The sequence below is a fragment of the Thermobia domestica genome, chromosome 13 (assembly GCF_964235325.1).
Source record: "Thermobia domestica chromosome 13, izTheDome1.hap1.1, whole genome shotgun sequence".
Taxonomy (NCBI): domain Eukaryota; kingdom Metazoa; phylum Arthropoda; class Insecta; order Zygentoma; family Lepismatidae; genus Thermobia; species Thermobia domestica.
This window is the reverse complement of record NC_137466.1, coordinates 41,568,576-41,640,664: the sequence shown is the minus strand read 5'-3', so window position 1 is coordinate 41,640,664 and position 72,089 is coordinate 41,568,576. Positions and strand designations below refer to the sequence as shown.

The following is a 72,089-nucleotide window of genomic DNA, read 5'->3' as shown; positions in this document are numbered from 1 at the left end:
ACTATAATTCCAAATAGACTTATGAATCAACTCAACATTCTCTGTTTTTCCCTACACTCTCCTCATTTTTTTCTTGTTTTATTTTATGTATGTTCATTCTTATTACGTATGCATATTCCATAGCACAAAGAAGAACGCGTGAATTTTTGTTAGACTTTCATATTTTGGTGTAAATGAAAACTGCCTATATGCCTTCTTTTGGCCTGGTGTTTACACGTTTATATTTATTTCCTTTGATATAGCGGATACAGAAAAAGACCAGAAACAAACGAAGATCGCTATGTGTAATAAAGAGTGCTAAGTTTTCTTCATAGCGCTGAGGAATTTCTATACGTGAGGGAGTGGCTGTATGTAGATCACATTACGTGAATTAATCGTGTCCCTGAAAAAAAAATCAAATTTAAAGAAAAAGAATCCTGCAGGAACTAAATTAATGAAAAAAAAAGAAAGAAAGAAACGAGAAGAGGAAAAATTACGAAATTTCAATCTCATTCTCGAGGTGGCGCTAATGTCGCTTGAAGGTGAGTATTGTGTTCCTTTAAGTTTCGCATAATAGCTTGAGCGCTACCGTTCGGGAGGTTGAGGCGATATCGTGACGTCATTTCTCGGCGTGTTTCAATACATGAAACAAGGAAAAAGGGTGCCGACGGAGCAGACTACTTAGAGCCTCTAAAGCTCTTCTCCCTCCTCACACACAGTGGTGGCAACTGCCGAACTGCAGAAAGATCTTTCAGTAGTAATCATAAAAACGAAAAATAATCTATACTGGAATCTATTCATTTTTTTTTCTTCAATAAATCCATAATGCCACTCAACATGATTTCAGTAATGATATAATAATAATATTTGCCCCTTAAAGCACTATGACACAATTGGAACATATAAACGCAAAACCTCTCTTAACAAACTTACAAAAATCAGTAATTCTGGACATCGGTCACATGATAAGGAAGTTCTTTCGAGAAGAAATTCTGCAATTGCTACAGGTTCTACAATAGCAGCTTTGGCGGAAAAGAACGATAGTACGGCCCAGGCCCGTAGCCAGCCCAAAAATTTAGGAGGGGCCCGACCCAATCATATTATACTTCATCACATATTATAGTTCATTTGCAAGCCTACCGTGAAATTTTATGGGGGCCAGCCAAAATTTAGGGGGGGCGGCCCCCTCTTCCCCCCCTTGGATACGGGCCTGGTACGGCCATCCCCCTGTTGTTTCACGGACGTCGGGACGAAATGAAGGCAAAACATAAGCGGAAAGAGAAGGTTGATTTGATTTTGGGTTTAACGTCCCTTTCAGTAGTGAGGCTATATGAGACGTGGATCTACAGCTTATCGTGGGATTCGAACTCCGGTCGGGGACAGAACCAAGGTCTCCCACGCCAAAGACGCTTACGCTACCCGCTTACCCACAAGAGAGAGCTCAAGAGAAAAATAAGTAAGAGTAATATCATAACTAGAAACATACTTCGAACTGACCATCTGTTTTACATGTATTGTTTATTGTTTCATTGCCGATTCGAGTGTTCCCACGACATACCCTCCTTCTTCGTGATCTTTCTTGGAGCCAAAACCAAGGAGAACTGGATCGAAACCCACGAAAGTCAGCAGGGTGCAAGTAAGAACTTAGACATTCCGCTGTTTCTGGTATCCATGCGAGTTAAACAGAAGGAAACCGGTCTTTGTTTCCAAAAGACTTGAAGACTGCAAGAAACAGCAAAGTAAAACCACATTTATTTGCAATGTCATCATTACCATTTTCATGACATAGTAAAGTTATTTTACGTTCAAGGGCGGATCCAGGACGGATTTCTAGGAAGGGGGAGGAGAAAAATTCTGTTTTCTCTCTCACCGGGCTTTTACTTCATTTTTGCCTGTACCGCTCGGGAAGGTGAACGACCCTTCACCTCCTCCACCTGGATTCGTTTATTCTGCATATGTTAAAATATAATTGAACCAAACTAAAGCAAACTTTGAAGTATTTTCCTGCAGACACGTCGGGTTTCTTTTCTTAAAGCTGGAAAAATATCTCCTAGGAAAGCAATTATAGACTTAGGCCCTATTTTTGTAATTTAACCGCATGTTCTACTACGTTTCGTTTTTAAAGTAACCTTTTATGTCAATTAAATCTTGAGATCTATTGTAAGTCTTGAAAACAAACATGTAAATATTGAGGTGAAGATATTTTTATTCCGAATCTTGAAATGAAGATATAAGGATTCACTTGTTACTAAAAATATAGTGATTTTTAAATGAGAACTGAAGAAACTATTTCGAGATAATTTCTCTAGATACTGTTTTCCATTTTCAGAATCAGCTTGTGACGCATCCGGAACTAATACTTGTGCTTGTAGTCTAGTTTTGGAAGATTGGAAAGTATCATATTGTCAAAAGAGTAACAAAGTGATTTTTTTCGCCTACATTTCAGGCAATGTTTCCTCCATGAAGGACATTCTCCTTTTCTATGATGTCCTCTGCAGAATGTGCACCGAACTATCATCGATGGCGACTATTCGGGAGAGGTTGACGTTGAATGAACTTTGTCCTTGGCTCGACATGTTACTATAGAAAAACATTTTCATATGTTGTATCACATTTATATCACTGTCAGTAGACAAGTTATACAACTGTAATTATCTCTCGGTACTGCCATAGCTTGAGCAATATCTACTGCTTTATGAAATATGAGATCCTGCATGTTCAACAATTTACGAAGTGTAGCGTCATCTCTGATATCAAAAACAAACTGATCCCTAGAATTATCGTCCAGACAACACCTATGATCACAATACGAGACTGTTCCTTTGGCTCCAATACAAGTTGATGTCGTTTGATGTTTTGCTTTATGGGGTGAAACAGGTAACGTTCAGATATGATGCTAATCTTCGTGGTGTAATGTTCTTTCGTAGCCTTTTTTAATTTCATCATATTCTTATCTGCGGTAATAAAACTGACAAACCGGTATTACACAATTGATTGTAAGCGGGTGCTCTTATAATCATGAGGAATGTTGCAAGTTTCCTCTTCTCTGGAATTTACGCCGCAAAACACATAGGCCCTATGCTCAAACCTATCGAGGTATGATTCCGATCGATCACATTGTCAAATGGTGGAAAATTTGGAATAATCAATATCTTATAATTTTTTAACGTACTTTCTTAAGATGAATGCTCCAAACTATTGTCTGTGTAAAAATGGGGTTTGATCTATTAATTTTATCCCGTATTTGAAGTTTTTAACTTAGTGTAAAACCACACTACAGCAATCATATACACACTGATAAATATAAATTCCGTTATTCTAAGATGATCCGGATATCCTAGAGAGAGAAACTTAATTCCTCAACAACAAGTATATCCATCAACTACATTTGAGAGATTCATCCATATACGAGTGCATGCTTAAGAGTCAAGAATATAATCTAGTACCTAATATTTTTGTTTGCACAGATTCACACCTATCAATGAACCAAATAATTGTATATGCAAACATTCTGTGGCACTTTGTGCCGAGTTTCTTTTTTCAATAGTATATATATATATATATCCCTTCCGAGAATTTCATAACTCTAAGATTGTATGATTTCAAGTTCTTGAAATTGCTGTTTGTAATGTAGAAAGAAGGAAGTTTACAGAATATCGTGCTATTCATTATATTGCAATAACTTCTAGCTCGGATGTATATTTACGGGTTGAAATAGTAAGTGGCATCTATCTTTGCACCTTCCACCATTTAGTTTCATAAGTATAAAGTGCACATTTATATATAACATTTTACGCATATAAGATAGTGCTAAGTAAGCTTCCTCCTAGGTACACCACTGCTGTATAGTAACTTTTTGCTTAGATTCGAAATCTGAGTGAAAACTTAAGATCAGTTGCCTTTAAACATTCTTCTCTATCTTTAAACATCATGAAATACAATTTTTTTCACTTATCTCATAACAATGGCTCCATTCAGCGCATTAAAAAAAGAAAAGAAAAAGAAAGAAATAAAATAAACATCTAGCTTTTGATTTTAATACCCTTTCTTTTGAGTGGTAGGCCTATTTTACACCCACATCAACATAGTATTTATGTTTAACAGCTACTTGTCTCAGTATGATATATCGACAATGCAATTTCTTCATACTGCATTCTATAGCTGAAATACTCATTCTTCACATGATGAGAATAGCTTTACGGAAAATGTTTGAATGCCCTGCCCTCCTTAGGATCCATATGTCAATGAAAACGTACCGTAGTGATAAAATCTCATGATATACTACTTTTGGCATACATTTTGAATACCTTTACGCTCTTTATGATATGCCCTTTCGAAAAAGAGACATCATAAAATCTCAGTTTGAGATATGCATTAACTATGCTTCAAAATTCATTTCAAACCGTTTGGCCGTTTTCTCATGATTTATAACAAACGATTGGCCTCCTTCCCCCTTAAAACTGGAATTTCGGGAAACAAAGGGACTGTACCCGGCTGTTTTTAATTACTGCGTGGCTTTCGCCTTCGTATAGTTTCTCCGTCGTAGCCTTCGTTCTTATTGATTTCCTCCTCGTGGCTATTCGCCGAAAATCATAGTCTAAGTCAAAGTCTGAAGGTGAAGAAATCCTTGGATCTACCAGAATCGAGAGCAAAAAACAACAAAACGTCAAAAAACCTAATCTACTTTGTTACGTAATCAGTCAAAGTGTAAAGGTGAAGAAATCCTTGGATCTAGCAGAATCGAGAGAAAAAATAACAAATCCTTACCTACTCTGTTACGTAATTTTAAAGATGAACATAATTTGAGATTCTTTTCTCTAATATCTGAATATTATTAAACGATACTGCAGATTAGTATGTTAAAGGAAATACTATATACTTAGTTTGTGTTGAGCATGGACGGAAATGTCAGTGTTTGACTTGAGTTTCAATGATTTTTGGTGCGGTTTTATGCATGATACTGTATGAGGCAGAAACATGAACATTACACAAAAATTATAAAAGACGATTGGAAGCAACCGAAATGTGAGTCTGAAAAAGAATAGAGAGAATTAGTTGGGTCGAGCGGAAAACGAATGAGTGAGTGTTAGAAATGGTCAGAGAAAAAAGAACTATTTTATATATTATTAAGAAGAAGAAGAGAGACTGATTAGGACATTGGCTAAGAAAGAACAATATCATGAGGGACATGCTAGAGGGTATAGTGGCAGGAAAGAGAGAAAGAGGGCGAATGAGATTACAATTAATGGACGATATCAAAACAGAAAAATCGTACGTGAAGACGAAGAGGTTAGCAGAAGACCGTGGAGCATGGAAGCTTCTCAGTTACAGCAAGTGACCTGCTGATAATGGCAGAATACCTATGATGATGATGATGATGATGATGATGATGATGATTATGCATGATAAGTGCTACATTCTAATAGGTCTATAGCCTAAACATGAATCTTCTTCATACTTTCTCACTCTAGTTACACATATCCCTTACAGACACAAGTGAAAGACAGAAGGACTCACTAAAGAAATCAATTAAGGGTAGTATTTCAATATATAGATGTTGGGCGGATTTGTAGAAAACTTGAAGAATAATAGATGATGTCAAATGGATTTTTATCTTCTTATACTCATATCTGAATACGCTTCATTGCGGCTCTAAAAGACATTTTGAACTTTCCAACTTAGGTTTTGCTATTCAGACAAAAAGCAAAGCGCCTGCAATGTCCCTCAGCCCGCTGTACATAGCTCTCTTACTGGTTGCCTAACACAAGGATATCAACCATTACGGCCTAGCGACAATGAATGTTCGTCTTATGGGCTCAAAGCGATCTCTAAAACATTGAATAGAAAAATAACGGCACGCTTTTCTTCTTTTTCTTTTCCCATTTTGTTTTTAATTTCAACGAGAACTGAGAAATCTACACAAAATTTGGAACTGACATGTTTCTAGAGCTTATGGTTTCCAAGATCATATTGTCGAAAGGAATTGGTCACAAATAGTATTTCAATATAGCCTATAGATTATTATTATTATTATTATTATTATTATTATTATTATTATTATTATTATTATTATTATTATTATTATTATTATTATTATTATTATGCTTTCAAATCATACTATGGATAAGTGTCGGAAGTCTTAAAGAATGGTTATGTCCGTCCATCTGTCTGTCTGACAATAGATATCAGAGTAAAAACAGTTAAGAGATATAAAGAAGTGTTTTTTAAAAATCAATTCAGCGTTCCAAGGATAGATTCCATCTCCTCCGTTAACCTGTTATTCAAACCACTGAGTGATTAACCATTTCCGGTTTCAATGTTTCTCGCCTTAGAAAGAAAACCAGAAATAGATAATGACAAGCAGTTTCAGCAAGCTATGCAACGTCTTAAGGAAATACATAGTTAAGAGTCCGCAACGCTGTATAGAACCCGGAAATGGTTGCATGTGCTACTACTACTTCCGGTTGGAACACTGATTTCCATGAAGCAAAAACCATGGACTTAAGTGATATCGAGAAAAGGTTTTCACAATCTTTTCAGCGTCTCAAGTATGAGTTTTGTTTCAACTTTTGTGAATCTGCTGAAACCGAAAGTGATGAGCATTTACGCTTATTTGATTACAACACTGATGCATAGGGGATGAAACGAAAATAGTTGGGGACAAACATAATTTTGATCTCAATTTTATTATTTTTTATTGCAATCAGAAATGATAGACATTAATTACTACTTCCTATTTTAATGTTTATTCATATAGAACGAAAACAGAAAGATATACCGAGTGATGGCTTTTGATATAGATTCAGCGTTCGAGCAACAGGTTCTACCTTTGGTCTTATTCTCCTATTGCAGCCTTTCCTAACCTGGGGGCCGCGGACGCCTAAGGGTCCGCAAGCCAATCTGAGAAAGGCACACACAGTGCTGAGAAATACGCGATTTTAAGTTAAATGATAGAATTAATAATGTCAAGTCAATTTGGGTCAGAAGTGCTATTCGAGCTGCAAGAAGTTGTCTATACTCCAATGGGATTTTTTTTCTGACAGAGCCAGAAAGCGTGTCGTGTAGAAACTGATGTACGTGTTTCTAGAATATCTTCAAACAAAAATCCTTTTCTTGAGACGGAAAATGAGTTACCAAACAACGAAGAAGATCAGTTGTTGGAACCTTCGTGTGACTCCGCTATGAAAATGAAGTATTCATCCTGCATACTGACTGATTTCTGGTTGCATGTGCGTTCAGTGTATTTTCTGAAATCTTGAAAAGGGCGCTGCCGTTTGCCACGACATACGTTTGTGAATCAATGTTTTCTGCTCTTTTTTTATCTGAAGAATAAGTGCAGGAATAGACTTGATACTGAGACGGATCTTCGCTTAAAAGTTTCTTTGTTTGATCCTGACATTTCCCAGTTAGTAGCTGAAAGACACAAACCATCACATTGACTGCAGTTGTGTACCTTGGTAAGTCATACACTTATTAGTCTATCATGTGTTCCTGTTGAGGTTAATACATTTATTTTTTTTTTCAGAAAAATACTTTTTTCTATAACTGATGGGTAGGCTATTGTGATTTAGTTTTGTTTACGTACTGGATTTATTTATGTATTTGTAACATCTTAGTCAAGGTGTCCGGTCCCAGGTTTGAAACCCAGGACCACGCGATTACGGAGTAGGTATCTACCACTCTTAACATGGTTACATGACTGCAAAGAAAAACAAACTCTCTCTCTCTCTCTCTCTCTCTCTCTCACACACACACACACACACACACACACACATATATATATATATATATATATATATATATATATATATATATATATACACCCTAACATGGGAGGAAGAAATGTAAACACTAACAGTATATATTGCAAGGGGTCCTTCACATGTATTGTAGACTCTAAAGGGGGCTACAGTGTGGAAAAGGTAGGTAAAGGCTAGTTAAAGATGTACGAGGATGATTTAGAAACTAATGCCTCCAAGATGATACCTTTATTTGCGTTTGACAGATAGCACTGATGCAGATATTAGTGGAAAGCTTGCAATGTCAGCTACATGTGATGACATCATTTTTCAACATAGTCCCCATTACGGGCAACACACTTGCGCCAACGCCAAACAAGGTTTATAATGTTGTCGGCGAAGAATTGTGATGGCTGCTGGCGATACCATTGCCCAACTGCTGCTTCCACCTCGGCGTCACAACTGTAGTGTTGGCCCTTAAGTTGATCCTTAAGTTTGGGGAAGAGCCAAAAGTCACAAAGCGTAAGATCTGGTAGGATGATGCAGAACGTCAACAACACTTTGTCAGCTTTGGCAGAGGAGAGGACGAGTGGCGTACTCCATCGACTGACGCTTCGTTTCCGGGTCGTAATGATGTATCCATGACTCGTCGCCAGCGATGAATGTTCCTGGTCGCACAAGCTTCTGCAATCAGATATTCAATGACAGCCCGCTGTTTCAACCGGACGTCACCACTGGATGCCATGGATTGGCCCATTGCACCGGGATCCTATTTTAAATATCCAGAACCTGGCCGCTATTTTGCTCAAGTCCATCGATTGTGGAAACAGTATAGAAAAACCTCCTTCAAGTTACCACTTCTCTAAAAAAGGATGAACCCACATGTGTCTCTGACTTTTTTTTCTGTCTATCTTAACAAGGTGAGTAGAAAACACTTTTTGCATCTGTCAGTTGCAACCACCACAATACGACAAGAGTCACAAGATTTTGTTTCTTCAGTTGCACAGCAACCCTGCACGGATATTTTTCATCCACGGCAAAACGCCGGATAATATGAAAGGGTACACTTTTCATCCGGCAAACTGCCGGAAACGGATCTGGCAAATCGCCGGATAATGTGAAAGAAGCCTTACTCTGGAACGAGAAGAGATAGAAAGGTGAAAGAAGTGGCATTCTATAACTTAAACATCAGTACATTAATGATAAACAATTCGGAATGTTTGCAGTACTATTGACCAAGTATTGGCATTTTTTTCTGAATCACTCATGGACTACTTCAAATTTGAGTATTGAATTCACATAGTTTGGAAGTCTGCCACAGTTTCACATTGTGAATCTAAACTCAGTTGCTATTTTAATAAACAATTGAGGAAAAATAAAGAACAATTGCATTATATAATTTCTAAACTTTGTTTGAGATTTTGAACTACATTGAATGGTACACAATTTTCTCGAATTTAATTTAGCTGCCTTTTCTGGATGAATGTTCAGTCTAAGAGAGCTATAATAACAGATATCGAGGAACATATGTTGACCGCGGATTACAGTTTGAAAACACAAACGCTGCCACGTCTTCTTCTTAGTTTTCTTTCTATATTTAACAGGTGTAAACTTTAACATCATTCATAATAGAACCTAAAGCCTATTCAGTAACTGTAACTCTGTAATAAATAAAGAATGTTTTTATTTTTCGCCCAGTAAAATGGTTGAAAGAAAATAAAAATCAGAAGAATATGCTGGCCAAGGCCAGTTGCTTCAAATGGAAACGGGAGCTGGAGAAATAAAAACGATTCCACTCAGTCTTTTCTTATGTCGAAGGTGTGTGTTTCGAAAAAAATCTTGATATGCTAGATGAACAATGAACAGGTGAAATGTTGCATAATATAAATAAAACTGAAAATAAGTTCTTGCGAAAATCGACAATTGCGTGCAAAACATTGGAGACGATGAGCAAACTAAAAATCACTTCACAGCATTGGCCTAAAGTTAAAAGGTTGGCAATACAATCGCAATGTTATTCAGATTAGTGAGTCACAAGTTCTTGGCATCATTTTCTTTCCAAACCAAGAATGCAATTACCAATGGTCTGGAATTTAGTGCAGTTATTCATTCGTTGGGTCCTCCAAATGTTGTTCATTTTGTATTCATAAAAGAAAATGATGCCTAAATTTTTTTTAAGACTTTGCTGTTGAAATGACCCTCAGTTAAACAGACAGTTGTCAATAGAGTAATCCTATTGTATGGTGCGTTCAGTCCATAAGGGAACCAAGTCCACTTCAAAGGTTCATATCTAGATATTGTTAAAACAAAATACAAAAACAAAACAAACTTTGTCTCTTTCCTTTTCTCACAGCTTTCTTAATTGGAGTTGATTCTTTCATGCTCTGAACCCCCATTTATTTATATCTTGTATATTTGAAACTGTAAGTGCCCGGTGAAAATAGGTGTAGATATAGTGCATTCACTCAACAGAAGTGCAGTTTCGCAAATTTCTTTCAAGTTCCGATGCTCATTTTTACAACAGCGCCCCTTCCTCCCTCTTCCTCTTTTGACCGCATTTGCGGAATTACAACGTTCTAACACCCACTGTCTGCAAGGGCGCCCATCAGGGGGGGCATGGTGTGGCGCTCGCCCCCCCTAAGAGAAAATTGTACTTGGGAATATCGAAAACCTAATAGGATTTTTACATTAGTTACAGCAAAATCTGAAACTATATTTGAAACGTTGCTTATACTTGCCCCCCTTGGGAACCACAATGTGAGCGCCCTTGACTGTCTGTCCTTTCTTCCCATTATTATGGCTAATATAAAACAGACGTCGGGCAATGTGAGGGATGCACTGAAATTGCGCAAACTTTCACTCGCTTATCTGTCGACACAGATAAAGCCTTATTAAGCAGGCAACAAGATTGGAAATTGCGCAAAAAAATATTGTACAACGTTGCCATCACTATCATAAGCATTTCGACTAATAAAAACAGTCATCAAAACGCAAGTCGTTTTAGGGGGGAAAATATAAAGTAATGGATGAAAACAGCATTTTCAGTTATCATTATTATATGTGTGCACGGGCGTCGTTAGAAAGGGGGACGGGGGAACATGTCCCAGTCAATAATTCTTTGTATCATATCTAACTGTAAGAAAATAGTTATAGAAAAAACGTAAGGTAAACAAAGTTACATAAAATAAAATGAAATATAAATATTTCTAGAAGCTCCCTTTAAATAGGCATTCAACCAATCATAGATAAGGATTTGTTTACATTTTCCAGTTTTGGCCAGTTTTACATTTTCCAGGGTTTCATAGACACTACAATAGTTAATTTTACTTTCCTGCTTCTGATGTTCATACGGTGATTTCTGTTTTATTAGAGATCCAAACGGAAACTGCCATAAAAATGACATTCATAATGAAAGGAATTTCAAAGCTCCAAGGACAAGCAGAAGTCAAAAGGAGGGAGTTCGTCATGAGGAAATACGTTGACATGAGTTTAGGAGTCACAGATAAACCATGAGAAGGCACCTATGACAATTTTATAAGCTGTAGGATTTAAATTTGAGGGCTTCAAAATGTAAACATGAAATGTTCTGTAAATATATATATATTGGTTTGTAAATATTAGACTGCAATACAACTATACCTTACAAAGGAATGACACTTATACATTTTGCTTCTGTGCAACATTTAACACAATTTCCTGAATCCTGTTGTTAGCAACGTCGCGGTGGAAATTTGCACAATTTCAGTAATTTCTGCTCCTCGTTAATAAGTCGTAAATTACAGAGATTATCAACGATCCAATTCTTAGAAAAATTTGTGCAATGTCGTTGCACCGAATGTAAGAACAAAGAAGCTGGTGTTAGGAACAGGAAATCAAGCATTAACTTAAAAGACAGCATTTGGAACTATGGCAACTAAGATTCCATGTAGAGTTGATAAGCGACTGTCATTTGATTGAAACGAGGGTCCTGGTTGGCCATTTAGTTATCGGGAATAGGGTCTACTTTCCGCAACATCTCTCGGACTTACTTATGGTACAAGCTACCGTATATATTTCTATAGAAGAAGGCACTCTTCATATACGAATTGCATTTCAACTGAAGAAACAAACTATAGTCTATACAAGTATGTGGGTCGAGTCCCATAAACTGAAGAGCCACGTCTCATTAGATTGAACAACTAAATGGAATGTTAAACCCAAAACAAGTAGACCTAAAATTTCAAACCAAGAATGTACTTGGAGAAAAAATTTAGCTGCTTTGTTGTCGTAAATCCTTGATAAATACTAACCAGGGGATAAAAGTGAGGGAGAACGCGCGAGGATGCCATTCATTCACTTCCAGATAATATCTATGGCATCCTTCCGCTTCCTAAAAATTACAATGGATAAAAATAAGCACTAGAAATGGCGTGGCGTCATGCGTCCTCCTACCTTTTCAAGTCCACTTTTACCCCTGATATTGACATGTTTAGATTCTAGAAAACTTGTACTACTATCTACTACTGTATCTACTGTAGTAGACTTGTACTAGTACTTGTAATAGTAAAACTTGTACTACTGTATCTACTATCGATTTGTAACTATTGATTTGGAACTATCGATTTGCAACTATGCTGTAAGTTTCAGGGGTCGTGTCCTGTCCAGACCACTAATCCTGAAAAATTGCTTTTTTTGAAAAAGAAATCGAAACTAACAAGTCGGAAGTTTTCTTTCTTTTTGTTAAAAAAAGCAAAAACTTGTTGAGGATTCATCTCTTGTGAAGAAGGTCTCTGGTTCAATCCTCGATCATACAAGTTCGTACTGAACTGCATTATGTTCGTGTTTTTTTTTTTTTTGAGTTCTCTCGTTTCCTCAACTTTCTCATTCCACCACGAGGTATTTTAGCTATAATCATTCACTTTCGTTAAGGGTCTTCACTACAGCGAAATTAAACTACCGTTAATTTTAGAGTTTTTCTGTAATATCTTCAAAACAAATAAAAATATTCGAAAAGAAGAAACATAGTGAACTAGACAATACGATTTTGTATGTGATACCGTTATCACAACTCATTTATTTGCTTTCGCTTTGCAACTGTAGATAGATTTAGTATTTTTTGCGGGTTCTGTAAATAGCGGCATGCCAAAAGCAGATAGGAGAATTGAGTTGAGTTGATTTTGAGTTTAACGTCCCGTTCAGCAGCGAGGCTATATGAGACGTGGACCTACTGATTAACGTGGAATCCGAACCACATGAGCTCCCGCCGGGAATCGACAGATAGGAGAATTGTGGTAAAAATATCACATCCAAAATCATATTGACTAGTTCACTACGTTTCTGCTTTTCGAATATTTTTATTTGTTTTGAAGATATTACAGAAAAAATCTAAAATTAGCGGTACTTTAATTTTGAAAGAGTGAAAACATGCAGCGCAAAACTACGTAAAAATTTAATTTTATTATCATTTATTGTTTCTGTAATAGGGAAAGTCCAATTTGACAAGAAATTTATTTTTATTTAATTATTTATTTGATGAAACCCAAAGTTCATTTCCTTTAAGAAAGGATAAACATTATTTCAATTTCTTATTAGTATATACAGTATAGTACTGTAGTTGTAAACTTGCTTAAAAAGTAGTGCTGAACTAAAGAACAATTTGCTACACTTGATGTTAGTAGACCTATCAGAAACCCCGAACACGAAATCATGCAACTCATATTATAGAATGCCAAGATGGTCGTAATAGCGTTGACCGTTCATTGCAGCATTTCTCCCTATCCAGTTCAGATTTGTACCTATTCATCAGCACATAATGGCAACATAAGGAAGAAGTTGACAGATCCTGGTGTCGGGCGTTTTGCTTCGAATCGCAAGGGTAAATTTATGCGATTTAAAGTTTGAGTCCCACTAAAAAACATACTCATTTTAAACTGTAATCCAATGTTCTGTGTTCCTGTCCTTGATGACCTGAACTTCGTTTACTATAGAACAGGATAATAAGAAGCAATATAAGAGGACAAAGTCCTCGTTAAGGTGTACTTTCAAAAACGAAAATAAATAAATAAATAAATAAAATAAAGAAAAAAACTGGTTAGCGTTCTTGCTTCGCCTTTGTGAGTTTCTTTGAGTTCAGTGTCGCATTTCAGCATCAAGGCTATGTGAGACGTGAACCTACAATTTAAGGTGAAATCTGAATCACCATTCAATACGTTGAATGTTTTCCCTCAGGGAATCGAACCCGGGATCTCCTGCGCCAAAGCCACATGTTATTCACGAGGTGAAATGAAATGAAATGAAATCTTTCAGTTGAACGTCTCATGATTACCTATGCCCTTTAGGCTAAGGGAAAAAGATAATTAAGACAAGTGAATGATGATGGAAGAATTGGTGGAATAAAAAGTGGGAGGAAACGGAAGTAGCGCGAGGAAACTCACGGACACGATGTTGTCCATCACAATCTTACTTAGCAGGGGATCGAACCAGGGTCCTCACGCACCATAGGTAAGCGCTTTAAAACATTAAAAAAAAACAAAAACAAAAGATAACTGACTTACCGAACGTTCGTTAGTAACTTAATTCCCCTACTTTTCACTATTTTTACTTATTCCATTAACCTTTAAGAACAGGAACACGAATAAAGAAACATCGAGGACAGTTAAAATTGCAAAGACTCTCCCACGGGGAATCGCATCCGGGGAAATGTACACCAAAAATGTACATACAAGCCACTAGACCAGCAGAGAGAACTCACTGAGCCACTGTGCCGTCCTACCGATGAGATAAGACGAGACGAGGAATAAGGTTCTCTTATCTCGTCTCGTTCGGTAAATTTATGTTCAAAATTTATGCCTTTTCTCTTAATTTGATCTAGAAGTTACAAGAATCCGTCCACATTGCGAGAAGTTCACGAAGGGTGTGGTAGAATATATAGCAACATGTAAACCGGGTCTATTTATTATTGAAATATATTGTATAATTACTTGCGTGTCTTTAAACATTTTGTTCGTATAATCACTTACTAACGTCAGTTTATAGCTTTTATATTATGAAACATGTAACATTAAAAGTGTTTGAGGTCTAAGACTTGGGTGAACTAGAGCCTGTATAACTCAGGTGTGCCCTCGGAAAATATGCGAAACATACTTCGGCCCCATCCTCCCTTTTCTTGTGGAAAAAAGTGAAAGACCTCAGCTGTGTTGCCAATTTGTCATTCAGTTGTTTGATCTTGACGAGTGAAGATCGCAGGCTACAGAGCATGGCTAACAAGAGAGAGCACGGCGAAGTCCGTGAAATAATTCAGTGTGTCAACGCTGTCTCTCCTCTTTCGAGGGAGGTACAGGAACACACACATCGACAGCAGACCAAAAAGGGGGCACAGTTGAAATAGAATGGCTCTAGTGTTGCCTACAAGAGTCGAGAAATTTCTCGTCTCGTCTTGAAAAGAAGAGAAGAATCATGTTCGTTGTCTCGTCTCGAATTGGAAAATAGTCTAGCAAAAGTATCCATCCATTACACCAGGAAGATGGCTGCAGTCGTGAAGTTGTGGGTTCAAGCCCAATGGCTGGTCATCATAAGGTAGGTCTATTTTTAAGGGTTTCCTTAGTTCCACTAGTCGAATGCCAGACCTTTGGCCGACTTCGTTGTACTTTCTTTTCCATTGTTGTTAGTTATTATTTATTGCAGAGTAAATCAGCTGTACAAGTTTCGTCAAAAAGGCATAAATAGAATACAAATGGAGAGCAGGCGCGCACACAGAATTTTTTGTTGGGAGGAGTCCAATGCTATATACAAGCCATTCCGTCTATGAAGTATAGAATGGGTATTATTCGTCACTCGAAAGGATGATAAATAATCCTAAAATACTTCCACCAATATTTTCAGAAAAAAAAATAGAACTAGATTGTTTTTATGAGAAAAACTACAAATGAGGTGTAAGAGCATATTTTCATGCTACGTCAATCATTTCCCTGTTAAACAAGTATAGTTTTATTATGAAAGTGTATAGATGTATGTTGAGGTAGGTTACCGCACAGAAGGCGCAACCTTCTAACGGTTGCTGGCTGATCGGCAGCATTGGGACCAAAAAAAAAAGTTGAGGTAGGAAGGTTTTTTTTTGGAGGGATGGGGGTGGATCCGGACCCGGTGGACACCCCTCCTGTGGGTACGCCCTGATAGAGGGTATAGAAGAAGGGTATAAATCAGAAGTAAAGGTTGTTATGTTGATTAACAAACTTGTTATTAAATTTGTAAATTTAGCTTAATTGAATTTGAAGATAAAATATTTTTTTTTAAAAAAAAAAGAAACGTAATTTTAAATATACCCTACTTTATTTTCGATTAAATAAATAAAAGTTTTAATATTTCGTCTGTAGTTTATTTTATTCGCACTGATGTTTCAAAGACAATTGACTTCATTCACCATGAAACTTTTAAGATAAAAGCAGTCTGTTACTTTTGAAACGTCAGTTCGAATAAAATAAAGTACGGATGGAGTATCAATAGTTTTATTTACGTATTTCTCCGTAAACATTAGACATTTGAAATATATTTCGTTTTTCGCTATTTACTTCCCGTCTCAATTTGATTGAATATCTCGTTGAATTACCTTTCTTTTTTTCGATGAATATTTCTAACGGAAAGGAAGGTGACACAAACTTTAAAATTGCTCTAAAACTTTAAGAAATATTAAATCTCGGTGTCACAGACTACATAAGTCCAAACTCGCGAGCTTGACTCTAGACCTTAATTGAGCACGAGTCTTGAATAGCGTGTCAGAGCCCGAGTCCAAGTGTGCGTGAGAAGGGGCGAATGTGATGTGATCTTCACGGAGAAAAGCAATCTCGAGCCATAGTGCGGCTTGACTCCACTAAGGTTAATGAGTGCCATTCTTGTTGACAATAGCGAACCCAAGCACGATTTAGTGCGAATCTGAGCTATTGTGAGCTTGATTAAGGTTAGTCAACACGATTCCTGACTGTAAAATGTGACACAGACTTGTGGCAGTGAAAAGTGTGGAAGTATTGGAGACGTCGTTTATCCTTTCTTCCATGGAAGGGTTTCAAATACATGCATACTTGTAAGATTTTCGAGTAACTGATGAGAAATTGATAAATTAAGCGAATTAGTATTGAGGAAGCACAGGGAATTTCCCACCTGAGTTTGAGAATTAAATATATTTTAATCGATTGTCTACTAATATAGAAAAAAAAAATACTAAGAAAAAACGTGAAACTCGGTGAAGAATCATAGGCAAATCTGAAATGACGCTCCTGTAAACACATGTTGAATAGTTGTAATCTCATTTCAACTTAACTGATTTCATCTTAGGAAAACAAATGGAAATATTATTTTGTGTGCTCACGGTTTTACCTAAAAAAAAAAAAAAAAAAAAAAAAAAAAAAAGTTGAGACAAGTTGAAGTTGAAATATACTGATTGCAGTTTTAATTCCAAGAATTGCAGACTGGTAAATCTTATGTGATATGATACACACAAAAATTTTAGCAGTGAATCTAACCTTCTATTCTATACATAGAAGAAAAAGGAAGCATCCTCTTGATCTACCTAACATCCCGGGCTACTTATTCCACCTCTTGATTTTCTGTAATTCAAACATTACCTTTCTTTATAACTAAACAATGTAAAATGAATATTCATGAAATTAAATTTGAGAAATACAGTATTATTTCTGAATAAAGAGCATAAGAAAATGGAAAGTCAATCAAATTCTTAGAAATGGTAAGAAGGATTATTGTTGTACGTGAAATCCGAAAAACTAACAAATTTATTTCGGTGGAAGGAGGCTTGATCCCGATAGCTCCCTAAATGCGCTATTATATAGCCTATATATATTACATAAATGAATGTGACTTTCCCATCAATACCGGTATCCTTTTTAAAAACAAGCGAAGAAACTGGACTAAGTAAAGTTTTCCCTGAGCTGGCAACGACGCATCTGTTTCTCTTCAACTTCTGTAATCACACAATAGGATGAGCAAACACCGATCGACACTTTTTTTTAACTATTCTCTTTTTGCCGCTGGTCTTTTGCAGTCACGTGACACCCAACCGCGTGGAAGATGGCGACTCAGCAGTGGATTTTGTATCTAGGTAGGCGTGGAAAGAGATTTAGAAACTCCGCCTCTCTTAGCCAATGACAATTGGACTCCTGGCGGTTGGGCGTCAATTGTGTCGAGGGAACGGGTCTTACAATTCTAAGCATCCTCGTGAATCACTTGTGGAGTTGCCTTCGTGGTGAGCAGAGTGATGCAGTCGTTTCGAGTGTCCCCCGCGCAGGGTCCTATTCCCGCCCCTGATGATAAGGGAGGACCCTCACCGCCTGTGCACAAGGACAATTATCAGTCATCCCCAAGGATAGCTTCACCTCCCGGGAAGGACTTGTACCAGACTCCTCCAGGAACACCACCTTCGATTAGGGAAGACGTGAAGATGAAGGATAAACCAGAGATGAAAGGTAGGTGTTTGACGTAAACATCCCTTGCCACAAGTTTTGACATTATGGAAATAGTGAGTAATTCATGTGCTGTTTATTTTATTTTATTTTATTTATTTTTATGTGTGTGTCAATATTTTTCTTTTGTGAATGTGAGATCATATTGGATGTTCCTCCAAAATGAAAACAAATGACATGTGACAACAACAGGAGAGAAAAGGAACACGTGCTATCGTAATCCACAGAAAACAGGATGTAGTACTTTAACATATCGCTCGCGTAACTTTCAATTAAATAGAGTAAATGTAATTTTCTTCTTAATGTTTTTTTTTTAAATCCTAATCAAAACTTTATTTAGTTACTACCGTGTTATATATTTCACATTTCTAACACACAACTCAGATTATGCATTTAAAAAAAAATTGAAACACTGATGTGTGTTATGTGTGCGTTTTTCATGTGTGTGTGTAATAAAAAAAAACAGCGTTAGTTTTCTTCTTTTAATTTCGGCTTCAAAGATCGAAGTAATTTAACAAAATCTAGAAATAATAATAATAATGATCTGAAGTAATGAGTCGTAAGTGAAATAGTAAATGTAATTATCTAATCAAGAACTCAAGATTGCATAAAATAATATGCACTATAGTTAATTCCTCTTAGGTTCGTCAACTGTAGTCAGTCGTTGTTTCCCAACAGAAAAGCAATAACATTTCAGTGGGTTAAAAACAAAAAAGTTTTCAGTGCGTGTTTTGATTTCACGCGTCACCAGAATAGGGCTAATTGATTTTATTTATTTATTTATTTATTTATTTATTTATTTATTTATTTATTTATTTATTTTTTTGGTTCTTACGTCAAGTTTGATATTTTGTGTAGAACGAATGAGAGTTATCAGAGTGAATGATTCAGGCCTATTTTTTTTCATCAGCCCCGAATATTTAATTCTGTGCAGTTTTACGATTCAATCATGAAATGAAATCAAATGTTTAGTTTAACGTCCTACGTTTATGCCCTTTAGGCTTAAAGAGACGAAAGATTAGTGAAAATGAATTGTGAAAGTATAGCTATGTTTTATGTTGTCCCATCGGGAATCGAACCCAGGACCAAGCGCACCCAAACGCATACGCGCTAGCCACTAGACAAGCGGGATGAGGAAGGTGTATCAGATTGTAACTATGTTCTAACACACAGAAATATCATTTTTTTAAAATCTATTTTAAGTCATATAAATCAAAAGATTTTTCCATGTGTTATACTAGTTTTTAATTTTCTTTTTGAAAAAAAAAACAAACAAACAAACTAATAACTTACTTTCTTAAAAGGTTAGATAAATTAAATCTAGATAATGTGGATGTAGTATCTGCTTGTGTATAAAAGCAACTAATGATTATTTGAAAAATCAAAGAGAGATCTATAATTCTAAGACAAAAATTTGTGATCATTTCATCGAGTTTCACGATTAAAAAATTTAAGTTCTTTTAGTTGCAGAAATTTATATACGTATCTACACTTAAATAATAATAATAATAATAATAATAATAATAATAATAATAATAATAATAATAATAATAATAATAATAATAATAATAATAATAATAATAAGGTAGGTATACATGGAAAAAGGTATACCGGAATTTGTAGTGTTCACGGTAGTTCATGCTTACTTTTTTTTGTGACTGTTGTGTAATTCGTGTATTTTATTTATTTTGACAAAACACTAAATATCCAGTGAACAGTGTTGACATAGTAAATGCCGTAAATTAACGTATTTTTTTTTCGTGGAAAGATTCGGTTCCTGGAATAGATCCTGTTTGAGCTATAAAGTGGACAAGTCACGGATGAATCTTACTGGAAACTTACCAACACACCGTAAAGAGATTCGCAAATTGTGCGCCGCGGCATTCTGGAACAGCATACATGCCTTACGGGGCAAGAGTGTTTGATGTTAGTATTTTGATATAATTTAAGCGTATGCTTTGTCTTTAGGACACTTTAAAGAGTGCTGTGAATCATGAGAATTTAGAGAACCATTGGATGAGATGGTTTATATTTTTGAAAACACCGGTATGATTGCTACATCCTCATATTCCTACAGAAAACTCTTTTATTATTATTTGTAATAATTGCCGAAACTCACTATTTAATTTTACGCATATTTCTAAGATCCTAGAAAAGAATTCGTCTGCAACAAACCCAGAAAAGGAATGCAGGTGTTTATTTTACTCACAAATTGTTCCATGTGTACTGCATTCCGTGGATATGTAGTTTAGTATTCAAATAGTTATGGTATAATGGTAATCTGGTTAAATCACATAAAGTGAATTTTCATATAAAATGTCCAGTTGATTTCATTCCGTGACGTTCCTGAAAGCTCTTAGACACCATCTGAGGAATAGTTTCACGTTAATAATGAATTAGCTAAACTAAGAAAACCTTATTGGAACATGAGCCTTCGCAGTATGTAATGGTGGAATCATAGATTGCATGAAATGTACAATAATCTATTCATACAGAGAGAGAGAGAGAAAAAAATGTTATTTATGGAAGTCGATTTGTTTGACATTCCATTTATTGTTTACATTTTTAAAACACCGGTATGAATTCTGTATCCTTGTGTTTACTCTTATTTCTAAGTCCATTCGCAAAATTTCGAGGATACTGTTTTGCTACATAGTAAATTTTCAGTGTCTTATGCTAGATCATTATGTAAATCTCAGACTCTGTTGTATGTTTCCGTCACACAAACTGCTATGGCTACCTTAAGGATTTTTAATTGCGAGACAGTATACTTAACAAATCGGCTACTACCGTGGTTATTTCGGCGCTTCTAGACTCCGAGTTCACTTGCTTTCAGTTCAAGTGACTACCCAGTTTCTTGAAGGTAATGAGTCAAGAACTGAAATTCTTGCCCCACCGGAAAAATCGAACCGGGTACCGCGTGCTCAGAAGGTGCTAACCATTCGGGCATACCAGTTTGAAATCTCAACACATATCTTTGTTCTTCCTGAATTTTAGAAACAGAAATGAAATAAGAAAAGATTTTTAAACCGTGATTTAATTTAATTTAGCTCAACTAATTTCACGGAATAATCAAATTGCATAGGCATCGATCGTCCGTATAATAGTTATTAAATGACGTATCTATAGTAGGTCTATTCGGATAATGAATATTCTGTACTGGTAATAAGTTACAGCTTTGAAAACCTTTCACATTTTAGCCTGAGTTAGAAAATATTAATTCTTTTGTGTATTTAGCAAAATATTAATTTCATTTACTACGTGCTTTAATAAGATCTTTCCCTTTACATGTTAAAAACACAAGCTGATTAGCAGATACTTAAACAAATATGCGAAAACAACAATGCATATTTTAGAAAATCACGAAAGTCTGGCACTCTGGATAATAATAATAATAATAATAATAATAATAATAATAATAATAATAATAATAATAATAATAATAATAATAATAATAATAATGCATTTATACAGATGCAAGCGTAGCGTAAATCTGGATATGTTCATTCCTAGATTTTACCTTGGATTCCAAAATTGCTCTTATTCTGTAGCTGGAATGCTAAATTTTGAATAGTAATTTTATATTTGCTAGTTCTAAATGAATTCACACATTTATAGATTAAATCGGTTTTAATAAATAGACGTTTGTTGGTAAATATTAGACAAATTTTGAAATTTTTCAGTTCGATACTACGAATTTGTAACAAATCACACTTCTGTTAGACTAATGCGTATTGTTGATTAATAATGTAAGTGAGTTGTTCAAGTATCAAAAGTGGTCAAGAAGATAGCATAGGGGGTCTACTAATATAAGGTACAGTCAGTGGAGTATTTACGATTTTGTTTCGGGAGGGGCTTTGCTAACTTTCGGGGGGGGGCTTTGCCTGAAAATGTGAAAATTCTGCAAGATATTTCATATATTTTACTATAGTAAGTAAGATTTCGGGGGGGCTTAAGCCCGGAAGCCACCCCCCTAAATACGCCACTGGGTACAGTATATGTTCTGTAGTAAACGTAAAAGATCTCTTTTTTTATTTAGAATTATTTACAATTCGTTTTAACATTGCTGGCTTCTTTGCTTTAGTACAAATATTGTTACTTACAAGCATTATTTTGTTGTATACGTTCCGTTTTAATGTTTTCCGAAGAACGAAGTATTATAACAAAATCAAAACATCATTTCCAAAGTTTGCAACGCAAGTCCAAATTAGCTTTTTAATAATTTTGTTTGCATCATCAAGATATAAATATTTGTATTAAATACAAACTACAGTATTTCTAATGCGCGTACTTCTTAAATACATTAAGGCTTATGTTTCTGCATGGCTTTACGAAACATCTGCAAGCATCCATCGTTGCCAGGTCTTCAATTCACAACCTGCATAAAAAAAGAGAGAAAAAATATTCTTATTCCATTGCCATGATATTTATCCTGTGACGTTATGTAAGCCCGCAAACCAACGTGTAATGTTGGTTGCATACAAGGCGTTGTTAGAACAATCTACAAACGTGTATACATTTTCGCGTATATTTTGACTGATGTCCCCGGATAATATCTTCGAGCCGGAAATTGAAAAAAAAAAAAAAACATGCTTCCTACACGATTAGATCTGGTAAAGAAGTATCTGTGAACAAACATTGGTGATTCTAGGTAACTTGTTTCAATGAGAAAAGCTGATGACAGAGAGAATATTGTTCTATTACAATTTAAAATTAGACAGGACAGTTTCTACTACGATGTTGCTTTATATATATATATACAAAACTTTATCTGAATTTTGATAAGGAATTTCCACCATCGAGAATATTATGGAGTGTATACTTCGATGCTATATATTTATAATTCTAGAACAGATTTCGAAATGTTCTAGACTCATTTATGTAACATTTAAGTTTAGACAATGAAAGTCAGAACTCTTCACAATATGAAAATATTTATCAATTGCAATTGAACCTTAAACTGTATACAGAAAGGACAAAAGTGCTTTTCACGGCTATTCAAAGTAATTATTTGCGAAAGTTACCTAACCCTTTTTAACCGGATGCAAAGATACAAACTTAACGGAATGTTCGCTTATAGTCCTGAAATAACGTACATTAAAAATAAATAAAAGATTCAATTCAATTTAAAAGACCGTGTCAAACCGATGTTGTTAATATTTCGTAATAGTAAAATACAATTTTCAAAATTGGCAATAAATTTAAGTTTGCTACAGGCCGGTAGCCAGCCCAAAAATATAGGGGAGGCCCGATAGAAATTACGGGGGATTATCCAATCATATTATAGTTCATTTGCAAGACTACCGTGAAAATTTTAGGGGGCAGTAAAATTTTAGGGGGCCGTCCCGCCTAGACAGCTCGTGGATAAGGACCTGGTTTGCTACCAAACAAAGTTTACGCAATTCATGTTGGCATTATTTTTGTTTATTTATCAAAGATTTAGTATACCATGGAGGTAATGAAAATATAAGCTTAGATCCAATTTGTTTTCTTAAATATATATTTTCGTAGTTTAGTTGTTAGTAAGTGGTGAGAGAGACTTGCTCTGTATACAACATAATTAAGCTACCCATAGTAATGTGTATGTTGCAACATAAGTTGTCTGGAATAACCAAAATAATTTAGAGAAATTAGAAACCAGTTAGACGCCTTTACATAGATATTACAGGCCTAATGTATTTTACAATTACGTTAACAAACTAGTTTTGGTAACTGTGGAATTTAATACTTTACCTCTTAAGAAACTAGAAAAAAATTATCAAATTTTCATCTATTAGATGTATTACGCACATTGTTTCTTCGTAAGCGGCAATACACAGTAATAATAATAATAATAATAATAATAATATAAACCACACAGTCCCATGGCCAACTAGATGACTTTTAGCTGGCTAATAGAATAAGTGATTAGTGCACCGGATCTCATCTCATTGCCATTTCTTCTGACTTTCAAAACCGGATTCTCTGTATCTTAAATGCAGCAAATTCTCAATAGTCTCACGATGCTGGGCCAAGAAAACGCATTTGCATCACATTAACTATTTGGTTAGTCCATATACTATTTGAAATAACTTTTTGTAAAAGATTTCAAACTTTCTTCTTTGTTGTATGCATTCGTATCGAGTAGATTGTATTCTGTTTATTTTTAGTATGATAAAATGAAACATGTTGTACGTCAGCTAACATATAAAAAGGGCTTTTTTTCAAGAAATTCCTTGTTACTAAATATTAAATTGGTTTGTAACTTAACTTTACATGACATATCTTTTGGTTACTATTGCTCAACGATGGCAAAAATCCTTGCAAACACTTTGGATTAATGATACAGTTTTTGTAAGTTGTCTACTGGAACAATAACAATAAGAACAATACAGGTAAATAAATGCTGTACGTTGTAAAATCATAAAACAGTACTATACTTAATTTTAATATTTCTATAGCGTTTTGTGACGCGTGAATCTAGTGCTGCCCACGAGAAGAGCAATACCACGTTATATTCGATAGAAGAATAGAAATCATGACAATTGTTTTGTTTTTGCGACGAAACGACGTTTCACGAATATTGTGGACAACACTAGTTAATCCAAGTCTTAGCTCTCAAATAATGGTGCACACAAAACGAGAAATTTCCTGCCTCAAAAACTTTTAGACCCCCTAAATTCGATTTGATTTGATTTTTAATTTAGCGTCCCTTTCAGCAGCGAGGATATGTGAGAGGTGAACTTACAGCTTAACGTGGGATCCGAACCACATGATCTCCCGTCAGGAATTGAACCCGGTTCTCCCACGACAACGCTAACTGCTTAGACACGAGGGAGCACCTTTTTAAATTCGACACGACCATTTCCCTAACTTGGCTTCCAGCTTAATTTGGTTTCAAGTCTTATTTATTTATTTTAGTTCAAGCACAACGCAACAGGCTCTAGGCCCAATTATGAGGTGAGACATTTCGCTAGATTCTTGGGCAACACTAGTTCAGCAAAGTATTAGATCTGAAACACATTTTTGGATGAAATTAGATATAGATGAAATTAACGAAAAAAAATCAGGGCATAAATTTTGTATATAAATTTACACAACGTAACTATAGAAAAGGTTTTCCGAGAATCGAGAAAAAAATACATTGAGAATTGAGACGAGACGGCACTTTTGCAAAATTACAAGACGAGATGCAGACGCCTTATTTCTCGTCTCGTCTCGTCTTCTCGTCTCTAAATTTATTACTTATTAATTAAATAACCGCAGGCCACTTATGCTGAAAATTTAATAAACTATGTTAATTTCGAAATTAATTACCATAGAATAATTTACTGTAGCATGAAATAATTTAGTATAAATTAAATATTATTTTATGGTACATGTGTTATTTATGTGTATCTATAAAATAGTAAATTTAGCAATTTATCTACCTGTTTCACAAACAAAATTATGCAAGTGCAAATTTTCTTAATTTTTTAGCTAAATTGACGTATCACTGGTGTTCATGACAAAAATTATGTTGTTTTGCAACGAGAAATATGTTTCCTATAACGAACAAGATATTGCTTGTAGACTTTCCCTTGACGAACTTCTGTATGCACCACTGGTCCCAACTATACTATTCATTTGATAGTGGTCTCTATTATAGTAAGTTTAGTAGGATGTACTATAGGTTGGATAGTATTCGTTTGATATAATAACGGTGTTAAATAGACCTACTTGGTCAATCTTTATGTCTTAGCTCATTGATTTACACTATACGCATTCATTTTTGTTTCCCAGTGGCGGATCTAGAAAGTAAAAACTAGGGGACATCTAGAATCCATTCTTCAAAAATATTCTAAATAATAGGTTGAATAATTTTTGTCCGTCAGAAAGCTAGGGGGACGTAGGCCACACGACCCCGTTCTAGGTCCGTCACTTGAAATTAAATGGAATCTTAAGGTTTAATTTTACTGATTTCTTCTTGAAATATATTTCAAGGTTTCTTAATTCGTGAAAATTAAACTTCATTTTTTTTAAAGTTTTAATACTTAATATCAAATTTAATTTAAGCAATATTCAATTTATTTACAATGCAAATTGATTTTGATAACGCAGATAACTAAGAAATCAGTTAATGTTCGTCATTAAATTTCCAGATCATTTCATAGAAAACAGAAATAATTTCCTGTATTAATCAATGAGATATGTATAATAAAGTTGGCGTAGATAGTCTACTCCATTAACAATTGATTGCTCTTAGAAATACACCATTACGGATCAAGCTCAGGGTGCAATACGAGATTTTTTTTTTTTTTTTTTTTTTTAATTATTCCAATCGGCAGTTGAACGAAGCTCTGATTTACTACGTTTTCCTGTTAAGGGTCTTCACTACAGCGAAAATAAACTACCACTAATTTTAGAATTTTTCTCTAATATCTTCAAAACAAAATTATTCGAAAAGCAGAAACGTAGTGAACTATACAATACGATTTTGAGTGTGATACCTTTACCTACTATCTGCTTTTGGTATGCCGCTATTTACGGAGCCTGCAAAAAATGCTAAATCTATCTGCAGTTGCAATTCGAAAGCAGATAGATGAGTTGTAATAACGCTATCACATGCAAAATCGTATTGTCTAGTTCACTACATATTTTTATTTGTTTTGAAGATATTACATAAAAACTCTAAAATTAACGGTAGTTTAATTTCTCTGTAGTGAAGACTCTTAATAGGATTAGAATTAGGAATTAGATTGCTGGGATTTCAGCATCTATGGCCATGTTAGCCCGTCACGTATGTATGAGGGATGATGTATTCGGCGATCATACTATCCGAGGGAAGGGAAGGAAGAAAGGATTAGGAAAAGAATGTAGCGGTCTGGGACCTATATGTTAGGTACGGTACTATGCCGGCATTTGCCTGGTGTGAATGAGGGAAAACCCGGGAGAACTCCACACAGGATGGCTGGCTTGAAAAAGCTCTGACACTTTTTCGACCGAGTGAATCGAGTTGAGTTGATTTTGAGTTTAACGTCTCTTTCAGCAGCGAGGCTATATGAGACAGGACCTACTGATTAACGTGGAATTTGAACTACATGTGGGAGGCGCGGTGGCTCAGTGGTAGAGTGTTCACCTCCGGTGCATGGAGTCCCTGGTTCGATCCCAGCTCGCGCCGTGTAGACTTTGTGGTGGACAAACACCGTGCTCGTGGGTTTTCTCGGGGTTCTCCCACTTTCTTCATTCCACCCTTTCATTCATTTCTCATAATCACCGTCACCTTTAGCCTAACCGGCATAAACGTGGGACGTGAAACTGAAAGATTTCATTTCATTTCATTTACGAACCACAAGTGCTTCCGCCGGAAATCGAACGCGGGTCTCCCACGCCAAAAACGCGTACGCTATCCGCTTAGCCACGAAGGAGCTTTCGCCAGGAATCGAATCCCGGACTCCTGTTAATAGATTAACTTATCTAGATATGGTTTATGTGTCTTTCTAAGTCTTTCTTTTAAAAAATCTGACTTACACCACTCTAATTTTAACGCTTCCAAGTAACCCACAACTCGTGTCACGCCATCGAAACTGGGACCACACGCACAAAAATGCGGTTCCGTGGAAGTGCGTTTTCTACAAAGACAGAACTCGGCTAACAGTTATAATTGAAGTAGCACCCAATAAGCTGCAGTTTATTAATATTGATATTTAAATTTATCATGGCTGGTCCCGTTGATAATAACTGAAATCGTCAGCTTCTATCTTAAACCTTGAGAAACCTAGACAAGGGAATTAAATTAGATAACTAAATATGACGTCAGACAAAAGATTGTGTTTTTAAATCGGAGAGGAAAAAACATTACTGAAAGCTCAGGCTAACATGATTCTAATTTTAAAGCCATAATGAGAAATGCTTTTATCATAAGATCTACACAAATGATTGGCATTCATGACAAGCGGTGATCAAGCGATAGAAATCAACGAGTTGCGGAAGACGGAAAGGCTGTGGATGTGTACGTCCAGAAAATCACGTACGCACCCCACATTACAGCAAGTTTTCACTTTCTATGAGCGATGATGTACAGTTCTTAAGTTTGTTGCCCTGAATTATTATGCTTGTTGTTATTTATTCTATTTTGAGGAACGCGGTATTCTGTGTGTCTTGTCCCGGGGGCTGGGGAGGAGAGAGTTTGCTCATAATGGTTGCAAATTTAGACATGCTGTGGCGCCTCGATGACCGCGCGAGAACACCTCAACACAAAAGCGGCAGCCCGCATCCACCTGGGGGGTAGTTGGAGACCAACTCGTTCAGAGTTGCCAGGCCATAACAAAACAATAAACACAGGACATTCTTTTCTTACTCAAGTTGTTTTTAAACAAAAACAGAAATTATGTGATAATATCTTATTATTGAGGTACACTCTTCTATGCTTTGATATTCAGTACATTCTAGTTTGGAAAAGTACCGCCAGTTCAGGTTTTGGAGACAAGAATTTCCAATATAAGTTTCACGTTTCATACAGCATAAGTAGACCTATTTATTATTTGACTATTGATTAATATAGATCGGGAGTGGGAAGGCAATTGTCCTCTTCAATATTAAATGATTCCCTCGTTTGGAATAGGGAAGTGATTTGAGAGGACATAAGAGATATTTTTGTATTTTTTTCTTTCAAATTGCTAAACTAATTACAGTTCTTATTATTTAAGTAGTTTTTACAGTTTTCCGAATGTTCGTAAGCTACCGTAAAAGTTGAAGCTTAAAATATATAAAACGATAATCAAGCCTGTTGTGCTGTATTGTTGCGGAACATGACTCTGAGGGAAAACGTAGACTGGAAGTATTTGAGAACAAGGTCCTGAGACGAATATTCGAACCCAAGAGAAACGGGAATGGGGAATGGCGGAAACTTCATAACGAGAAACTACATAATTTATACCGTTTACCAAACATTGTTAGTGTCATCAAATCTACGAGGCTTAGGTGGGCAGATCATGTAGCCTAGATGGAAGAAAGTAGGAACGCTTTCAAAGTTTTAACTGGAAGTCCAATCAGAAAATGACCATTAGGAAGACAGGCGCAGACAGGAGAACAATATTAAATTGAATCTCGCAGAAATAGGAATGCAAAGTAGAGAAAATGATGATTAATTAAATAGTATAAAACCCATAACCAATGATTTTTTTTTTAACTTGATTTTCTGAGCAATATTTCTTTCATATTCTATATGCGTTGAAGGTAATGGATAACCATATGGAATCAAAGTCTGGAGAGCGCGCATTAAATTTCTTCATCAAATAAGAATGTAATGGAGATAGACAATTAATATTTTACCAATATATTTTTAGATTTGTGCTGTTTTTGTAAAGTCTAGAAGAAAAGTGCAGTCTAACAACTTTTCATTAGTATTTATAGATAGGCTATTATTGTTGTTGTAAAATTCACAGAACATTATTCCGTAGATAAAATATTCATCTCATATTTCCATCGTTCAGTAGTCTTTTTTTGTTTGTTTGTTTGTTTATAGTTTTCTTTTAATAGTAAGATGTTCTCTACTTCAAAATTTCACCGTTAGTTGTAAATTTAATAAAATATAGAACCAGCTGAGTCAGGTATCGAAATATGTTTTCTACGAAGTGTTGTGCTCAAAAGATACACAAGATAAGAAAAGTAATTAATTGCTATAATTCTTTCGATTGTCGTTCTTATTTTCATAAATGTTCTAAGTTAGTATGCCCTAGAAATATAAGTTATAATACACAATAGTAAAAGAAACGTCATTTCGTAGTCACCTCAAAGCGATATTTTAGTTTTTAAATGCAGATTTGACTGCCATCAAGAAAACAATGCATGTACGATTTTCACTTTTCCCGTTACTGTGTTTTCTCGAATTCTTCAGTCGTTCATACGGTTTGGAAACGTTTTGGATGTGGCTAGCGCACACATGCCGTTGGAACATGTGGTCCCAGATTCGAGTCTGATTAGTAAGAGAGCTCTGATCGCATTACTGTGGTTCGGATTTCGCCTCAAACTGTAGCATAGTAGCCCAGTGATAGAATGCTTTCCTAGTGCGTGGAGTCCGTATGGTTCGATCTTCCCCCAAGTAAGTTTGTGGTGGACTACATTTTATTCGTGGGTTTTCTCGGGACACTTTCGTTTTCTCCTAATTTCTCATTCTACCAATTCTTCGTTCATCCTTCACTTGCCTTGATTATCATCCTCCCTAGTCTAAAGGGCATAGCCCTAAACGTAGGACGTTAAACAGAAATATTTCATTTCAGAAGACAATATTATAGTTTGAAGAACATTTTAGTATATCAGAATATGGAAAGTGCTATGAAATATAATGGAAAGAATTTTTATCATGCTTATTTTAGTCGAGGAAAACAAGGTGAAATTTCATGACGTCATAATGTTATTATTATAATATTGACGCATACGAGGATGTTATGGTTGTTCAATTCTAATATTATCTTCTACTTTACAGTTTTTTCAGGTAGAAAATGTAACAATGACTTGCTATAAAAAGAATTTAAGACATTCCAAAATGGTTCTAGATTTGTAATAGAATTAAACCACGTGTCCGAAACCCTATAAAAAGCAAGAAAAAAACTTCTCTATTATCTCTAAAGAATTTACTAAGAAAGGTAAAAGTGACACTAAATGGAGAGAGATGTCTCATGTACAAGAAAGGGCGAAAACGTTTCCGGGCTTTTGATTTTTCAATATATTTCTCTTTGTAGAAAGTACCTAATAATTGAGCCATCTGGCAATCCTGTTGTGAAGACACCTTGTTTCGTCCGCTCTGTTGCCTATATGGGGGTCACTGTTGTTACTGGACATTGGTCAGTGTGGCTGACAACATATTTATTCGTAATTTGTCTCCGAAAAGACCCCACACGCACGCGCCTCCCACAGGCATACTGAAAAAAAGAGATCTTCCTCCCAACAGGAGGTAAACAGCCATTAAAAGATTTGTCTCTGCTCTGAACTTTGCCCTAGACCTCCGCAGCTGCCAAACAGACCCTTTGCTCCACTTTTTTCTTTTTTTCTTTCTTTCTTTTCGAAACACTTTCCTGCTTTTGAAGAGCTCGTGCAAATGTGGGAGGTCGCCACTTGTCCTTTCTGTCCAAACTTTGGTTAAAAAAAAAAGAAGAAAAGAAACATATATTTTTGTACCTGTGACACACACATAGACATGTGACACTGGCCTTCAGAGGGACAAAAGAAGTGGCCCCACATTATTATAGGTGGTTCACCAATGACTGCTGAGTTTGAATGGTTCGCTAAATCTATTTTTTTAATGGTATTTTGTTGTTATCCTTTTGTTAACAGAACTTTTCATTATCACTAAACTTTGACATCACTGAGAACTTGATTTCTGTTTTCTAGATTAGCAAAATATTTCATTGTATAATTTTAATAAATATTAAAGAAATTAACAATAAGAGTAATTCAACAAGAAATCTTTCAGTGTTTCTGGACGTATTTTTAAGATTTATTTTGCTTTCCTAATTGTCCATTGTTATCATTAAAGTGAAAAGTTCAGATCCGTAGTTGCAGAGAATAAATAAATATTTTGTATTAAGTTATAGAAGATAAATTAATATTGTGTTAAGATAAGCTCACAGAGATAGTCAACATGAGATTGGTCTTCTACTGTAACATGGGATACATATCCGGACTGTGAAAATTAAATCAACTTAAAGAAGTGATCAAGTATGAGATTCTGATGCACTTACAGGTAGTAAATGACCGCGAAACATTTGACAAGTACATTGTCATAATTTTAGGTCATTTAACAGATTTTTTTATTTCTCCCGTAGAAAAGGAAAATTATATCAATGCGTTTGTTGTAGTATGTGAAGATGAGTTGACCCAAAAGTACTATATGTATATCATATGTAAGTCTAGTGTAGAAGGAGAGAGCGCAACACCGCAGTGTGTTTGTGTGCGTATGTGTTCGACTGCATTAGTATTCATCTACCGTGAAGTTTCCCTCCGTTACAAAACCTGTAATTAGTAGCTGCATTCATTAGAACTAACAATGCACCATGTAAGGAGAGGTTTTCCTCAAACAATAACATTATACTACCATGTATAAAGAGATAACTACAAAGAAAAAACTGCGCAAAAAAAGTGCTGTGAATTAGCCAACCATGCTTTCAGAAATGAAATTTTACTATTTTTAAAATGCAAACAAAAAGGAAGTCGTTTACAACATTGAATCATTTGCTAAAATATTGTCATCCTATAGCTGTGTAATGTCAACGCATAAGAAATTTCTGCCGTAGCAGCCCTTAGGGGACCAGACCATATGAACCCGCTTTTCAGCACATCGGCTCTCCTCGTTGTTTGGAATTCGCTACTTCTTTCTCTCAAGTAGCTCTCTAATTGTCCTCACGATCCTGGCTGAACGCATGAACGGTCACCCATTTTTCCACTGACTAGACTGGTCAACTGGTCAACTTCGGTGGTTTGACGAGAAGCGGTATTCCAGTGCGGCTAAGGAGTTGGCAATGTCAATAGGTTGTTGCTTGAATGATGAAGGTGCTTAAGTGAGACAGATACTGAGACAGTAGAAAGATTGATGGAAGTTCACAATCGAGATTTTGATAGATAAGATCTGAACGGCTATATCTAAGGCAAGTGCACCCACCTGAGACTAAACCACGCACAAGAAAACAAGCATTAGCCACTGTCGACCATGTAAAGACACTACAAGAAAGTACGTTAATTGTTTCTCTTCTTGTCCCGATTTTTTTTTTTTTTTTTTTAATATACTTCTTATCTCGACTTTCGACGAAAGAGAAGGTTTTGTCTCAAGGCCAACATTAAATCCATTTAGAATTTGAAACCAATGATTTGAGAAGGTGCGACAATACTGGTCCCATAGTAATAACTGGGAAAGCCTTGATCTGAATTGTATTTCCGTTCGATAGCAAATATATAACGCAGGATCTATTTTGCAGTAGAGTGATATACTAAATTTATATTTTCGTGTTTTAATTTTTGTATCTTTATTCAAATGCTAATACACTTTTACATTCCCATTTCTCAGATTCCTCGAGTGAAATTGCGGATCATAAGGACGAAATTACATTATGGTTAAATTTTTAATTACTGCAGTACCTCCATAAACAATTTTTTTCTTGTTTATAATGTCCTAACGGATTCACTGATTTATATAAGTTTGCTAACGATTCCGTTTATTAGAAAACTATGAGCAAAAGAAGTTGAATATGTATGATACAAACCAGCATGACAATACTTATTTAGGCTTTCGAAATTCGTATATGCATTATGTAGTATCTAATATAACTTGTCCCCTTACTTACATATCTTATCTATATACTTGTTGAAAAAGTGAATAGCACTTTATTTATCTACAAACAATTCCATAAATTTACTTTTTTTAAAAATGCGTAATGAATCTAGGACGTATTCTCTCGCATTTCTGTTTAGAATTTCGTGAAATTGTTTTCAACATTTGGTTGTGTTTGCATATATTGAGGAAGAGTTACATAATACCCTGGCATATTTATCAGTGGTAGAGCGCCTATCTCTAAGGTCCCTTGTTCGATCCCCAACCAACTAAGCTTGTGTTGGACAATATCGTGTCCTTGGGTTTTCTCGGGATACTCCCGTTTATCCACCATTCACTTGTTGTAATCAGTCTCCCTTAGCCTAAATGGCGTAAACGTGGGACGTTAAACTAAATTATTTTTTTTTTTTTTTACTTCCAGTTCTCTATATACTTTCTTTGAAGTACAAAGGGAAAGGGACTCGTCATCCTGTAGGTATACTGGTGTAATGGTCAGTGGCGGATCCAGGGGGCGTTGGCCCCCTTCCCCCAGAAGAGGAAACTTTCATATTTTATATGTAAATAAATCCCATCCCAGAGTTTGGAGCTCTTAAAACTAGCTCTAAGTAGCAGTATTACAACCCACCGCCACCCAGAAATCCGTTCTGGATCCGCCCCTGCTCTCACCAGCTGTTACTATCTTTGGACACCATCATTCTTTTACGGATACAGTACTGTGTATATATAGATCTATTTCAAAATAAAAATATTATATTAGTTTTTGCTTGAAGTAAACCTGCACTTCCGCCTAGAAAAAATAAACATATTTAATAATGCGTTTATTCTTGTAAAGAATGCCATGCTATTTGCATTTCTGTAGAGATTCCCTGCTTACTTTTCGAAGGTCCCAAGCAATTGATTCCCCGCACAAACAGGTTGAGATTATCATCAGCCGCATAACAGTATTGTGTGCTAAGTAACAAATAGATGTGTGCATATACATTTTCACATTTAGGGTCCTTATATTGTAAAGAAAGTTGTGTTTGTGTCATGTTATGTGTATAACTCTTGAGCTTTTGCATGCTTTTTCACCTGTCTTCAGTGTAATTATGTAGCTTAAGGAAAAAAAAAAAAACTTGTATCATGAGAACGGGAACAGGTAGTAAGCGTTATTATGGGAGAAGGAAATTAAACAGGGGAAGAAGTTTTAAAAAAGCTTGTGCACAGATGGGCTTTGCATTATTTTAATAAACATATTTTTCCCACACTGTTAATTTATCTGTTTTAAAAAATAACCAAATAATAAACGGAAGAAGATCGGGTAAAGCGGACAACGTAATGTATTTGTTGTTATTGTTCAACAAATCAGCAAGCTATCAACCGAATATTGACAGGGCCACTCCTTTGGACAGTGCTCTTACGGAGACATAAAACATTAAAATTATTGAGGCTACGATTGCAGGTGCGTAACACGAAATTCATTCAGACCTGTTTATTTTATCACTTTTCACAGCCGTCCGGGCAAAGTGAATAATAATCCTTGTGGACAAAGCGAGCAATGCTCCATAATAAGCTGAATCACTCAGAACATAGAGGAAATGTAACAGAAAATACGTTTGTCATAACATACTTCGTTTTAATGCAATACAATTGAAAATTATCGTTGATTTTTAATCTTAGATTCTGTCCATTATCTCTAAGTTATTCGTGTCTTGCATCAACTTGGTATTTTGGTCTAAAGATAACACTGATTTCAATGAGCTAGTCTGCACTTTCATTTCGCTATTCATGATACAGATCTCAAAAGTGAACTCAAAGCCACTGTAGAATGTGCATCCTTCGTGTACCATGCTTCATAATAAACGCATTGGATCCACTCGTCAAAAGAAAGGTTATCAAATTTCTCTCTTCAAATACAGAGGTGTAACTGTATTAAAAAAACAATGAAGGAAATGAAAATTGATTGACTTATTGCACTAAATAAATAAAAACAAATTTGATATTTGAAACCAATATGGATTGACATGTTTCCACATTATAGCTAAATAAGATTTAGCATTACTGAAATTAAATTTGATTGGTACTTTATTTCACGTAGGGGTCTATATTCTTCTACAGTTCTTCTGACCTTGCCTAGTTACTTTAGTTATGTGAGCTAAAACTTTCCTCGGTCAGAACACTCAATTGTACAAATTCCAACCTTGTTTATACCTATGGAATAAAAGAAATAAATGAAATTTTTAATAACATTTTGTCACTGTAACAAAAATTGCATGTTCATTGTATTGATCTAAACAGTTACGACCGCATAACGAATATTTGAACAGCGGACACTATAATGTGATGGTCGGATATTGGTCCTTATTCAAAAGGGGGCAATTTATTACTTTCAAAATGGTATAGTGTATTAAATTAATTGTTACTTTCAAGACTTTTACAGAAATTTGAGTACCCGAAATTATGACGTCAGAACTGGACACCTGTATTTCTAGCCTATACGAAAAATCTGGATACAGTTATAGGTTTATTTAAGAAAATTTGAAATACTATCTGCCTTACTTTCGGAATTTGTCTTTATTTCCAAACCCTAGAATCAGGATATCTGACAACGAAGCACTATGAATGTCCTTCCGCCCTTCAAAAATTATAGCTACAGAAATTGGCGTCGCTGCTCAACACCCTTCAGTTCTACGTTCTCCCAAGTCTGTGCGACCTTCGGTAGGGAAAATCTCCCGTGGACTAATATAACCGGTTAGAAATTAAGAATATTGAAGTAATTAATCTAAATGTTATATAGAAGGAAGTGATAAAACCAAAATTGAACAAAAAATAGACGTAGACTTTCAATAGTTCAACGTTACGACTTCCTAAATTATACAATAAATATTATACACACCGGTCGATTTATTTAATTCTGAAGCTGGTTACAACTCTGCACTAACTAACTGTGGCTTATGGAACCCGGAGGTACAATGCCGCGTTTACAAAAGCTCTCCATTGATTTCTGTCTTTAGCCAACTAGATCCTGTTTCTATTTTGTATTCCTATTGCTGCGAGATCCATCTTAATATTGTCCTCCCATTTACGCTCAGGTCTTCCCAATGGTCTTTTTTCGATTGGATTTGCTGTCAAAACATTGCAAGTGTTCCTACTTTCTTGCATTCTGACCTGCCCACCCAATTCTGCACTACGATATTATTTTAATGGACAAATTTTATGCTGCTACTGTTATTACTTTAGATGTTGATTCATTATCACATTAATAAGTTATTGCATTAATTTGTTAGACATTCCAGTTCCAACTTGCGTTCAGCTGTATCTGGAAATAAGAAATAACTGACGCAAATTAATCCACTGAGCCAACACGATCTAACTTGAAATTTATTTAAAAATAAAATAAATGGTTAAAAGTAGAGTAAAAATAAATAGGTTTCGTGTTATTTACACCAAAATAAAGTACTGTAATTTGTTCACACTGATAATAATAATATAATTTCTAATCAAGTCAAGAAAACAACAATAGGAACTTAATCTTCCCTTTTCTCAGCACATTTATTAAATTAATATTGTGTTGTAACTTGTGAGACATTGTACTTTTAATCAAAACTTTAAAAAAAAAAGTTATCGTTTGCAATCTCTTGATGAAATGTTTGCTTATATCTCATTTCCTCTTTCCCATACTTGTGACATGATACTAGTTTTTTTGTCAGGTTGCGAATCAAGTCCGTTACAGGATTTAATTCCCATTCAACAACAAACGTCTCGTTTCGTCTGTACTTTCCTCACTTTAGAATCTCTGTTATGGTAGAACACTAATACAAGCATTGCGCGTGCCGTCTCATCATATAAGTTATCAAAGGATGTCATATGATGCAGAGTTTAAACTAGATTCACACACACACACACACAAAATAAAGCTCGTTGCATGATACATGTAATTAAAGCGTGGAAAAGAAAGCACACAATTTACTACAATTTTGTTATATGATCTACACTAAATTTGGTGAAAAGATTTTTTTAAAAAAATAAGAATGAGAAAGCATTTTCCAACCCTGTAGTTTTGTGTTCCGCGATGGAGTTGTATGTCGAACTGTATATAATAACAATTTCAGGATTAATGCTCCAAAATGAGATTAAATTGCCCTTATCATTGCTGCTAAATTCATTTGTTTTAATAATTACCCATTGTCTCCTGTAATTGTCCCTTTGTCCATTGTTTACAACTTGTGTAAAAAAGAAAAAAAATGCAATCTCTTCACGTACGATATGAACAGGAAGATGATGTTTCAATGAGAAAGAAAAAAAAAACTTGAAATTTACGTCAAAGAGTGGCGGGCAAAGGGATGGAATGATATTAAGCAGAAATATTGTTACAGGACTCAGCAAACCTTGAAAGAAAAAAAATAATAAACATGTTTGAGTATAATGATGATAATAATAATTAATAAAACGCTTTTTATATTTTTCTGGTTCTATGGGAAAAGGATTACTCGCTGTGTCAGCACTTTTATACCGCATTGAAGACGACATTTACACAAATAATAGGCTATATGCGTACTGTACAACCTACTCCGTGCTCTTCAATAATGTCCTTTACGGTGCTAAAATGTTGCACTTGAAGTCAGTACATACACTATTGGGATGGTGGAAGATTTAATAAGTAGGTATTAAGTTATTTCCAGTGGCGTAGCGTGAGTTTTTTTAAAAATACTTAAGGGAAAAATTTTTTTTTAAATGCACTATTGTTAACGATGTTGACCCAAGTAGCAAGAAAGCTTTTGACCAGTTGGCACGTGCTTGGCTTTTGGCTTCTACACTTCTCTTTCAACACGTGCTTTCATACAATCTGTCTTTCGTTGTACTTGTAAGCCATACTTCAGATCCGTCGCAGAGCATTATAGTATCATTGGACGTTCATTGGCTATTAACTTGCTGCTAGCGTAAAAACGCTCGCTTCAAACTTAAATGGAAAACTGATTGTAAGGTTGTCCACATGTAACGCCGTTACTGGAATCAAGCTTGCGGCATGCTTGCACGCTTTCCAATCAAGCCGGATGCAAGCTTGACGACTTCCAATACAAACTTACAGAAAGCGGTTTGTAAGGTGTCTCTGCTACTAGGGGAATATCGACGCCATCTTTGTTCTTTTTAGCCCATTGATTTATATGGGAAATTATTTTTGTTTTCTTCAAAATGAACTGCAAATTTGACTGATTTAATTTGATTTTTAGTTTACCGTCCATTTCAGCAGCAAGGCGAGAACCTACAGCTTAATGTGGAATTTGAACTATATGAGTTTCCACCGGGATAACAGTAATTTTAATTATGTGATTTTTTTTACTGATTTCTTCTTCTTTAAGTTTATTTAAATACTTCTTACTTCAAAGTAAATTTAAAGTTATGCGTAATAATACAAATTCGCTTTGAAGAAGTAAGGAACATTTAACTGGATTTAAAGAAGATAGTAGCAATTTAAAAAGTAAATCTTCATTAAATTATTTCCGGAAGATTTCACTAAGTCTATAACCCCTATTTGATAGTTCATAAGTAGGGAACCAAAAGCCTCCACACCACAATGTTTCTTATGCTTGAATAGTAGGTCATGTTCTACCATCAATATGCCAAGTTTAATTCACATAGGATTACTTCTGTGAAACTCGTAGGATTCAAAATGTCCGTGGTTTTTCAGAGAAAATCAATGAAAGATGAAATAATTATAAAAATAAAAAATACAAACTGTATACTGTAAGCCAATGTAAAAAAGAAACAGGTAGGAACTCAACTTTATGCATTATTCAGAATATTTGATGCCTTAAACTTAGTTATTAATACAATATTTCTAAATCATTCTTGTATTTACAGACATAATATTACCACGCTTAGGAATTTTCGCAATCAATCACCTTACATTTAACTTTAATTCCTGAAAACTCTTCACTATCTAGTTTTCGGCCCTCACCTGGAGACTTGATCACAGAAGTTAGAAATAGGAAGGAAATTATTAATAATAATAATAATAATAATAATAATAATAATAATAATAATAATAATAATAATAATGAAAGTAAAAGGAACGAACTCACCACGACAGAGCAGTGCACAGAAACACCTTGTCGGACCTGCTGGTTACTCATCTAATAGACAACTAGGCCTACTATCTTTTTATTTCCTGTTTTTAACATCTTTGATCAAGGCATCAGTGGAGAGCCGACAGCTAGGTAGTTCATCAACTTTCAGAAATTACAGTTCAGCTATGCCTATAAGTAGAATCAGTATTTTATTATTTATTTTAGTGCATTATATTTCCTCAGGGAAATCTGTGCTTCCACAGCTTTCATTGACGATAATTTAAACAAAAAAAAAAAACTTCATTTTTGTATAATTATACTGAAATAGATTTACCTGGAACGGAGCTGGAGGTGTTAATTTAATACTGAAATATATTTTACACCGATTAACATTTAAAATAATTTACATTCAATGAATCAGTCGTTCATTTTCACAATATCGAAAAAGAAAGAAAAATGGAAAGAAGGCTTACGATATACATATATCTTTTTTTTTTTTTTTTAACCTAATTTGAACCTGAACCTAATTTTCCGGGACACCGAAGAATTTATTCCTAGATCTGATTTTACTTTGACAAATTTGAAAAGAGTAACTCTTAATAGTAGCACTCGCCATGATAAGGATAAGAGAAAAATACGGACAAGCATATAGATTACTTAAAATATCCATTCTTCGAATTTATTCGTGTGATCTTGGGACAGAGTCTTGGCTGTAACAAAATTTTTGTTGTTCATCCAGTATCATGAGACAATTCATAAGATATTTGAATTAATTTAACGAATTCTGGTCTAGAATGGCATTAATATCGGCGTGGGAGTGTGAAAATAACAAACGTGATCCAGCTCGAAACCACTTGACTGGCCATAGTCTGTGGGATGTGAAGCATAAATAAGTATTATTATTATTATTATTATTATTATTATTATTATTATTATTATTATTATTATTATTATTATTATTATTAAGTACAATTTTCAAGTTTAGCAAAAGTATCAATCTCCCATTTCACGTGTACCTATAGTTCAATGAATTTAAATAGTAAGACTATTCATGGCTTTGGATTAATTGTTTTAACAAAAGAGACACTGACCAAAGCTTAAAACTTTAGTTTATTTTAAATTATAATTTGTAACTGTTTCGGATATCTAGCATATCCTTCTTCAGACACGATCGAAATTAATGAAAATACAGACATATATATAAATGTTGTTGTAACAGAGTTTAAATTCTTTAACCGACATATTTATATATATGTCTGTATTTTCATTAATTTCGATCGTGTCTGAAGAAGGATATGCTAGATATCCGAAACAGTTACAAATTATAATTTAAAATAAACTAAAGTTTTAAGCTTTGGTCAGTGTCTCTTTTGTTAAAATGAATTTAAATGTATATACGTTACGTGACGTGACAATTATGATTTTTATTTGGACTTCTGTTTTAATGAAAAGTCAAATTAACGTATAACCGGATTTACTGTATTCCGCATTACTTCTTATTGTATCTATATTAAGCATTTGCAAAATAAAAACTTGTTTCGATTCCCACCATAAATTTCTAGACAGCTTCTCTGCAATCCAATTCCCATTAAAAAAAAAATAGTTTGGCATAAATTTTATAAATAAAACCTAATTTTTAAAACAAGTAAATAAAAGAAATCTTGGGTACTAGGAAACGGAAGTTCGTTTAAAAGTATTAAACACGTACTTAACAAAAATATTTTGTCATTCTAAACAGAGACGCCATGTTGTATAAAGGAAGAAACGAAACAATTACATGAAACAAGGCTTATTTACGTTTTATATAAAAAAAATCATGTTGACGGCGTCTATATAACATAATTACTTAATATGCAAATAAAATAAAAAGAAATTCTCAGCCGCATGTTCTATATACAAGTATACACGTATGCATGTGTATTTTATAATGTTGTTTTGTTTCTTTTTTCAATGTTTATATGTGATTTCTCTCCCCATATAACATGATAATTAGCTCAGTTGCATATCGTTAAACGTGTAACATCTGTCTCGTTTTATGACTTTTATCAGTTTATATTATCTTAAAATTATGAATAATAAAATATTATAATTCCTTTTAAGTTTATCAAGAGACTTTTCTCCCATTATTTTCTTACTTTTTTTTCTGTTGTCCTAATACTATTTCAGTCAATGACTGCTCAATTGCATGTGAAATTTGTCTCAATTTTCGCAACACTCTGTCACATACACAATTCGCGTTTCTATTTTTTCTTTAAATTTAATTTTATTTATTTATTTATTCTTGATTGTTGTTTAGTAATTTGGTCTAGCGTTTCAGTCACATCATTTTTGTCTTTTGTTGAAATCTGCTTCTTACCACAAATAATGGTGTATTCAATTCGATTCGTTCATCTTGTTTGATTTTCAGCGCAGATTTACGGTACATTTGCGTTTATCTAATTTATTTTATTATTATTATTATTATTATTATTATTATTATTATTATTATTATTATTATTATTATTATTATTATTATTATTATTATTATCAATTATTATAAATTAAAAGTTTAGGGCTTAATGATAATTTTGGGTCATATCGCAATAAATAGACATATACTGTGTACTCTATGTCTTCCTAGCGTCATCATCTTTAATATCATAGATGGCGTGCTTCTCTTACAGCATCAGTCTTGAGGTTTATAAAAAGCAGAGTTTCTACTGACTTGGAAAACCTGTAAAAGTCAGGGAATCCAGTTTACTCGTAAAAGGGAAAAAATACCTTGGAAAAGTCAGGGAGTTTCATGAAAAGCTGAAAGGAACTCAGAAAGTCAGGGAATTTTAAGTAAGAATGTTTACTTCTGAGAACCCATTTTTCTTTATGCCTTACCCGGCTATTTGGTAGATTTTATACCCTAAAATAAATTGTTTTGCAAAACTTCTCTCTTTAAGGTTTTAATAGTGCAAAAAGCAGAAAAGGTCTGCTCACATAAGCAAATGATAGGGAAATGTATCAAATGTTGCAATACCTTTTTTAGAAACCCTTCATATTCACAGGGCAGAAATTTAGTAAAATAGGAAAACAATAAAATTTACAAACGTAGGTATAATTCCTAATTGCTTTCTTTTTACTAATTGGAGATATACTTCTTGCGTAAGAGCTAAGAGTTCCACTTTATTACAACACACTTTTAGACTTCGCGGACACCCTGGCTAGGTCCCGCGGACCCCATTTTGAGAAGTACTGATCTAGAGAATAGTTTGAACATAAGACTTTAAACCTGATTTGTCTTGGGTGGGTGTTTATGCTATAATATCTTCAAATAGAAAAACTGAATGTTTGTGTTCAGATACTGTAAAATAAGGATAAATTCAAGCAATTGTATTTCTGTAGTCATGAACTGCAGAATTTCCTAAGCAATAAGTTTAGTTAGTTTATTCCCTTAATTCAGTTTTGAAAGTATCAGTTTATAGGTGTAACTTTTAGAATATCTCCAGATACAAATTAATTACCTTTTCTAAGGTTTTAAAACTATTCAATTTTATGAGCAACATTACTAGCACAATTGCAGTGAGTTGGTAACAATGCTTATATTCATTATAACCACTGAGTAGTGTGGCCACAGCTTAAATGACGTCAGGAAGGAACTTCTGTTCAGTTTTGTTAATGTAGTGAGGAACAACCGCGTGTGCTACATACTTATATATGTATATATAGTGTATGGTATTCTGATGTAAAAACCATTAAGTCGAATTTCTGCCACTAAGAGACCATCTACTCAGCCTTATCACACATCCTCAACGGAGATGGGTCTTATAGCTAGCAATTACGATAGATGCTCCACTGAGTGCTTGACATCTCTCCCTCCTTCCTTGCGAGACTCTTCCGTTGATGTTTTTGCCTAATTTAACAAAGTGGCTTCTTGGTTAAGTGGCCAGATGCCGTGTTGGCCACGGATAAACTAAGCATTGTGGAACCAATGTGGTACTTGATGCTCAGAAGAAGAAGAAAACCTAGGGTACATTATAGGTCTCTCATGGGCTTTTGTGTATAGAATGTTGCCTTGTAACACGATGGAAAAAGTTGAACGAGTTCTTTTTTAATGGGTAGTGTCTTATTGTACTGCTGTATATGTAGTCTACATACTTTATCATCACTGGAAATGTTTGCTTTATTATTACTATTATCATTTTCTTTCGTTTTGTCTTGTTATGCTCTGTCTTAGTCTGTTTTACTCCATATACTTATCATCATAAGACAGGTTGCATTTATAATTGGAAATAAGAGAGATGAAATGCAGATACGTTATAAGCACTGCAAATTTTGGGGGAACTGACTCCGGCACAAAAAAAAAAAAAAAAATTGTCGTTACAAGTTAAGGGAAAACTCTTGATTATTGTACTTATTGTTATGCGTATTAAAAAATTAATATAGATTTAAGTTCTCTTCCCTCAACTTGTAGCGATCAAATTTTAATTTCCACCAATGTGACCTCCCTCAAGAACCGCCTCAATTGCCTATATAGGCAATTAATTTATATTCATAAATGTAAATATAAAAGTATCTATATAACCCTTTGGTCTAGTGATTAACGCTCGTTCCTCTGGTGCAGTAATAACTCAAGAAGGGATCATCTGCCTTCCCACCAGAGACATGTTCTATCCTAAGGTAGATCAAGTAAAAGGCTCCTCCAGTTACCCCTCCCTCCTCTCCCACCCCCAAAGAAATTAAAGCTGTCGTCGTCGTTACTGTTTTTGTGCACCTCGTCCCGGGGTCGATGCAGAGACAGGGTCAGCTCTACCATATGTGCATTTGAACGGAGCGGCAAAATCTGTTATAACTATATTTCTAATATTTAAAATAAGTACTTCTTGTTGGAAACATACCATAATGATGGTAGTTAAATTTACTAAGCTGACCTAATACTACATTCGTAAATTATGTTTAGGTCGCATTAGTTTAAGGTCACATGACAGTGCTAAAGCAAATAGTCAAAATAATAAATCCCTGCATGAATTTCTTAATTGTTGTCAAATACAAGAACTCAATTCGCGAACAGTAGCGAACACCTGTTCCATTTAGTTAGTTATCACAGTTTTGATATAAAAACTAGTCTTGTCTTTGTCACAGACAAGTTCGTTATCATTGAAAGTGGAAACAAGTTTTTTTTTTTTTTTTTTTAACTTTAAACAGATGTAGAAGAAAAATCAAGAAATAGATATAAAAGAGCTAGCTGCACTGGAATTGCAAATTGATATATTGAGATTGAAGCTCGATAAAGATCACCATCTTTCCTCTGCAGGTGTGTTCCCTTTCCCTCCGCTTCGTTGTTCATGATACAGTAGACACCTAAAATCATGGCTTTTAAGATTTGTTCTTTCTGGAGAAGGGGGGGGGGGGCAAATGATGTAATTGTACGGGCGGCAAATTGCCTAGGGCCTGCCCTGGTAACACCACCAAATAACAGTCGGTAATTCAAATATACAAGGAGTAAACGAAGACCATTAGAATATTCGACAAATGTATTAATGCAATCATAAAACCATACTTTCTTTTTGGTCTGAAGTAATTTAAATCTTAAAGTTTTTATTATTAGTAGTAGTAGTAATAGCAATTGTCCTCCGGTGACGTTGACCTTATATCTGTGAACACGCAAGGGCAGAGGCGAAAGAAAACAGCAAGTGTCCTACAGCATAACTTACTGTAAGAATGAGAAATAAATTCTACTTAGCTTACTATGGTAAGAAGGGTCATGTCATAGGATAGGCTCATTGCAATATACGTTCTTAATAACCGATAATAATTCGTAACCCTGGGGTAAGCCTTTGCAAAGGGACTGAAAGGGGGAAATATATTTAACTGATAGAAAGAAAAAGTGTTAAAAAAAAGAAAAAGAAAGAAGGAACGTGTGCGCTTACGCTGTTGCTCTCCACGGTTGAGTGAGATCATGTGTTTCCCTCATCATGGAGTTGCTGGCGGGAAAACAGAGGCCGCTTTCATCGCAGCGGAAGTTGAGGATTCATCGCTTAATCGGATCCTATACACACAGACTACAGCTACCATTATGAATTCCAGGAAACACAAAATCATCACATCAGAGCATTAGCCCCCGGCACGGTTCTCTTAATAAGATGCTATGAGTGTGAGAAGAGGGAAAAAAAATTGGTTAAAGAACATTTTAGGGTATGTCAATATAACTGACTGGATCCTCTTTCAGGTTTTAGAGAGAGAAGTAAAAGATACCAGATTCATTTGCTTCATGATAAGTTCTTGTCAAGCACGTATGATATTCAAGAATGTTCGTTCATATATTCTTTGTCGAAATAAGTAGGACTATTAGCGAATCTTGTTTCTGTATGAAAAACTAGTGCAAGGTTGGCATCATGTACTTCGGGATACGAAGTTTTTTTTTTTTTTTTTTTTTTAAAGTCATAGGCGTATTTAAATTAAAGAGCCAATTTATATATTATACAATAAAACCTATAGTTGAACGATTTGACTTCCATTTTGCTCCTTTCTTATCGTTGGGAGCTTGAGTTCTGTAAGTCACATTTGTGGGCACTCCATTATCCATATGCATGTTTCACAAGTATGTGACAAGTGATACAATAATCAAATCAGTGAACGATCTATTTTGACAAATTTTACTGCATAATATCAAAAATCTATCTGCATAACATAAATATCAATACTTTTCGTTGATGTCTTGCATAATGTTGAAGAAATGATAGATGACTTGGTTTAAGTGTCCGTTCCAGTGGCGAGACTATATGGGATGTGGACTTACAGCTTTACATGGGACTTAAGGTGAACTCCCGACATGAGCTCCCGAAGGGGATCGAACGAGGGTCTTCCGCATTGAAGACGCGTACCTTAATCATACACCATTTACCCGCCATCCTATAATATGTAAATAATTTCTGAAAGGGCGAACCACAAACAGCAGAAGCTCGGCCTCTCTACGAATCGCTATAAAGATTGTTAAGTAACTGTTTTGTACTCATATACATATTAATAAATTCTTAAAAAAAAAAAAAAAAAAAAAAAAAACTAAGACACACCCACCATTTCTAAACTTCAAAAGTTGTGCCAATTTCTTGTATTCAATTCTAAGACTCATTCTGGATATTCATTGAACGCTTTTGTATGTGATTCCAAGACGCACTCCCCATTTTATACCTCAAAATTTGGCAGAAAAATACGTCTTAGATTCATGGGCTTCGAGAGAGTTTTAGATGGGTAATTCTGTTCAACTTAACGTTTTTTTTTTCCTGGATTTTTCAATCAGGAACGTCGTTCGGCGAGGATAAAGAGTACTGTCTCTCTCTCTGAGTTTAAGAAATACATACTTTTTAGTAAATTGTTTACTAATATACTTACTAATAAACAAATCCACTCTTACGCTGGTGGACAGTCTTTTGCCCCCTTCCCGCAAAATCGGAAATTACACTACTGTCCTCAATCACTTCCAGTTTTTAACATGAAAAGGAAATTTGATATGAAACGTGTGCTTGGCGAGTTTTCATTACTTCCTATAAAGCGTGTTAGAGGCACGGTATTCTGTTCTTTTCTAAAAATATTCAATTTGTCTACTTTCTCCCGGCACACTGTTTGAAACTCACTGCCTTATCTTCTATATTTAATAATAAGATTTATTACTTGCTAAAATTGTTATAAATTTCGAGTGTAGATATTTAATTTCGAATTATCTTCTGACTTTCTTTTTCTTATCTCTAAATTTCTGTTAGCTGTTCATGAAAATGGTAGCCTCCTTGGAAAGATTCGACGTTGCTTTCTGGTAGCATCAGTGTCTCCCACATTCATCAGTGGAAGACATTCCTGTGCTTGCTAAGACAAAAGCCACAGGGCGTGTCGTTTATAATTGTCCGTACAAAGACTCGTTGGCCTCGCGTGCGTTCCTTAAGTGCCTCCTAAGTTTGCGCTAATTGTTCGGCGTCTCTACCGACAGTTACTTCACGCGACACCACTAACAGCTTCCCTTCAGAAAAATCATTCAGGTCTTTTCATTCGTGAATTTCACCCTTTGATTATGGCGTGTCACAAAGAAACAAACGCAACTAGCACTTTGTTTTTTCTGTTGAACGCTATTATACTCTCCAGAGTAAACAGCTTTTTTGTAGTCGCCATTGTTCTACAAATACCAAACACCACCTTTCTAAGTACACTAATAAACACTATTAAGATACCTTTTGAACTTTAGTGTATTTTAATTTTAAGAAATGTCAAAGGTACTCCTTGAATATTATTCGTTTGGACTTACATTTCTCCACATCTAAAATAAAAACGCAGTTTCAACAACACAATATTAGCCTATAAACCTCACAAACGGATATAATCGACCAATAGAATTTTTAGGTCAATTTATGATTTTCTGGGCCAGAGTTCACTACCGGTACCTTTTAACTTAATAGCTTTCTAATTGTACTACGATACCAGGACCACGGGTCCTATCCACCCAGCTAATTCGATCAAAATTACTACTTAAATACCTACAGTCGAAGAAATTTACGTTTCGTGTAATGTAATTGTAATATGTAACCATGAATGAGCTTATAAGTATGAGCTTTTTCGTGGCTATATTGTTAGTGTTTGCGCCTTCTGTACAGGATATCTAGGGTCGACTCCCGGTGGAAACTCATCTGGTTCAAATCCTACGTTAAATTGAGGTCCACATCTGACTACAATATAAATAACCAACCAGAATATGAAAATATGCTCTGCGGACACAGTAGCGTGTAGTGACTAGTATTCTACTTCAAACAGTAGGTGCCATTTCATTAGACTCGATAACTGTTTTTTAAAGTTGTTAAACTACATTCGAATCAAGAATGATGATATATTGTTTGACTGCAAAATGATACGATATTCAACCAATGCATCAAAGTATGTTATTGTTTGTCATGTTCTGCAACCCAATAAGTAAATACAAGCTCATGTAATTTTTGTTATAATGGAGTACTCTTCAGAATGGCAATAGTACATATAAATAACGTAGACATGTGTACAATCTTTTCTTCCAGAATGTGCAACGAATCCTCCGCCATCAGAACAGAACCAGAGGAGGTATCGTACTCAATTCACGAAAGAGCAGTTAAACCGGCTGGAAAGTGAATTCTTCAAAGAGAGCTACGTATCACGGCCTCGGAGATGTGAGCTCGCTGCTCAGCTCAAGCTTCCTGAAGCCACAATTAAGGTGAGTACCTCAATCAGTTCTCTCTTTTCCAACCAAGTTAGGTGCAGATAAAAAAAAAAAAAAAAAAGACATAAGGAAGACATAAAAAAGACATCACTGTCTCCCATACAAGTTCTCGAATTTACAAATCCTATAGTGCCGTAACTTGTGAGAGGCCAGGAGTTGCAATTGATCCCTATTTTTAAGTTCCCTGTCGTTTGAGCGGATCCGCTTCAAGATAAAACTTGCTTACTCCATGTGATACCATACGAACATGAATGTATAAATGAAACATGGAGTAAATTGACCACTTAAGAAAATAATAATTAAAAATAAATAAATAAATAAAAACTTAAAAATGTGATCTTGGCCGAGTTCAGTATAATGTCGGCACCCACCCAGAAATAATAGACCCTATATATTTTTCAAGGCTTAAAGTTATGACAAAAATTGACCCTTCAACTAAAGTAGTGATGCGTGGAGTAAGCAAATAATTTCTAAGAAAAAAAAATGAAGGTGCTGCTGTTGCGCCGTTATTTTATCGAGCTCCCTCGTGGTTAAGCGGTTAGCATACGTGCCTTTGGCGTGGAAGACCTGGGTTCGATTCCAGGTGGGAGCTTATGTGGTTCGGATAATACGTTATGCTGTAGGTCACGTCTTATATAGCCTCGCTACTGAAAGAGACACTAAACTGAAAAAAAAAAATCAACAGTAGCCCTATATATTTCCTTAAGTTGAAGCATAAATAAAATATTGGTTCTACTTCAGTAGAACTTCAGCTGTGACCCCTAGAAGTAATAATTTTATTAAGGTTTTAAATTCTAAGGGAGGCCAAATTTCATATTTTTCTCGGTTCCCGAATGTTGCCCCTACCCCCTTAGAAAAAGTTCCGGTGATGCCCGTATACCGGTTGTTTACGCAAAATAAGTGTTAGTTTTAATGCCTTTTCCTACAATAGATCTATAGAAGCAAAAAAAAAAAAATACAAATTTTCCACTTAAAGGGGGCTGAATACGTATACCGTCTTTGTATTTTAGCTGATTGATTAATATGGGAAATTATTTTTCGGTTTTCGTTGAAATGGACTAGAATTTTAATAAGGCCTATGTGATTTGAACGTAATGTATTAGTAAACTGTATTACTGCAGAAGACATTACGTGCAAATTCAATGCATTAGTTTTCTTTCTAAGAGTTGATACCGTATCTGTGGTTCTCGTCTTAGATGAATTGCCCTGTACAATGCAATATAAATGTAAAAATCTGAAAATAATAAGCTTTCCGTAATAAAGTGTTTAACGCTAAACCGCTTAATATGAAAGAGAGAAAGAAAGAGACTTAAGCAGCAAAGTTAGTAGCAATCCGTTAAAACGAAAGCCTTTTTTTTCTTCTTTTATTGCACAGAGAGTAATTTCCTTGTTGGTCTAACCAGCCGCTATTTCGTATTTCTTTTGTTTCCCCTCTCCCTTTACTTGTCGAGTGATAAAAATCTGGATTGTCTTCTTGTGGGCTTCACAATGAGTGAGTCCTTTATGATCTGGGAAAGCCATGCGCTGCACTCTCGGTGTGCGGTCGGTGACAATTGTGTCATAAAAAGTACAGGGAAGGTAAAAAAAAAAATGGATTTATAAAAGAGTTGACTGCTCCCACGGTCATTCGCACATGAAGTACAGATATATTACATACACATATACATACACACACACCACCACACGCATCAATTGCTGTAAGAAGGAATCGTACACCTGAACCGTTCAGGTCATCTTTATAGGCAGGTGACATACTGTCTTTATAAGTGGAATCATCAAACTCTTTTAAGTACTTGATTATTGCAATCATAAGATATTGAAGCTAAGTTCGTAACTACACTGATTTATGGTGTGTATTGTTCTATCACACCTTAACTTGATTCTAATCATAATACATTTTTTATCAGTGGTGAAGCTAACTTCATTGATTCATGGTATGTCTTGCTTCGCTATCACACCCTTCAGATCTGAATTTTCCAATCAGGGTCGATACCTGGGTGGTATTACTAGTGATGAGATGCAGGGCCGTAGCCAGCCCAAAAATGTAGGGGGTGACGGCAAGGGCGCCGATCCTAGGAGGGGGGGATGAAATGAAATCTTTGAGTTTTACGTCCCACTTTTATGCCGGTTAGGCTAAAGGAGACGGTGATGATAAGTAATTAATGAAATAGTGGAATGAAGAAAGTGGGAGGAAACGGGAGAACCCCGAGAAAACCCACGCACACGGTGTTTGTCCACCACAACGTTCACTTGGCGGGGGCTGGGATTGAACCCGGGACCCCAAGCACCAGAGGTGAACGCTCTACCACTGGGCATTACGCAAAAATGATAAGATTGGAAGCTTTCAAAATGTGGGTGTGGAGAAGAATGGAGAGAATTAGTTGTGTCGAGCGGAAAACGAATGAGAGTGTTGGAAATGGTGGAGGAGGAAAGAAGTTTTCGATATTAATGAAGAGAAGATTGGGAGAAACTGATTGGGACATTGGGTAAGAACTGTATCATGAGGGATGTGCTAGAGAGTATGATGGCAGGAAATACATGGAGGGAATGAAGGAGACTACAACTGACGGATGATATCAAAATAGAAAAATCGTACATGAAGATTAGCATGGAAGCTTCTGAGTTGTGGCAAGTGACCTGCCAATAATGGCAGAACGCCTATGATGATGATGATGATTATATTCAAGGTGGGGGTGAAATACAACCCCAGGTGGCATTTAATGTATGCATCTTTAGGATGTCCTTTTGAGAGTTAAAAGCTTTCCAGTGGCGGCTCTTCAAGAAAATCACATCAGTAAAAATTTAACTTTCATCGTTTCAAACAAAAGGAATTAAACTTAGTTAATGTAATACAAAATAGTAGAACATTTAGGTGTGTTCTCTTCCCTTGGGTTGAAGCGATAATATGACTTCCCTCAAGAACCGTCACTTCATGTACAGTTTTGTTCAGAGAAACGTGGCTGCCTGCCTTTCTTTGAAGATACCTGCACACTAAACTACAGTTAGAGTTACATCAAACAAATGTGCATTTTCATTAGCCAAGTGTGACGATCATTTAGAGACTAGGTATTACAATTAGGATTTCCAACGTACCGTTGATATAATATGGTAATGTAATGTAAGGTGGGTGGCCGGGGTTTTTTGAACAAGACTGTACTATACACTATCTACATGTACCCATCATTCAATCTGTTTTAAGCTTAAGTTTTTGTGTCTTGCGTCCTCATGCATTGGCGGTTCTTGAGGGTTAATATGCAGCACCGAGACTATGAAGGAAAGAACCTATTATTAACATGGACAACGAACTGTGACTGAGGCATGAATCCGGTACAAAGACTATTGTGCAAGACCAGCGCTCATAGTATAGGCTGTTCTCCACCACAGTTTCTCGCCTACAAGAGAGTTGCATTACAGGATTACGGCTCCAACTCGGTTGCAAACTAATAATGAAGAATGTACCTGACGATTTATATTGAAAATTAACTACAGCATAAGAAACAATATACAACATTAATTAAATATTCGTCAGGTCTTTAAACTTTTTTTAAAAAACAACTTATATTGTGAATTAGTTTCTTATATTGTGTTACGCACTCTTTATTGATAAAAAAGATAAGCCAATGTATTTGGCATTACCCACTGTTTAAGACTCGGTTGATTAGTGGGCGACCGTTGGCAACCGTGAATAAAAAAGGAGCATTGTATTTGTGGAAGTTGGTAGCCGTGTCAGAAGGTGAGAGTTTCCACTGTATGCCGCTAAGTGCTTCTTGGATTATCTGACTAATTCTCACCTGGCTCACCTCAAAGGCGGCGACGGACTTTTATAGGGGGCGGCACCGCCATAACAATCAGCACAAGAAGGATTACTTTTTTTTCACACAAGCTTCAAATGCCGCTGTTTGCTTATTGCTTTTTTCTGCATCATAAGCAATTCCACATGGACACAGGAAATTCCTACGCACCCCGCGCACAAATATTCCGCCTCCCCTACTTTTCATGATGTTGGACAATTCTTTTCCTGCTTTACATCTGCGGTCTTCAAAAGGCTTCCTGTAACATCAGAGTACAGTAGATAATTAGAGCCTTTAAGAGTAAATTACCTAACCAGAGGTCTATTAACGGAACGTAACATAGAAATTTTCGAACTCACTTCTGTTATTAAGATCTTCACAAATAGTGTACACTGCCGTTTGGTTCAGCAGATCTCCCATTGTATTGTGCAAAATTTCAAGAGAACGTAGTAGATTTATTTTTAAATACAGGTTTCATTTCATTATTGGGCAAATTTGAAATATAATTGAAATCACTATTCATACCTGAGTTTACAGAGTAACTGGCATAAGCCTATATGCTTTATTTTACGGCATCATGCGTTTCACTACTCAGCAACTTTTATTTTGCAATCGGTATGTCCTGAGTTCAAAACCTGCAATCGATAATGTCAATTATTAACTGGAGTTTTCACGTGTTTTTCTCAGTTATACAAAACAAATATTGGTATAGTTTCCTGTCCGGCTTGCTTCCAAAAAATTCTCATCTTTTATTGATTGATGAATTGACTTTCCATACTCTTTCCCAACGCCACGACTATGAAAGACAGGTACGCTCCGGCCTTCTTTTTTGTTAGTATAGGTAGGTATAGGTTATATATAGGTTGACCAAATCGTCAACTAGAAAAAACGGGACACCTTTTATTTCTGAATAGATTCCTCCCCTAAATATATTTTTTAGCCTCTCAGCTCTCTCTCTAAAATGTCTTTCTTTGTATCACTCACAAAAAGGGCAAATTTACACTTTTTCGTTTTGAAACCTATTGAAAAGGTTGTGAAATTAATTAGATAGCAAATAACTACCAGCAGCTAACAAAAAATGAAATATTTGAAAACATTACTAAAAATATATGAGCGCTCAAATCTGTCACCGACAGGATTTATAATTACTCTCAGCATCGGATTCCAACTCCTTTTATTTGCATTTTCTTTCTTTTAAACGTTATTTCACTTACAACTGATTTTTTTTTTTTTTTTTTTTTTTTTTTTACTTTTATAGTTCTATACCTTTGTTTCCCTTTCGTAGTGTGTTACATCTTAGTCAAATCACGGAAACACTGTACTCGACAGAGCCTCAATGCGCCCAAACAGAGAGTAAAAACAGGTTACATTGTTCTTCATAAGACTTTCAGCCCCTTGCACTGTCGTCTGCGGAGGGTAGGGGGGCTAGGAGAGAAAACAGTGCAGCCACCACATCCAATATCACAAACGTCGTAATGACGTTGCTCAGTAATTAGACATAGCCTATTCCAATATAATCACATAGCTTAGAAAAAATAGATAATATAAATTAGGAAATTTTAGCGATTCGAAAGGTTTTTTGTACGAATGTAAGTAAATACGGGACATTTTGGCGTCCCGGAAGAATTTTTCGGGACACCGGGAATGGTAAGGAAAAAATGGGACAATTCCGTTTTTACGGGACGGTTGGTCACCCTAGTTATATAGTACAAAATAGACTTGCAGCTATAACTTGAACTTTTGTTTAATAAAATCTGAGACATGGACCTTCCGATTAACGTGGGATCCGAATCAAACTCCGGCTGCCGCAATGGATCAGTGGTATAGCGTTCACGTAGTGCATGTGGCTCTTGGTTCCTTTCCAGATCGTGCCAAGTGAACTTTGTGGTGGAGAAACCTCATATACAGGGGTTTTCTCTGGATTCTCCCGTTTCCTCCCACTTTCTTCATTTCACCATTTCTTTCATTTCTCATCATCAACGTGCAGGCCTGCAACTAGAGGGGGGTCTGGCCCCCCGCTAAACTTTTCATGGCCTCTCCAGACCTCAATACAAAATGCTATTATTAATACTAAAATCACAATTTAGATATTTGTAAGAGAATTTTTAATGACTTGCCTCCCCTCCAAACTTCTGTGTCTGGTTGCGGGCCTGCCAACGTGTCCTTGAGCCTAATCGCATGACTTTGGGACGTAAAACTTTAAGATTTTGTTTAATTTCATTTTCCGAATCAAACTTCCATCGAAAGGTAAAAGGTGAATCTCCCGCACCAGAGGAAAGAAGGAAGCCACAGAAGAGCTTCTGATCAGTGAGATTTTGGTTCCTCTTTTATTTCAATGTAAAAAATAGTGTTGGTTATTTTTTATATCTATCTTTGAACCAATGAGAATGTCGCCAATGTTTTGTCATAATCACAAATGTATAATGTGATATGTGCACTAACTTCATGACGTCACACTCACTTATCTGTGAGCACAGATTCTGATACACTTGACTGGTTTTTGTGGTTTTTGAAGAGCGTACACCAAAGATAGTTACTTCACCTTCCACAAGATGGCATTACGAAGCACATTATAGTGACTCAGCTGTTTTTGCAATGACACGCTGCTGCTGGGAATTTGTTTATTTCACCTGAATTACCATTGATAATGGTTGAAAGAGAAGAGTTGATAGTGCTAATTATTTGAATCATAGAATAACGATGCTGGCAAAAGAAGTTAAAAAGAAAAGCTCCTCCATCGAGTGTCGTATCATGAAATGAAGATTCAATAGAATTAGCAGAAAAAGAAAAGAAAATGTCATTTTTATTTTCTCTGTTTAGAAACGTCTTTGGAAAGCGTTGATTGATTCGCATCCTGTAACACACTTAGTCACAACGAGGAGGTCACGATATCACATTCATTAAATGCCACTCGCTAATGGATAAAAGTGTGTATATAACAGCGTTTTTTTCAATCTTATAGAAAGACTTCTTACGTTTATTTGAAACTACCTACTAGAGGTTAGGAGCGAGTTTTTTTTTTTCCTCCGCATTAGAAGAAGTGGAATGCATAACATCTCCGACAGAGGCTTTATGACCATCGTGTGAAGTGGGCGCCTTACTTACAATCTCTTCAAATGCACATCATCACACAATAAACGACAGAACAAGCGGCTTCTAGACTGACGACAACACATGATGAACTTGTGATGTTCTCTTCTTCTGCTGCTGGGGCTTCTCAATGATGAAGAAGAGGAAGAAAATAAAAAAAAAGGAAGGGCCGTGCTTTGGTATTTCTCACACGCGTGCATAAAAATTCTTGTCTGTATTCACCTGAAAATATTCAGGAATGCTTTAGGAAGCATTATACCATTGAAACTTCCAACCGTACTTATTGTAATTATTTCGTATAGGCCACAGCTAATGCTATTCATATATATATTCATCTTGTCTATGGTCTATACTTATATACGCTAGCTCTTAATCAAAGTATGTAGTTAATATAGTTGCTATAATTATGTATAGCCTTATCCAAGTCTTGCATTAAAAATGTGAATGTTTAGGGAACACTTCATCCGTTTTTTTGTCATTCGGTATAACTAATCTTCACATGATTCAAGTATAGGTAATCTAAGAAAGCGAAAATTTCCCCACTGGTTGTGGGTTTGATGCGGGTTAGAAATACTTATATTAGTACTAATTCAAATTATAGGACATCCTTCGGTTTTGCATTCCATGTTATTCCTTGTAGCCCCCACTCCCCAAAAAAGACGAATGCTTATTATAATGAAAGTCAATGATTGTGTAAGTATTGGTGAAATGGGAATGCGTAAGAAAACAAGAAAAACCTCGAAAATATCATAGACACGTGTTTGTCCTTCACGTGGTCCAAAGATCGAACCAGGTCCCCTTACGCCAGGGGTGGAAGTTCTATCACTGAGCCACCTTGTCCCTCTGAATAAAATGCCTCCAGTCTTTTTTTCGACGCTCTTGCATACTGTTCAAGTATCTACTCCACACAGACATAACGCATATTTATGAACATTTTTCTTTACTTTTTATTATTTGGTGTCCCACAAAGTAGACTTCTCATCTTAAAATAAAAAAGCTTCTATCGCCATTCCTATACCTATCCTTGCTTTTATTTCACTTTCTAAGTTTATGTTCTCACTAATAATAGTAGGACGTACTCAAGTACCGAAAGTAATCACCTGCTCTACTTTCTTCCCTAATACTTCTATTATTAGACACAGTGCTGTTGGTCAGTTTTCCCCACGGGATTTAAGGATTTCTACGAGTTCTCGAGTTCACATCGACTGCAAACAACAGTGACACATGTGCACTTAGCAGTGTAGGTTATCCAATACCTTGTTTTGTAGCTATTCCGTATTTTGTGAAGTAATGTTGTCGGAATATTCTTTCATTCTCAAGGAATAATCTTTAAATAATTTTATCAGATAACATGCTTTGGTGAAGAAATATTTGGTAATAAACGGTACCTTCGTAACACTGTTGATAATTTTACTAAACATTATTTTGTACAAGATCAATTGAAACTCAGACAGAGAAATAAATGTAAATTTTAAGATGATAGTTTGAATTCGTCATTATTTTAAAATATTGGAATATACGGTAGGAAGACTATTTAATTCAACAGTAAACGTATGAGATCTAAAAGACACTATCAATTTTCCACGTAATGTTTTGTTTAAAAATCCTGGAACTTTTAAAACAATGATAACCAAATGGCAACCCATGAATAAAAGTGAAAAGGGGTATGATGTGTTTCTTTTCTTTGATCATTTGGTGGTCAAGCCCATTCTGAAAGGTAAGGCCGTTGATCCTGCACTTTCTTATTTAACAAAAACAATTCAATTTCGAATAGTTACGTTCAAATTATCGTAGCTCAGGTCCTAATTTACAGACATGTGAAACAAGGTACACTATGCCCATAATAGAACAAGAATTCACAAAATGTATGATGCCAGCACATTCAGTGAGCTATTACTTCAGGGGAGGGGAAGAAAACGGGAAAAGGTTTTGTTTTTGTCCTGACACGTAATGCGATATAAATTGGCCACAGCTGATTCAGAAAAATGGATTCATGTAAAGAAGCTTTACTAAGTATACCCAGGTTATATTTGGGCATCTCATGATTGATAAACGAAAACTAAATCGCGAAATGAAAATTAAAAAAAAAAAAAAAAAATCTTCGTCATATATAAGTGCAATAAAAATAAATCATCTTTGAACATTATTCATGTAACAAAATATTCCATCAGACGACAATCTTCGACCTAATAAGTTAAAAAAAAAAAAAAAACGAAGAGAGATTGCCCAAAATAAACAAATGAATAATGAATTTCTTTGGTTGGTGCGTCATTCGCAATAACCTATTAACACCTGTTAACTTCTAAATAAATGGATAGATATCAAAAAGAAAATGGTGCTTACATTGAGAAAATGATGGTTCTTTTCATTTGCACTGAATATTAAAACGATTTATTTTTATTTGTATGGCAAGAATTAATTAGTAACTTTTATTTTGTGTTTTCTTTTCTCGAATGCCAAGTGCTAAGATTGACGTAACATCAAAATTAACAGTTGTTATATTTGTAGGACAACAAGTAAAGAGAGAAATATATATATATACCTTGAAGGTTACTTCTAGATATGTATATATATATTGTATTGAAAAAAAAATCCTGTGAGAGGAAGAATAAAAGATTGTAAGAGGTTTCTGTTTGTTGCTTTTAAATTAACACTTCAACGATGCGTGAATTCGCAATTAAGGCGATGAACATAAAGCGAAATTTCCTCTATCCGCCAATGAGCGGCGCTGTGTACATACTCATTTTACTCCTCTCAAAGATGAAGACCCCAAAATGAAACGTAGTATAATCTTATTATTTATAATGTGTTTTATTTTCCATTTTCACAACTAGTTGATAAACTGAAATTTCTCTCTTTTCTTTCTTGGTCTTAAAAAAAAGTTTTAAAAAAAGCATCTAGAAGCTAGATTAAAAGCGTGTTTGTTTGTTAAATTAGCGAAGTAAAAAGATACAAAGAGGTTGACTGAAGAGCCGCCTAGCGGAGGCCTTTGACAGCCAATTAACACAGTACTGTCGGCGTGTGTGGTTAATGCATTGGCGGCTCCCTTTCCCTTTATCAACTCTTCTTAGAGACAATGGTGTAAAGGAAACGAAGTAATTTCAGTAGCCATGCCTTCCTTTCATTTGGTATTTTCTCTTCTCTTCTCTTGTGCAAGCAGAACGACATTATATTATAGACTCACTGAATAGTTATTATGCATAGAGCGACACTCAAGCATAAACATAGCTTCAACTCTCTCTTCGCATATATACGTATACAAGCATGAATAAAGATGGCCGGGTTTCTCTTTATTATTTCTTTAATACAGCTTAAGGAGTGTAATTGAGATGGCATTTACGAAGCGCATTCCAGTTCATTAATACAAGTAAAATATTGTGGGGAAATAGAATCATTATAATACAGTAGTCAATTAAATTTAAATTCTATACAAAACATTTCTATGTTTAGGTCTCTTGAATATTGAATTGCCGGTGAAAGTAGAATTTTCATTCCCCCACTTAGGAAATATTTAACTATTTCGATTACCACAGTAACACATTTTGTAATGGTGATTTTAATTCTATATAGAAAACCATATCCATATATGTCACTACACATTCATTAATTTCCATGCAGGAAGACAACTAGTAGTTTCATATCAAGGAACAGAACACATCTCTCCTTTTCTTAAAGTCGGTATACGAACTAGATTTTCTGTACTTATCTGTGATTTAAGGATAATCGATATTTATCCGCCATATTTTGCAATTTTTATAGTAAAGTTACTATATTATAAAACAGATATTTATAACAAAAGTCAGTGATACGGCCTAGAAGTGACTCGGATCTAGATGTGCACTTGAAGATAAGAAAGAAAGCTTTGATATAATTCCTTCTTCGTGTTAAGATTTCTTCTTTCATAACCCTAATTGAGATGTTATATCTTCAAGGTGCAGACCTAGATCCAAGTTTCCTATCATTAAATAATATAATAATTATTTGTGTTAAAATTTCTTTAATCAATAAAAAATGAAGACGTTTTTTTTTTAATATGAAGATGTCTTTCTTCTATGAAGCATTTCGTGGCCTATTACACTTGGGCGATGTAACCTTTTCAGCAAGTTATAAGCTTACATTTATTGGGGCGTTTGTGAAAGTAATTTGTAAATGTATTCGAGAACCACGTGCACTCAAATTTTAAACAGGGGCCGCGGTGGCTCAGTGGTTCTGTTCACCTCTGGTGCATGGGGTAATTGGTTCGACCCCAGCTCGCTACAAGTGAGCTTTGTGGTGGACAAACACCGTGTGCGTGGGTTTTCCAATTTCCTTCCGCTTTCTCCATTCCACCATTTCATTCATTTCTAATCATCACCATCTCCTTTAGCCTAGCCGCATATTTGTGGGACGTAAAACTTAAAGATGTCATTTTTTTCCCTAAACACATTAAAAATTATTGAGATTGGTATCGATATGTCTTTTGCTCAACAGAGTTATTATTACAAATGAAGTTTTTCTAGAAACGATAAATAATTACTGTATAACTCTAATTATCCGAACTCCAATCATACAATCCCCAAATATCCGGGTCTAAATCAGAAAATTAGATAATAATAATTTCAGGTTAGTAACAAATGCAAACTGTCTATAATCGTTTACAAGAATATAATTTCCTTGACATTCTTATTTGATTGGAATTTTCTGTAAATTATAATTTTATTAGTTTGTAGTAAAAATGATTTTATTTTTAACAAATCATTTTTTTTAAACAAAACATAAGTATTTCAGAGAATGAATCAATATAACGTTATTTTAATGATTTTCCCATTTATCGAGGTAACGTCTAGAACTAATGAATATGGATAATGAGAGTTTCACTGTACTTTGCTTTTATTTATTTATTTATTTATTTATTTATTTATTTATTTGTAATTCTGAGTACAAAATTCATCTATATTAGCCTTCATTCCTTTAGGTACTTAAAATCCGTTTTCATTTTCTTACAGGTTTGGTTTCAAAACAGACGTATGAAGGATAAACGGAACAGATTGACGATGAGCTGGCCATATGCATTCTACGCAGACCCTGCAGTCGCTGCAACCATTCTCCAAGCAGCAGCTTCAAGCGCCTACCACCCATATTCACTACCTGCAGCTACCAGTTATTATCATGCTCTCAGCTTGAATAACAGATATTCACCGTATCCACTACGTCCCCAACCAAGTTTCTTAGCTCCCCCATACTTGCATCCACCAACAGCCACTGACCCATTGGCATTAAAAACAGCAGCGTCGCTAACAGACGCTGTCGCAAGCACTACCGTAGCAGCTGCAGCACCGACGTCTCCCAGTGCACTCAGCGGACACTTTACAGCATGCCCAACAGTTACGTCAGCGGAAGCAGGATGGCGTTGTGGTCTTTACTATCCTCAACCAACGAGTCTGGTAACCGCAAGACAACCTCCTAGCCCAGAAGGTGCTACGACGCGAACAACACCTTCCGGACTTTTTAAACCTTACCAGAACGATGTGACAGAACGCTCTGCGTCGCGTGAGTGTAACAGCTCGAATTTCAGTAGTTATTCCTTGTCATTCCCAAAGGAAGGTATCATTTCACGGTCAGAAACTCTGATTTCACCTGGACCTAAAGTACCGAAATGCATTTCCACAGGGAGTGAAGTACCCGAATGTATTTCTGCTGGAAGCAAATAGACTTTGTATCATATAATGGCATTCCTTAAAGACTGTTACATGTTCCATTACCATAAGCATCTCTGGGAAAAAACATAATGTGTGAAGTTTGTTTAATGATGACGTGTTCATAAGGCTAACATACTTGTTATAAATATGAAAATTTGTATGAGAAAAAGAAAAAAACGTTAAAGCAAAATTTCAAATCAGTCTCGAGTGATTATCAGGGATATGTTATCGTGGGTAATAGCAAAAACTATTGTTTTCATATTCTTGTAGACACTTTTAAAAAAAAGATAAAAAAAAGTAAGTTGAAAATTATGAATAATTGGATTATTCCAGTTCTATTTCAGGTTGTTATTCATGAAAGAGGAAAGTCGAACAAAGCCTATTATAACATAATTCTGAATAGTCACAATAATTTTAAAAATATATGCAAAATATACGAAAAAAAAAAGATCTTTTACCTTTTACTTTCGATAACGAATAACTCTTTGAATTCCATGACTTTTTTCCTTGATACAAATGCTTAAAATCTCACCTACTATATGTTTCAAAAACTAATTTTTAAATCAACTTATTCTTTTATTTTTATATTATATTTATGTATGTTTAGACTGGTATGTATAATTTTAATGCAAATATTGTATTTATTTTAACAATGCAACCTGTTTTAACTCCTTCTTAATTAATAGTAACTGTTGTTCTTAATGTGAGGGCATTACCAGTGATTATTTAATGAAGATCACATTTCATTGTGATGTTGTTTTGTGTAAAATTTGGAATCATTTCAAATTCAGTCAGATGTTAACCAATGGACTAAGAGTCCAATATTTTTTAGGCCCAGTAATTTTTGTATGAAATATTGTGCAAATTTACAAAAAGAAAAAAAACTATCTATCTATCTTGTAAATGGTATTCTACTATGTTCATGTCATGTATTTGTGCATAGAAGGGAAACCAACGACCTTTCATCTATTTCAATTATATTCAGTGTCAGGCAGCGTTTTGTGGCAATTTTCAGAACAAATTGGAGAATTAGTAGCAACGAACTGGAATTTAAAGGCTTTGATTTTACTGAATTGTTTTTCAAGGTTCTAGTTATGTCTGTCTTTTTAAAAAAATAATTTGCATCACACAGACTACCTAAGAATTTAATTTTACTTAAATTAAATGCAATTCACTAATATTTAAATTATGTATCAAAAATTTAGTTTTCATTAAGTAAAATAAACATTTAAATAGATTGGAGAACTGAGTTAAGACAAAACATTAGAAATTTCAGTTCATTTTGTGCGAAAGAGAATAGTTCCTCATATTAATCAATGAGCTGAATTAGAAAGATGGCGCAACATCCTTAACTTAGTAAAGTTGATGAAATGTTCTTTGCTGCAAAGTGTTTGATTGGTAGTTAAAGAATAATATATTCATTAAGATCTAAAAGTTCAAATGATAAAAATTATAGTAGCCCGTTATTTTCGACTTAGAAACAATATCGGTATCAATCGCGTACCACATTATATCAATAGGGCCTAGAAAAAAATATAAGAGGTTAATAACATCATCTGTTTGTTTTAGTTGCTTTACATTTTGAAACTACCAGAAACATTTTTCATTTTATTCTTGTTATTTAATTTAGTTTGAATTAACTTTTCAAAATAATTATTAAAGAAATCAAATTTTATAAATAAAAAAGTTACAATACTAATAAATACACGAATAGCATGCTGTTAGTAGTATATATTGTCCGTGGTATTCACTGAGAGCTATGTCAACAAAAATTAAAACCCTTTTTCGATGGATTTCATTGCATCTCATATCTTTTACAAAACAATACACTGTATGTTAGCTGCGTTTCATTGGTTCCTCTTAAAAAGCAAGAGGTGTGGTAAGTTACACACAAGACACCAAATACACCTAAATTGCGAGAATTCTAAACTAACGCAAAGAAAGAAATCTAATTTTTATCAATCAATCAAAGAGAGGTGCTGTTAACGCGTTGTTATTTTTGTACTATTTATTTAACTTATCATATAGTGTTTCTGTTATCGAAGTTTTATTAATGTCTCACATGTTTTATTTTTGTTATTGTAAATGTAGTCAGTGATGTCATTAGATGTAAAAATATTTGTACTGGAAGATCAAATTAATGCATTTTTTAATTTTTAAAAAATAAGTACAATATCTAAATATTGAAAATAGCAAATATATCTGTGCCATACATAAAAAGCGCATATAAGTGACTGATTTGTGTTTTTTCCAAAAGACAAGAACCAAATGTTCTTACTTTTCCCGTTGCTAAAAAAACATCATTAACTGTATATAGACTCATAAAGACATGTATTATTATGTAATTTTATTTTGTAAATAGGACTAAATCATTATAACTGCACTTGTGTGTGTGTGTGTTTGTTTGAGCGAGAGGCTGTGTGTATTGTTGCTTCCAAAAATCAACATCATAGTTGTAAATAGAATGAAAATACAAGCCATACTGTTATTTCAAAGAATATTTGTTTTTGTTTTTATAGAAAAAAGTGCTTTGCTCCTTTGACCCGTTACTAAATGTTAGTATTTATAAGGACCTGTCTGCATTTTCCAAGGACAAGTGTATTAAATGGTTATACTAATCCTATGACATTGCGATTCTATTTCTTATTATTGCACCTAAGCCCAATAATAAGTAGAATCCCGCTATGCCTAGATTGAACTTGAACTTTTGAGTTTTACGTCCCACCGATTAGGCTAAAGGAGACGGTGATAATGAGTAATGAATGAAATGGTGGAATGAAGAAAGTGGGAGGAAACGGGAGAACCCCGAGAAAACCCACGCACACGGTGTTTGTCCACCCCAAAGTTCACTTGGCGGGAGCAGGGTTTGAACCCGAGACTCCTAGCACCAGAGGTGAACGCTCTACCACTGAGCCACCGCGGCCCCAATATGCCTAGATTGAACCATTTAATACACTTGAGCTTAGAAAGTGTCAAGTATGCCAGCATTTTGGCATTTCAGGGTATGGTAATCCTAAACTAGATTGGCAAATAAATATGTACCCCATTAGCAAATGTCACCACACGCTTTTAGTCTTTCAACAGCGGCAGAACCTTTCGAATAGGTAAGCACATTCTGATCAGTCTCGAGAATTTGGGTTGCTATCTCTGGTGCGGCTCGATTTCGTATTCTGACTATAGGAGAATGGAGTGTGATTAGTCTTTCTACCAGGATGGGTAGAAGACCGCAACCTTGTTTGTTGAATTGTTCCTAAAGCTTCGGTTAACCATGTTCGCTTTGCGTTTGTAAATAGCTGTTCATATAGGCCTATCTCCGCGCATATTATTATTAATACGGTAATTCCTGGCATTCAAGTTTGTGTAAGTTCATTCCGTATAATGTAGCTGTACATTTAAAGGTGCTACGTTGAATTTAGACTCGGCGTGTGGAATTTCTTGTTTATAGTTGAGATGATAGGGAAAAAACGTTGAAATGGATTTTGGTAAAGAAATCTGGACATAATATGCAACCGTATGAAAGTTACATGGATTTTAAATCTGGAAAGTAGCTTAATATAGTAATTCTAGTTATGAATGGGAAATTTTCAATTGTTATATCCACAAATGCACGCTTTGAGTGATAGTGTAACAATAGTGAGAAAACAGCAAAGCGGGTAAAGGTGGTATGTTGTTCGTGGAATCGATAGTTCGAACCCAGTCCTGTCAGATTTTAATTTTATTTACTTATTTAGTTTTGTAGATATTAATAACAAAATTAAACTCAGAGAGGGCATGGCGAGGTTTTGAGAGCCGCCGGCGGTCCACCATTTCGTCGTTTGATGTTCGCCATCGTTTTACTAATGGGGTGTAAAATATTAGGAAAGTCTTTAATTTAATCGCACTGCATCATGGTTTATTTCTTTCACTGGCGTACTTGTGAGGGGTTAAAAGTACTAAATAATTACTCCATTTTTCATTTAATCATGTGGAGAAGTATTCTTTTCTTTGAAATGAATTGCTCTCTTTTTCAAATTTATTTTAATTGTTCCTGAAATGAATTGATCTCTTCTTTAACTCTATTTAATTGTTCCTAACTTTATGGAAATAAAATTTCTATATATAATGTTAATATTTGTAATTGAAATTTTATTTAAGCAATATTAAATTAATAGGCTTAGGTTTAAAGAAGTAAAATCGAATAATTAAGATTCCAGTTCATTTTAAAGGGAACAGAAGAATACTTCTCGGCATGAATCAACCAGTTATATGGCGCAAGTACTCTACACCCTTAAGGGTTCAAGATTCTTTCAAATCAGCTAAAAAAAATAACAATTCAGCATTCAAATAATAATACAGTAACAGTTTTGGAATGAAAGTTAAAATTAGCATTTGCAATATTTTAGCTTGTGTTTTCATAATGTCTTTACTTCCCCTACTGTACTTTTCCACTTTACACGTGAGGATATAATTCTTTATGCAACTGTCTGACATTATCTAAATTAAATTTCCATATGGACACAGTTCGAATGCTCTCTCAAAATACGACCTCATCTTGCGACGGCCAGAGAGCCTTAATGCTTCTGTTCACAATTTTCCTTTCAACGTGGTTAACTTACGCTATTTAAAAGCTTACTCTACAGCATTAAGAACATGTTTCTATTGAATACACGGTTCACTCTTAAGGATAGTTCGACAATTGTTATTATTTGTAATTGCATACTTATTTTTCTATGAATCAAGGTCATGGTGTAATTTTACAACTACGGAACATTCAGCCAATGAGGTCCATTTATGAAATGAAATCTTTGAGTTTAACGTCCCACATGAAGTCCGATTATTTATCAGAAATCCTTATATCAGGATGTTTATCGGTCACCAAAGTCATGAAAAAATCGCGAAATCAGAAAACGGTTATGAAAGTCAAGAAATTTAGTTTTTGGGTCACGATTTTTTTTTTTAATCTGTACAAATATAAGTATAGACTGGAAAATTTTGTTCTATAAAACGTCAAAATTCACCACCAAAAATGTGTATGGTTAGGTTAGACGCTAACCAAATCGCAAGCAAACCACGCTTCTATCACATGCATGAAAATACGGTCTAATTCGCGCCCAAATTTTCTCTTCAGTTTGTTGTGAAATTACCGCCTAGTGCAGGGGCGCATCCAGGGGGGCGATCGCCCCCCCAGAAGAGGAAACTTTCTTATATATATAAATAAAATCCATCCCAGAGTTTGGAGCCCTTAAAAGTAGCATTTTGGAACCCACCGCCCCCCCCCCCCCAGAAATCGGTCCTGGATCCGCCCCTGGCCTAGTGATTAGGGTTCCAAATTCCCACGCAGCAGATTCGAATTTTGCCCACATCATTCTTTTAAATTTTATTTATATTTGAAATCTTCCAGTTTAACGTTCCACTATTATTCCCTTTAGGCTAAGACGATAATTAAAGCAAGTGAATGATGATGGAAGAATTGGTGGAATAATGAAGTGGGAGGAAAAAGGGAGTACCCCGAGAAAACCCACAAACAGGATATTGTGCCACAAACTTGCTTGGTCGGGGATCGAACCAAGCACACCACACATCAGAGATAAGCGCTTAACCACTCAATCACCGTGCTCCTTATTTATGTTCGCATTTGCCATTCGAAAACAGTAGATAATGGTAGAAAACTTATAGTAGATATCAGTGGCGGACGGTGGATTGTGGTTTCGGGTGTTGCAGTACGAACGATCGGGCACAGAAGATATAAAGTGGACTCATGACTAATCTGCATAATTTTAGATGCAAATGCTATGTGACATGTTAAATTAATTAAAAATCTGTTTAAAAGAAATAAAAAAATGCAGAACATTTTATCTGATTAATCAACTTGGGACATTCAGTTCCTTGAAAGTGCCAATTCTTTTTGATGTGGAAAACAACTTTTCGTCTTTTGCTGATGCCATAGGTACAGTTAATATTAATTTCAGATACTCACTTTCATATTAATTTTATCTTTGTAGATTCACTAAATATTTATTCTAAATTGTTGCGAACGATTCATTCTAGCAAACTCAGTCCCTAACAGTGATCCGAATTCCTCTTCAGCGTTGTCTGAAGAGAGTTCCTAGCAGAGATTAGTGTTATAAAAAAATGTACATTGAACACACTTTACTCACAGTTTATCTAGGAAAATTTAAAATAAATTGAGGAAATGTATCTAGTGCAAACAACATTACTGCCATAAGATATCCTGTGAATTCAAACTGGATTTTTTTGGAACACTCTCTTTTGAATTGCCCTTTGCTTGTTTTGTCTAAGCCTTAATTGCAAGTTTTTCCTCAGTTGAAAGCTGCGCCATTTTTTTATTGTGTAAGTTATTTACAGAATTAAAGCACACACAATAAAATTAAATCTAATAATTAAAAACCAAAACAGCTGATACAAAAGATGTACTGGTATATGAATTCCGACTGTCACATATTCATACATCAACACACACACACATGTGTGTAAGAGAAAAACTACATTCCCAATTGTCCGTCTTGGTTGTTACGCAATGCACGATGAACACATACTTCCATATGAGGCAAAACAATGCTTATCAATGTGATACGTTCTGGAAAGGAAACCTTGAAGCCCGCCAGATGTAGGATCATGATGTAACAGAAGCCAAAAATCAAAGAACATCAAAACAAACAGCACTGCCAGTTGTACACCCAGAAATGTTAACTGGGAGGGATCCAAAGTATTTGAGGGGGTCCAACACGTCTACGTAACACCGAACCTGTCTTATACTGCACCCGAAAAGACGATAAGTAATTCTTAATTACTGTCACCTATATTTTTAGAAAAAAATGATATTTTTATAGGAAAAGCAAGAGTACATGATGAGGCGTAAAATAAAATATTTAGCCTACATCAATCGTTTCTCTGTTAAACAAGTATAGTTTGTTAGGAAAATCTACAAACGTTAGTCAAGTTTCGAAATTTTTGGGAGGTCCAGACCCAGAGGACCCCCTCGTGGCTACGCCCCTGAACATTGCTAACTAGTTCCAAATTCAATGTGGCGTTCCCCATCATACAGTTTTATGTGGACTTATTTTATAAAAGAAATGTGTATATACTAAAATACTATCCACAGAGGGGGGGGGGGCGATTCTAGATCTGACTTATTAATATTTGATTCACAAATTACTGTAGAAGAAGCCTTCATTATCAATATACGAGCTATTGATAATAATATCGTAAGCTAAGAATTATCTTACAAATGCGGGTCTACTTTCATTTGTTTCCTGCTCTACTAGATATTTTCTTTCGTATTTTGTAATTCTGCAATCATTTTTTTTTTTTAATTGTCATTATATTGATTTGCTTCAATATGATCCCGTAATTTAAAAATATGAATGCATAAAAACAAATTTCATTTGTTAATTGCTAGTGAAATAAAATTCAGAAATCTTATTTAGCGCGAAAAACCTTCTCATTCACTGGAAACCGTACTGTGTTGCAGAAGCACTGCAACGACCAGTCCCTTTAACTTCTGAGATAAGGGAAAGGAGACTTAACATTTGCTCCAATTGCCGCGCTGAAGGAATCTGGTCGTTGTGTGCTCGCTGCAACACAATACAAATTAGAAACCCTGTGACGAATTATTTTTCGCTTTTTAAAACGGTTTAACGGAACGTACAGTTACAGAAGCAAAAAATGTTATTTAAAGTGTATATATGGGAGTATTAGAAAGTATATTTTCCTGTTCTTTACTACTATTGATAATAACATTTTTTTTCTTGAAATACTTTTGGTCGTTGCGCAACGCTTCAACACTAACATTAGCCGCCACTGGTAGATATGCGAGATACCATTAAAGGCTAACATTAAACAGTTCAAAGTAACGGCTTTACTACCTTGTCAGATAAGTAATAGTCCTGGAGACTCATTGCTACAGCTCTGATCCATACAGGGTGCATATTAGAAAAATTGGTAGTTCCCGATTAAAGTATTCCTGTAGAGGACTTTCCTAACATCAAGTATAATATTGCGTAGGCTGACAAAACAGTGTTGTCAGAATAATATTATATTTAGTAAGTTTGTAAAGAATTTCGATCCGATCAAGGACCTAGGCTGAAGGAACGCGTTTCTTCAAATTACTTTTACAATTTCCGACACTGCTACCTGTTATACACATATTCTTGTTCAACGTTTTCTAGTCATCTTTCTTGTATATCTAAGGAAACTGGAATATTAGGACACATTGTAGCAAAGGAAATTAAGAACAAGAGGTTTAATAGTAACTAGTTTCTAAACATAAGCTTTGTTCTAAACACACCCAAGAAAATAACCAACGCATTGATTGGTGTTTGAATTATACGATGTAGCATGCTTCGTGAATTCCTATGTCAATGGGAAACACGACCGGACAATACGAGGGTCACTACGGAAGTTTTGAGATGTGAAGTAACTTACATACTTAAAAACAATTTAACACTTACATTTTCTCAAAGTATTCACCATTATACTGTACACACTTTTGCATCCTCGAAAACCACTTTTGGAAGCAGTGTTGCCAGTCTTTTTCTACAAGTGTTGAAAGTTCATTCTCGTAAGCCACTACAGCTTCTTCAGGGCTGCAAAATCTCTTCCCACGCATGCGATCTTTGATCCTGGGGAACAGAAAAAAAAATCACACAGGGCCAGGTCAGGGCAATACGGCGGATGAGTCATAAGTTTGATCTCCGTAGATTCTAAAATCTGAATTGTGATGTTGGCCGTGTGTGCGGACGCGTTGTCATGATGAAGCAGGATCCCATGCAATCCAGTTCTTGGACGCCGTTTTCGATGTTTCTGGAACACTTTTGTTAGGAAAACAGTGGTGTACCACTAAGCAGTAACAGTCCTTTGTTCTTTAAGTGGAACAGTTGCAACATGGTCAGATTTGGAGGAGAAAGTTGCGATCATCTTCTTCCCCACACTTCGCGGTCGCTTCACTTTCGTGGGTGGATTTTCGTCTGGAAAGATCCAAACTGTAGACTGGCGTTTATTTTTAGGGTCAAATTGATAGATCCAAGTCTTATCACCAGTAACAATGTCAGAGACGCGTCGAGAATTGCCTCCATCAAATCTTGCAAGCATTTCTTCACACCATTCCACACGCATGCGCTTCTGCTGTTCAGTCAAAGTGTGAGGCACTCAACGAGATGAAACCTTCCTGAGCCGAAGATGATCATGAAGAATTTTTGTTACTCCTGGCGATCCAATGTTCACTGTAGATTCAATGTCCTTGAACGTTGTTCGAGGATTTTCTCCAATCATTTGTTCCACAGCGGCAATGTTTTCATCTGACACAGCTGCTGCCGGACGTCCAGCTCTCTCTTCATCTTTAAGCGATGTCCGGCCTCTTCTGAGTTCACCAAACCATCGAAAAATTGTAGCACGGGAAGGAGCAAGGTCCCCAAATGCCCCCTGAAAACGGTCAAGGCTTTGTGTCTCGTTCAAACCACTTTTGAAATCGTAAAGGATCATTGCCCGAAAATGTTCCCTTTCGAGCTCCATTCTAGACAGCCGAATACTGCTCACATCAACAAACAAGTGCAGGCGATACGGCCAAGCTGATAAACGAGGCAAGTTTAAACTTTCTTCGCTCTGGATTCCTACCGAACACAATTGTTGGAATTCAAATACTGTGCCACAACAATGCGTATCTCAAAACTTTCGTAGCGATCCTCGTAGAATGAAGAGTTTAGGGAACAAATCCTACTAAAAGACTTCAATATACAAAAATGGAACTCTTGATTGTTACCATAGAGCTATTAGATATGGATTTTTAGTGCGATCTCAAAGTATTTAAGCGCATTACCTAATACGTCGCCATGAAAGAAATGCCATATAAAATGCATGAACATAGAAAAAAGAAAGAAAAAAGAAAAAGAAAAAAGTTGTTACTTTGGTTTACATGGAGTCTTCTGTTGCTTTTTGGTCACTTAAGAGGGAGAAGGAGTGCCCTACAACGACCGGAATATTGGTGTTCAATTTAACATGGGATCTCAACAATTTTTTAGGCAAATCATCGTTTCATTTCGTTCTTTTGCAAAAATGTCTCAGTAGCTCACTAAATATGATGCATCTCATTTTAAAGGTGCAATTTGAACGCTGTGCGTGATATTTTCTTCTTATAAATACAGATAATTATAATCCAAATTCCCATAAGAAAATGATCAAAATTAGAGGGAAAAGTCTTCTGTTTTTTTACAGTAAGGAAAATAGCTAAAAACTTCGGACTTTTTTGAGAATGGAGTACGATCTTTGTATTTGTGCGCTACTGTACTATTTTTTCGCTGTTTCCAAAGACATCCATTACACAATCGATGAGAAATTATATCCTTCATCATTGAATCTACAGAATTCAGAAATCAGATTTTTTCGTGTTCACGTACTTGGCCGTCTAACTGCTAGATGTCACTATAGTCATTCCTCATCCCACTTTCCTTCTCAGCGGGAGCCAGTCCTTTTGAAAACCTACTTTGAGCTTCTTAACAGGGGCGGGAGGAAGGGAATCATTGTGAAGAACGGAAACTTCAAACACGAGGAATGACAAAATTTATGACCTCTTTAGTTGATGGTTTCTGTTTCAGCAGTACAGTGTATTTGTAGATGGTTTCTATGAGAAGAAGTAATTTGTGTTTGTAGCGATAAAGTCAACCTTTCGACAAAGATTTGTGAAGGAGAAGCCGAATTAAAGTCTTCGTTTATGTGTACTAGACACACACACACACACACATATATATATATATATAGTGGCGGATCCAGGATATGATCAAGGGAGGAGCTAAACCATAATTTGCCTCTTTATCCAGAGTAAACAGGATTGAAGCCCATTT

The 72,089-nt window shown here is 35.3% G+C and overlaps 1 protein-coding gene across 1 annotated transcript; it reads left to right on the top strand.

Moving 5' to 3' along the window:
• Nucleotides 1–17,881: 17,881 nt before the first annotated feature.
• Nucleotides 17,882–63,752, top strand: eve (homeobox protein even-skipped). The gene is made up of 3 exons (XM_081735656.1): nucleotides 17,882–18,169; nucleotides 48,517–48,689; nucleotides 60,562–63,752. The coding sequence occupies exons 1-3, from the start codon at nucleotides 17,962–17,964 to the stop codon at nucleotides 61,264–61,266; spliced, it is 1,086 nt and encodes a 361-aa protein (XP_081591782.1). The 5' UTR covers nucleotides 17,882–17,961; the 3' UTR covers nucleotides 61,267–63,752.
• Nucleotides 63,753–72,089: the final 8,337 nt, after the last annotated feature.

Excerpts from the sequence above, each read along its gene's own strand:
- eve (XM_081735656.1), top strand. The coding sequence starts at position 17,962 with ATGCAGTCGTTTCGAGTGTCCCCCGCGCAGGGTCCTATTCCCGCCCCT. Across the intron at positions 18,170-48,516 it reads GGATAAACCAGAGATGAAAG|AATGTGCAACGAATCCTCCG; the intron begins GTAGGTGTTTGA and ends CTTTTCTTCCAG. Across the intron at positions 48,690-60,561 it reads TTCCTGAAGCCACAATTAAG|GTTTGGTTTCAAAACAGACG; the intron begins GTGAGTACCTCA and ends ATTTTCTTACAG.